The 72,089-nt window shown below is 44.8% G+C and overlaps 2 protein-coding genes across 2 annotated transcripts; both read left to right on the top strand.

Moving 5' to 3' along the window:
* Window positions 1–274: 274 nt before the first annotated feature.
* Window positions 275–25,798, top strand: IBSP (integrin binding sialoprotein). Its single transcript, XM_053257348.1, has 6 exons — window positions 275–352; window positions 5,306–5,356; window positions 5,454–5,525; window positions 10,173–10,244; window positions 22,961–23,083; window positions 24,796–25,798. Exons 1-6 carry the CDS (start codon window positions 299–301, stop codon window positions 25,384–25,386), a joined length of 963 nt encoding a protein of 320 aa, XP_053113323.1. The 5' UTR covers window positions 275–298; the 3' UTR covers window positions 25,387–25,798.
* Window positions 25,799–44,533: 18,735 nt separating this feature from the next.
* Window positions 44,534–50,673, top strand: LOC128327509 (uncharacterized). The gene is made up of 2 exons (XM_053256346.1): window positions 44,534–45,470; window positions 46,889–50,673. The coding sequence occupies exons 1-2, from the start codon at window positions 45,381–45,383 to the stop codon at window positions 49,013–49,015; spliced, it is 2,217 nt and encodes a 738-aa protein (XP_053112321.1). The 5' UTR covers window positions 44,534–45,380; the 3' UTR covers window positions 49,016–50,673.
* Window positions 50,674–72,089: the final 21,416 nt, after the last annotated feature.

Genomic DNA, 72,089 nt, shown 5'->3' on the forward strand with positions numbered 1-72,089 from the left:
ACAAGCAGAAGGTTGCCGGTTCAAATTCCCGCTGGTACTATATTGGGCAGCAGCGATACAGGAAGATGCTGAAAGCCATTACCTCCTCATGCTGCGTGGGAGGAGGTAATGGTAAACCCCTTCTGTATTTTACCAAAGAAAACCACGGGGCTCTGTGGGCACCAGGAGTCGAGATCGACTTGACGATGGCACCCTTTACCTTTACCTTTATGAGTGAAAGCCAGCGTGATGCATCAGCCTTCCTATATAGATGGTTAACAAATGATTTCCCTTCTTTTCATTTCCAGAAGTCAGAAAAATGAGGACAGCACTAATCTTTGTCTGCCTCCTGGGAGTAGCTTGTGCCTTCTCAGTGAGTACAAATAACAATTCTTTACTTACCACTCGATTAACTGTAATGGTTCACTTGTGCAGCGTTGAAAGGCTCCACTCTGTTGCTGTTTAACTGTATTTCAACTGCTGTCCAACTGTTGCTATCCAGCCTCATTGTATTGCTGATCATTTTTGACAGTATATTTTAATTATTAATTATTGTTACCATTTTCATTTATTCTCTGTAAGTTTCATAGCTGTAAGTCCCTTTCAGCTCTTTTGTATGTGGAAAGGTAACTGATGCATTCTTTAACTCAGTTGGTCAGTCAATCAAGAACTCACCTTGCTGAGTGAAGCAGATATCTTCATCAGTGTTGATATTTTTAAAAAAGTCGTTTCAGGCAGTATTACATAGGAGCATAGGAAGCTGCCTTATAGTGAGTTAGACCATTGGTCCATCAAGGTCCGTATTGCCCGTACTAATAGGCAGCAGTTCTCCAGGGTCTCAGACAGGGGTCTTTTCCCAGACCTACCTGTGTTATCAGGTAATGTCTGAGCTTGCCTGGTGTGTGATCGCCCAATTATTCAAGCATCAGAGGAGACAGGCTTCTTAAGGAAAACTTAGTTTACTTTGCAAAGTGCAGCTCTGAGGAATAGGTTCCCAGAAATACAGAGCAGCCTAAAATGGTGTTTGCATCAGCCTTTTTTTAGGGTACAGACACAAAATGGCAACCTCAAGCAATAGCACCATCCTGGCTAGGTTGACCATCAGCACATTACAAGAGCAGTATTTCAGCATTACAAAAGAGTCTTAGAAGTAACATAGGTATGCAGCCCTCCCTACTAGGCTAAACTCTTGTCTCTAAATTAGCCATTCCTGCCCCAATCACTGGGCCCTGGGAAAGGTCCAGTGTCTTCTTGGATTGTTACAACAGGCATGAAAGTAACAAGGGAACGTGAAGAGGCTATTGAGAGTGCCGTGGGAAAGCGATTAAGGCGGCGTCAGCAGTCTATGCGCAGGCTGACAGGAACAGCTTTCTATGCAGACAACTTAAGATGGCGTTGCTTAGGCTAACTATAGTTAACCAGAAATAAACACTCTATATTGCCAGTAACATCTGGAGATGCCAGGGATTGAACCTCGGGCTTTCTGCATTCAAAAGCGGATGCTTCACCACTGAGCTATATCCCCACATATGACAAATCAGAATTTGCATTTACTGCACCTGTCTGCTTGTTCATTCATTCATTTGCTCATTCATTCATTTCCAGATCTATATCCTGCTTTTTGGCCCTCTCTATAATATAAATGTAATACCTACAATTGCCCCTGTTCAGTTTTAGTCTTCAGTATAGCCCCACATAACAACTAGTGGCCCTCAATTCAGTGAGATGATGAGGATAGTAGGGATGTGCGAAACGTTTCGGATACAAAACGTTTTGTATCCAAAACAGTCTGTTTCGGGTGTTTTGTAGACAAAACAAAACACCCATTTTCCAGATCCAAACGTTTTGTATACAAAACAAAACGTCCCTGTTTTGGCTACAAAACGTTTTGTTGTTTCGGACCTCCATTTTGTAGTGATCTCTGAGTCAGTCTCCATTTTGTGTTTGACATCTCTTTGAATTTCCCACCCTTCCAGCCTTCTGATCGGTGACCTAAATCATGGGCTGACCTGCTGACAATTCCCTCCTTGTTCCCCATTGGCTCTTTTGCTTCTTCCCACTCTTTACTGACCCCACATTGGCCAGGGGAAGGGTTGCTAGCCCATGGGGTGCTGGGTTCTGCTGTTTCTGTGGTATTCTGAGTGTAGATTCTCTGGTAGCATATGAGAGTGGATTCTTGTTTTTCACTGAAAATCTCATATGCTACCAGAGAATCTACAATGAACACCTGAGAAACAACAAAACCCAGTAACCCACAGGCTTGTGGGTATGGGGGTGGTTGGCACCCTATGTGCACTACACAACCCCTCACTCTGGACAACCCCAGTACCCCCCAAGTGGAATTATGGGGCTGCTGAAACCTCCATTATTCCCTATGGGAGAAATCTTAAAGACACGTAAACTTCAACCACAAAAGATCAGCCCTTTGCCCAATTCCTTTGAAATAATTCTGGAAGTTTCCCTGCCCCCATTGGGCACTACCACCCACCACACTCTGCTCTGGGTCATCCCTTTCCCCTTGAATTGAATCGATACATTTGCTGGAATCCCCATTATTCCCTATGGGAAAATTCTTAAAGATGTGTAAACTTTAAAAAAAAATCACACAAAAAAATCAGCCCTTTGCCTAATTCCTTTGAAATTTGGGTGGTAGCTTCCACCCATTGGACACTACCACCACCACCCACTCTTTTTGTCCTGGGACCCTTTTTAAAAATCCAAATCGATTCGGATTCAGATTTGGAAAATTTGGCCAACTTTATTAATTTATTTATAGATATGTAAACCACTTTGGGAACTTTAGTTGAAAAGCGGTATATAAATATTCGCCGTATCTGTATCTGTACATCTGTATCCATATCAGTTATGTGCATAGATGACTGCCATTGTGGCACCAGATAAAAAAATTAAGAGGGGCACCGGAGGAGCAAAGTGCATGTCTGGATGGGTGAGCTATGTCCCAATACTAGATTTCTGAAACAGAAATGGGGGGCAGGTGGAGAGGTACTAATTTTCTAAGTGAGAGCTTGCCACCCCTCCCACACATCAACTGGGGCATCAACTGGAGCATGAAAAATAGTTAACTTGAGCTCATCAAGGGGATTTGGAGCAGGGGGTTATCAATATGCTAATGACAATCTATGTCCCCATCACACCCTTAGCAGGAAATGGCATGGTCTCCCCCCAATGCGGTAATGAGATGGATGAGGGATAATAAATTGAAACTTAATCTAAACAAGATGGAGGTACACATGATAAGGGGTCATAATTTGAGGGATGTGGAAGGACTTCCTGTTCTGGATGGGGATGCACTCCTCCCAAAGGTTTGGGGGTGCTTCTTGGGCCCAGGCCTCACCCTGGCATCTCAGGTTGAGACTATGGCCAGGAGCGTTTTCTCTCAACGTTGGTTGACATGTCAGCTGCCTTGAATATAATTATCTCAAAACTGTGGTGCACTCATTGGTAACTTCTAGGCTTGACTACTGCAATGTGATCTATGTGGGGCTGCCTTTGTATGTAGTCTAGAAACTTCAGGTAGTTCAAAATGCAGCAGTCAGACTGGTCTTCGGAGTTTCTTGGAGAGACTTTGTCGGGGCCCTGCTGTGCACGATGCCATAGACTTATCTGTCCCCGAGTTTGCTCCAGCAGTGGTGGGAGCCCCTTCCTTTTTTGGCACTGACAAGTCTGGAGCCGATTTTGAGCCAGTGCTGGGCTCCTAGCCTAGCTAGGAACACCTCTCAAGGGAAAAGAGATCCTAACCAGGCTGGGAGCCCAGCACTAATTGAAATTCTCACGTGGCTCCGTTTTTGAGAAGTTTCAGACAGCGCTGGGCTCCCAACCTGACTGGGAAAGCCTCTCCCTTGCAAGCAGGGAGAAACCATCCCAAGCAGACTACAAATGTGGCGCTGGCTGAATGTTACTTCCAAACAGGGCACGGGGCCCCATTTGCTAACATTGCCATACCGCCTGCATCTGAAATCAGATGCAGGGGTGTGGCTGGGGCACTGGCACAGCCCTAGGGCATGGTAGCTCGGGTTCTTTGAACCCATTCGCTCAATGACCGCTAAGCCCCTGCCTGGGAGAGTGTGGATATGTCTCTGGGCAAAAGATGAAGTGCTGGTAATTCCCTTTAAAGCCCTAAATAGCCTACAGCTGGATTACCTGGGAGGCTGTCGATAAGTGCTGGTAATTACCTTTAAAGCTCTAAATAGCCTAGGACTGCGTAACCTGGGAGAGCACAATGGCCAGGGTGCATGTGTGGCAGCCTCCAAAATGGCCACCGCCACCGGAGAAAGGGCCAGAACAGCCGCAAAGCAGGCCAAAACATCAATTGGAAAACTGGGGGAACCAGTGGGGGGAGGGGTAAATGGCAGAGACACACCCCAGCCATGGCAGAAGCCCCCAAGGCCACCAGATCTGGCAGTGAGTGTTTAAATTAGAAAAAAAAACAAAACCCTTTAGAACCCGCAAATCAAATTTGAGCCAAGCTGGGCGGGGGTGTTGTTTGGGGGGCTCAAAACCAAACATGCCTAGTTTGGTTTAAGTCCAGTTCAGACTTGAACCAAACCAGGCAAATCAGTTTTGTGCACACCCCTGTAACCCAGACTACCTGCTAGTGTGCAAGCTCAGGCTGCTTCCAGCCCAGCGGCACACAGAGATGGGTGTCTATTGTGCCCAGCTCCTGAGGAAATCCCCCAATGCATTACACATGTCACATGGTGCATTGTGGCATCCCTGAGGGCTGGGATGCATCGTCCCAGCCTCCGGAGTTGTGTGCTGTGCCACTCAGCTCTGCTCATCCGGGAGCGCAGTACGTGCTCCTAGCAACATGGCCGCAGTCATCTGGGGTGAAGGTGAGTTTAACCAGCTTCCCCGCCCGCTGTCCCACCTGCCCAGTTGTGTGAACGACCTCACTGTCTATTCTGAAGCAGTTCTCCCAGATCTATGATGAGGGTCTCTGCTGGTCCTACTAGTTCCCTTGAAGGGTTCCTTTTAAACTGAGGTTTTAGAGAATGAATCTGGAACATTGTGGAAATTATGTAGTGCTGGTGCAATTAGGTTTCAAGGAACCCTGGGCCAAAGTCCTGCACTGAGCCCCCCACCCCCCATGGTGTACTCTGCCCCCAAGATTATGGGCAGTGGCTCTCTAGTGCTGTCCACCAACAAAAATAATCATCACACAAACCAAAAAGCAGGGGAGAAAGAAACACAGTACTATTCAGAGAAGCTGTACTTCTCAGCAGCCACTGAAGTTTGCACCCTAACCCAGATAAGCAACTACAGAAAGAAAACAACACTCTAAGCTGTTTTTTCCCTTCCCTTGTAGGTAAAAAACTTCAGAAGAAGATTTAAGGCAGCAGATTCAGAAGAAAATGCGGTATACTGTCAATGTCATCATATTATTTCAGTTTTAAATATGTGCTGATATCTTCTTTAAATTCAACTGTTGATTTTTCTTTCTTTCTTTCTGATAGGTATTCAAAAACAGATTTAGAAATTTCCTTTTTAGATATCCCTACTTCTACCCACCCATGAAAAGATTTCAGGTAAATACAATCTCTTTTTAAAAAATGGAATAAGCTCCAAAGCTAGAAAATAAATTTAAAAATGCTAACATTGATTTTAAAGATGTGATACAGAGAGTAGTGCAGAAGTTGAGCTAGAGGACCTTTTAGTGTCAATGAATAATTGTACAATAGTGCTTAGGTTCTTAGAATTCTGAAACAGAACTCGGAACTCGGACTGGCATCCTGCTTTGTGGGGAGGGGGCGGTCCAGTTCGAATTTGGACTGGCCGAGCCGGCTCACACATCCCTGCATTCTAGTTCTTGCTACTTTTACTTCTAACCCCCACCTTAAATGTGCAAGAAGATGGTGCAATTATTATATACACAGGCCAACATCCTATTTAATGAAGCATTGGTGCTAGGTGCTGCTGATGGGTTTGACAAACATAAACACTGTACCAGCACTTGCATGATCAGGTGTATGTGTGAATTTTGACGATCTCCCTTTCCCACAAACATTCTCTGTGCCACTCGAAAGTATGTCCCTGAGGGTTAGTCATGCACCCTTCAGGGACATATTTTCTTGTGACACACAGCACTTCCAGGGTAAGGGGAGGTTGTGGAAATTCACCACCACCATTACCACCTGCATGAACACCTGCATTCATCAGGAACTCAGACTGGCACTTGGATGGTCAGGATACTGGCCACTATTTTAATACATATGCAGCAATTTCTTATGGACACATTGTTATCATCTTCTTTTGACTGTGAGAAAGTGATACAGGGAGCTGCTAATTACATGTTTTCAAGGACGGCTCATATAAGAAGCTAAAAACTGTCTTGCTTCTTGGCAGGATAGTGGTTTGGCATGTCTTTCGGACACAAGGATATTTCTGTTCCAATCTATGGCTTCATGGCATCAGAGAAGAACCCTTTTCATGTCTCTTTTGTTTGTCTCCTATTTAAATTGGTCAGGACAATAGACATACAGCCCAAATACCTGTAGGTGTTTGGACGATTTTCTGATTGTTAAATGTAAGGCCTATTTGACCCCTACTGCTTGGGATGAGTAACGTTTTTTGGTCTATGATGCAGAACATTATTACAACATTTCTGGTTTGCATAGAGGATGGAGGGCATTGACCTTGGTCAAAGTTGTGCATTGAGAGCATCACCGAGGTGGAGCTCGATAAGTGAGCTGAAAAGTATGATCCAGCCCATCGCACTAGGGTCTGAAGGCATATGTTGCTCCACTACTGAAGCTAAGCAAGTCTGGCTTTGTATGAGCTAAACAGATGGAAGCCTGCATGGCAACCATTTTGTAAGCCATTCCGAATTCTTTGATTGAAGAGTGGATGTTGGGTGGTGTAATTTCTTTTACGATGCAATGAGGAACAAATTTATTTGTTTATTTGTTTATCACATGTTTATAGCACCTCACATGCAAGTCCCTGGGCAGTTCACAAACTAAAAACACCATTAAAACATTAACACAATTAAATCAGTTTAAAATACAGATAAAAACTCAAAAATCTTAAACTTTAAAACTATAAACAAATAGCCCGATTAAACAGGTATGTTTGCAGGTCCTTCTTAGAAACATCCAGAGAAGGGGAGGCTCTAATTTTGTTAGGAAGTGTGTTCCAAAGTCCCAAGGCAACCCTAGAAAAGGCCCAGTTTTGAGTCATCACCAAGCCAGTGGCAACCGCAATCTGACCTCGCCAGATGATCTGAATAGGTGGCAGGGTTCATGAAGAAGAAAGTGTTCTCTTAAATACTTTGGGTAAGTTTCCCAGCAGCTTGTCCACATCCTTGGGAGTCACAAACTGAAACTGATCCAATTTAACCATACAAGAGGAGCTGAAAGACACCTCCACTGTAGGCTCTGCAGGAGCTGCAGAATAGTTCAGCTCAAATACAAGATATTTTATCTGCAAAACACTAATTAAAAATGTCACAATGGGTAACTGATGGATCCAAATTCTCATTCAAGGGAGGAAGGGCATGTATTAGCCCTCTCACAACCCTAGGCAACTCTGCTGGACATGAGTTTACAGAAGCAATGTGGGCAGAAAATAATTGCTTCTTTGCTGCACACATTGCTTCTTTGCTGCATGCCTAGAACTTCAAATACGCTCTGTGTTGTAATCTGTCAGATTTGAGCCGAGTCTTTCTCCACTTGCACTCAAGCCATCTACCTTGCCACCATAGTTCTTCTGTATATATCAAGGGGCTAATTTAGAAGCAGTTCAGATAGGGTGCTTAGGGGCAATCATCTACCACCCTAGTAAGTTCATTAAGTCTGAACCAGGGCATCGACAGAATTGCTAGCAGAACCAATCTTAAAGTCTTCCAAGACATCTTGGAATCCTATTGGATCCAATAGCCTTTTCAGGCAAACCATCCTAATAGGTCCTTCACCCCTGCAGAGGAGGGAGGTGGCTTTGAGTCTAACCTTAAACAGAAGGTTGTCCATCCATGACAATGTGGAAATCACAGGAGTCCCCACCCATGGAACACCATTCTGAGAAGAGCAAAAAACCAAATCGAGCGTGTGACCAGTAATGTGCGTTGGTCCAAAGACCAATTGGGATAGGCCCATAGTTGTCATGGTCACTATGAACGCCTGAGCTGATCCTGACAATTTGTTTCCAAAGTGAACATTAATGTTTCCCTGAACTATCCGATTGGGAGACACCAACACCAACTCCACAACCAAGTCAAGGCAGCTTACAGAATCTTCATCCAATTTATCTTTATTACAATATTATATCTATCTATTGGTTTATGAGTGCCTGCCAAGGCTTGACTGAAAGTTCACCAAGGAGAACTTTCAGCCAGATTTTTTTGGGGGGTTGAAACGGACTGACTCCTTTCACCTTTTGCTTCAACAGTTTTGTGGCAATGGTGGCAGCAGCACTCCCTGCAGAGGCCACCATTTTTCACGCTGCCAGTTTTCACATTCACACACACCCAGGGGCGTTCGTTGAAGTCCAGTACTCACGGGATTGAAGGGGGGGCTCCAAATGGCTCCTGGGGTTGCCCCACATCATGTGCGGCCCACCTGCCATGCCCGCTGGCCAATCTTCTGTTCTGCAGTGGGAGGTTGGGGGCTGACAGCCAAGCGGACTTGGCTGTCTGTGGCCAGCAGTGTCAACTAAGGCACTGGGCCTGGCCCGGCCTGCCTGGCTACTCGCACCACTTGCATCTGCACAGCGTGACCCACGAGCATTGCAAACGTGTGACGACACGTATTTTCAATGCTCGTGCCCTTGCAGTGTGACCCACGAGCATTGCAAATGTGATGCCACATGCTTGCAATGCTTGCGTAGCAAATATATGACATCACACGCTTGTGACATTCACACTGTGCAGGCACGAGCTTTGTGATTGATCAGCCAGGCCTAGCCAGGCCCAGCCCAGGATAATTGGCTTAGCTGCTGTCATTGCCTCACCGTGCAGGTCAGGGCGGGCATTGTGGGGTGACAGAGGGCCTCACTGGGGGGGCTAACCCAGGGGGGCCCTCCAGATCTACAGATCTGGGCTACAAAAATATCTACGTGCACCACTGATGCTGTAACTCCCATCAGTAAGTTCCATGCTTCTCAAAGTATTGCATATCTGGGTATCTAAAAGAGTGCCTTCTTCATTATGAGCCCCACCACCCATTGAGGTGATCTGAGGAGGTCCGTCTCCAGTTACTGCCAACTCGTTTGGTGGCTACACAGAGATGGCCCTTCTCGGTCACTGCCTCGAGATTGTGGAATGTGCTCCCTGCTGAGATACGATCCTCCCCATCTCTGGCAATTTTCAAAAAACACCTGAAAACCCATCTTTTCACTCAAGCTTTCTCAGCTTCCTAAATTTTGGGGGTTTTAATATCTGGGTTATTTTAAAATTAAAAACCTGATTTTGGGGTTTTTAATCACTGTAATTGTTTAATTGTTGTTTTAAAATGTTTTTAAATTGTTAATTGTTATGTTGTTTTTTAATTTGTTTTAGCTCTTTACTGTTTTAGTGGTTTGTTTTAATTGTAAACCACCCTGAGCCATTTTGGAAGGGTGGTATACAAATCAATCAATCAATCAAATAAATTAATAAATAAATGCAGATATCCCCTCACATTTTTGCTACCTGCAAATAGGGTGGGCATTTCAGCTCAGCCCTAGCTGTCTGCTATTGCTTACTTTATTTATTAGGTGCTCAGAGCAACATATAAGGGCATTCTCCTGTTTTATCCTGAAAACAAACTGGTGAGATAGATTAGGCTAAGAGATGGTGACTGGCTAAGACTCACCCCAGTGACCTTCATACTAAACAAAAACCTGAACTCAGGCCTCGGTCCAAGGCCAACACACAATGCACGATGCCACACTATCTCTGTCTCTCTCTAGTTTGCTTATAGGTGGGTGATTCAAACACTGCAATAACGGTTTCCCTTAGGAACCCAATGATGTTGTGAATTTCTCTGTTTCCCGACTGTATATACTTCATTTCTCCGAAGTGTATCAGAGGAAGGGCTAATGATAGGTTTCTGTAGTACTATATAGTTTGCATTGACTTAAGTGGGAATCACTTAAATGTTCTAGAGCACAAAAAGCTGACTGCTTACGTGTGTGTAAGCATTCAGTGGTATTTTATTACTGAAATACGGGAAATGCCTCCAAATGGTCTCTCTTTTTAGTCCAACAGTGACTCATCTGAAGAAGGCTTTGGTGGTGATAGTTCAGAAGAGGAGGAGGAAGAGCAAGAAGGGGTAAGAAACTTGTTTGCCTCTGGCAAAACAAACCAAGGAGCATAAAAAATAGCCATGATTGTTTTTATAGACTGTGAATATCCATGGTGAGGATTACTAACTGCCCACAAATTTCCACTCTGGTTGACTGCAGTATTTTTTAAGCTCCATGTCCTCAAAACAAGAAGTACCAGTTGAAGGCACAGTGCAAACTTTCAGGATCCAAGTATTTAGAGACAGATTTGGCTTTTGTCCATTCATACAAACACGCCAAGTGTTGTAGTCCTGCAGAGAAACATTAATAATATTTTGTTCATCAGTAGGACACTGCTACACGTTGGGGCTATGACCACTTTCTCTAATGGCTTCAAAAGGGGATTCGACAGAGGAGAACTGGCTGTTAAACATGATAGCTACATTGAACCTCCAAGGTCAGATGCAGTGGCTGACATTCAGAGCACAAAGCGTTCGTGGGAGGATGTTGGGCAAGCACAAAACTGTTCCGCTAGCTAATTGTTCTAAGACCGGAGTTTGCACCACTGCAAGCATGCTTCTGGTTGTGCAATACTTGTGTGCAGCACAAATGAGGCAAACACCTCCTTTGTTTTGATGGGAACTTGTGTGAAAGAGCTCTGCAGCACTATAACACCCCCATTCTTTAGTTAACTTCTTGTGCTACCTAAAATTTGCTCATTCCACGAGCACTCCATTGCTCTGGATGTAAGCCAATGTCCCTCTGAAAACTAGTTAATTGGGAGTAGAGGAGGATTGGGAATAGTTAAGTGGGACAGAGGAGGAGGTTACTGTCTTCCTGCTCTGCTTCTGGGCTGTTCAGAGACATCTGGTTGGCCACTGTGAGAAGCAGGGAACGGGACTAGGTAAAGTTCTGATCTGATCCAGAAGGGTTCTTTTCATGTTATTTAGTTATTATTGTGAGACTTACATCCTGTCTCCCCTGTATAAAACACCTTAAAGGCAGCTAGGAATAAACAATTTTAAAAAACCAAAAAACAAAGGCTGCATTCACATGCAATGGGGAACCAGAGCTGCAGGAACCTGAGGTTTCCTTACCATTACATCCAAACACGTGCAACTTTGATCCCATCTGTTGCATGATTCGAGCTTGTAGTGAGTTTTGCTGCTCAAAACTGAGGGTCCATGGAGCCTCTGTTACATCTGAATGCAGTAAAGGAGGCTGCATTTGGCCAGACTGATGTTGAAGGAGGAAGTGCCCTCTCTCCCTCTGTGATTGGTTGTGCGGGTTGTCCTTCAAGCAAAAAGGAAGTCCACAAAGCCAGATCCCCCTCCTCTCTGCAGTCTTACTGACTGCAGAGAGGAAACTTTCCCTGTCGTCTGAATGCCAACAGGAGAGCTGGGGGTGGAGGAGAGGAACCACAGGTCCATTGGACCTGTGGTTCTGTGTGACGTGTGAATGCAGCCAAAGATAAAACAATTAGGACAAACAAATTACAATAGCAGAGATTTAAACCAGCCACCATAGTACATACCATATGAGAGCAATCTTCTTCTTCTTCTTTTTTAAACACCAAACAGTACAGTACTCACTGAAAAGAGCCTGCTGTATCTCTCTGGGGAGTGCATTCCAGAGGAATGATGCCACCAGCAAAAAGACCTTGTATCTGGAACTTGCCAAAACAATCTCGATTAAAGGCAAGCCACAGATTAGATTCTTGGAATCCCATCAAAAGACTCTGGCAGGTTCATATGGGAGTAGGCAGCTCTTAAGTTTTTTGTGCTTTAAAAGAACATCTGTGAATGAATTAAGGCAGAAGTTCTCAAATTTGGGCCCCCAGTTGTTGACCATTATGACTGGGAATGATGGGAGCTGGAGCTGGAGCTCCAGCCTCTGCCATTGTGCAGACAGGTCCACAGAACCCGGCTGCCTTTCCCTGTGGAGCCGCCCCATCCAACCTAGCCATGCCTCTTGCATCTGACATCCAACACAGGGGGCGCGGCCATAGGCGGAAATGGGGCTGTGCAGCCCCGTTCGCAAGGTGCTTCAGCCAGTGCTGGGTTTCCAGCATGGCTGGAAGTGTCTTTCTCTGCCTCAAAAGGCAGAGATACACATTCCCAGCCAGGCTGGGAACTCAGCACTGGCTGGAATGCCCTGCAAATAGGGCTGCGTGGCCCCATTTCCGCATATGGACATGCCCCCTGTGCCTGACGTCAGACACAAGGGGTGTGGCTAGGGTGCCTAGGGGCTGCCACGGACGGTGCCTTCCTACATGCCGGAGGTGGAGTCAAACAAAATCTGGGGATCCAAGTTTGAGAACCCCTGAATTAAGGGAGGCCTTCACAGCTTGTGACCACAGCCCACCAGTCATGAACTGTGGCCACTCAGGCAATTTACACCTCTTCTCTTTTTGCAATCCCACGCAAACAGCAAGAACAGGAGGTTCACTGAACCCCCAGTAGGCAATCATAAATGGCTGGTAAGCTGCATTAGGTTTGGTGGCTCACAAGCTGCATTTGCCTTAACGACAGAGATTAAAAATGTGAAGTATTAGACACACATGGATACTCAGGAGATAAAATGATCCTAATGTATTACAGACTTTGTATTCTTAATAATAATAATAATAATAATAATTCAATTTCTATACCGCCCTTCCAAAAATGGCTCAGGGCGGTTTACACCGAAAAATAACAAACAAATAAATAAGATGGAACCCTGTCCCCAAAGGGCTCACATTCTAAAAAGAAACATAAGATGGACCCCAGCAACAGTCACTGGAAGTATTGTGCTGGGGGTGGATAGGGCCAATTACTCTCCCCCTGCTAAATAAAGAGAATCACCATGGTAAAAGGTGCCTCTTTGCCCAGTTAGCAGGGGTCTTGAAAGATAAGTAATCCAAGTAATCCTTATCTTCTTGAAAGATAAGTAATCCAAGTTGTACAAACCTTGAGTAAAATGTAGCTGAGTTTACCTTGTGGCTTCTTCAGTCATCCTGGAAGAAGATGGCAGGCCTGTGGCCAAAGATTTTGAAGTGAGGTACCCTACGTGGGAGTAGGGAAGGTGAGGGGAGGGCAAGGGGGAGGAGAGTGGATGGTATCCATACAAAACAGCAAGAACCTAAATGCAGGTAGCCTAATAAAGTACATTTAAAACTGAGCATCAGAATATTGCCTATACCATTTTGCTCATGGGGTAGTTCAGACAAAACCGTCCCACCTGGGCCGTCCCTAGGGGGGTGCAGGGCTGGGGGCAAATCAGCATTTGCAGGGCCTCCTTCATATGATTACAGAATCATACTGACTGATGACATATTGTGTAAACAGAGTGAGTGAGTGAGTTTGGACATGTCCAACCAGCTTGGACATATAGTGCATTTGTAAGGGGAAAGTTAAAAGCACAACACATGCCCCTTGCTTCACAGTTCTCACTCAAAACCTTCTGGATTGCAAACCAACTTGAGCGTAGTATGTTTAGTACAAAAAAAAATTGTTTGTTTATTCATCTATTTACAGTTAGCTCCACTTTCACAAGTGTGAAGTATGAGGTGTGATAGAGAGAACTCTTTCCGGCAGTTTTACTGCAGTAGGGGGGAAATTATTAAAAATCAATGGATTGTCCAATCCACTTCATACTAAATACACAGAGCTCTCCCCTACATGCTGCCCTACATCTGTGCTCAATACCAAAGCCCTATACTAAGTCATTCCAGGTGATCATCAGGATGAGGGAAAAGAGGATCTTTATGAAGACAAAGGGCAGATTCCTCCACATGGGAGTGGAATGATGGTTAGTGGGGGTGGGGGCTTCAGTTCCGGAAGTTTTTGTAATTTTCTGCCATGAAATAAGCCACTTATAGGACTTTTTCTGATGTTTTTAGAAACAAAATATTTAAAATATTAAAAATTAAGAGATTGTCCAATCCACTTCAAATTAAATAAGCAGTGAATCAGTGTGTTTTAAGCAACTTTTAAAAAATTGCAGAAATGGAGAAGCTCTTACTTCAACAGGGAGCACATTCCAAAGTTTCGGGTGGCAACAGAGAAGACCCATCCTTGAGTAGCCACCAGACAAGCTGGTGGCAACTGCAGGCAGACCTCTCCGCTGCTCTTCAGATGATCTCAGTAGGTAGCAGGGCTCATAAGAAAGAAGGCGTTCTCTTAAAAACTAAGCTGTTTAGGGCTTTAGAGGTAATACCCAGCAGCACTTTGTATTTTGCCCGGAACCTTATTGATAGCCAATGTAGTTCTCTTAATATAGGTGTAATACGGTCTCTTTGAGATGATTCTAGCTGCCACATTTTGTACCAACTGCAGTTTCTGGTCTGTGTACAAAGGCAGCCCCACATAAAGCACATGGCAGTAGTCAAGTCTAGAGGCTACCAGCAGCATTTGTACTACTGTTTTAAGGCCATTTATCTCCAGAAATGGACACATCTGGCTTGTCTGCCTGAAGCTGATATTAAGCACTCCTGGCTTTTGCCTCAACCTGGCACCTGAGAGAGGTTTGAATCCAGAAGTACTCAGTCCCAGAATGCACACACATTCCTTCTGGGGGAATGTAACCCCATCCAGAACAAGCAGATAAAAACGGACTCTACACTAGTATTGCAATTGCATGTGAGGGGCAGTTTGAATGAATCCCCCCTCCATGATCAATCATGAGGCTATGAGATGGCAGGCCAGGAATGGGATGGGGTGTACACTGTCACACCCCACATAACATGTACAGTAAATGGGGGGCTGGGGGGCTGGTTAGACACAGGGCCGTCCTTAGGGCAGGGTGACCAGGGCGATCGCTCCCAGCCCCGCGCTCCTACAGGCCCCACACCTGCCTCCTTGGCCTCCAGGTAGTGCAGGCTCTGAGGCACCTCCTCTGCGCTCCATGTGCCAGGGGCATGGGGCTGGCCAGGGTCAGGAGGCTTGCCTGCCATTGAAAGGCTCCCCCTACTGGGGCAGGCTGTCAGCTACAGCTCCCCCCACCTGACTAGTATCAGCTAGTTGGTGGGGGTGCGGGCCTTCCAGAGGCCTCCCTGCTGGCCTCCCTGAAGCTCTCCAGTGTGGGCTGGCAGACTGCCTGCCGTCAGTAGAGAAGAAAGGAGACACAATGGCCAGCTCTGGCTGCCCACCAAAGCACTGTGCACACCCCTTGCCCTGCCCTGCAGCCAATGTGCTGAGCCTGTGCCGTCCTCCTCCTCAGAGCTAGCAATGGAAGTTATGGGATTTCCCTTTTGTGGTTATCCCCTCCTTGTTTATTTATGGAATTGCTTGCTTTAGAGCTTTGATATTGGGCACAGATGCACCCAATAGGAGAGGAGAGCGGGTCTTGTGGTAGCAAGCATGACTTGTCCCCTTAGCTAAGCAAAGTCTGCCCTGGTTGCATATGAATGGGAGACTTGATGTGTGAGCACTGGAAGATATTCCCCTGAGGGGATGGAGCCGCTGCTCTGGGAAGATTCCAAGTTCCCTCCCTGGCTTCTCCAAGATAGGGCTGAGAGAGATTCCTGCCTGCAACCTTAGAGAGCCAGTCTGTGTAGACAATACTGCCAGTCTGTGTAGACAATACTGAGCTAGATGGACCAATGGTCTGACTCAGTATATGGCAGCTTCCTATGTTCCAGAACCATACATGTACGTGTGCTTTCCTCTACACAACGTCACCTGCTTTTACACAATAAATGAAGGCAAATTCACATATCAGACAGCTGGATGCACTGATGTCCACTCAATTTTCCAATAGTGTAATTAACTTCATCTTAACAGGAGTGTACAGAAATTCAACTTCAGGCAGACAAGCCAGCTGTGTCCATTTCTGGTGAAGGATGCTCTGGGCTGCCAGGAGCCTCCTCTTCTGTCCTTCTCCGGCTCCATCTGTAGGTCTTGTCAGAAGTCTCATGAGAGGGAACTTCAGACTCTTGCAAGACTTCCGATGAGATCCACAGCTGGAGCTGCTGGAGGAGGAAGGAAGGAAGGAAGGAGGTCTGGCTGGATAGAGGGGGGAGGTGGCAGCAGTGGTGGCAAAACTGGGATTTTGGTGGGCCTCCCCAGAAGGCTGGGAATCTCTTAAAAAACCATGGCTGTCCGAGGTAGAAAAGGGCAGTTGTCAGGTATGGACTACATCTACTCAGAAAGTACAATGGAACATAGTGGGACACTTGTCATTTTGACATTCAAATAAAGCCAAACATTTATTTTTATAAATACTCGAATGTCTAAGCACATATTGACCCAACAAACCGTAATGGTACTGAAGAAGCTGTTACAGACTATTCAGGTAAAATATGTGTTGTATATTTGTAAATATACAAATAGCATGTATACTAAGATACATATTTACTCAGGAGATTATATCGGCTCTCAGGGGGCCAACACAATCCTGAGGTAAACACAAATATGGAGAAGATGTAAATATACCCCAGGGCCCAGACCTATGTCAGGACCTCCATCTCTGTGGACATAATGCCCCTTTCTGTGCTGATGGGCTTATTTTCTGACTGAAGTGGGTCTTGTTGTAGATGCTTCTTTGGGCACAATCCAAATTAAGTATTTCTAAAGCCCATTGACTAAATGAGACTTAAGTGAGACCTATTTATTGCATTGGGGCTGAGAACCAAATGCTAAAGCTTCTCCTACCAGTTAGGGAGTAAACAGAGTAAACCCCTGCTAACTTGGCAAAGAGGCACCTTTTAATGTGGTGATTCTCTTTATTTAGCAGTGGGAGAGTAACTGGCCCTATCCACCCCCAGAACAGTACCTCCAGTGACTGTTGCTGGTGTCGATGTTATGATTCTTTTTAGATTGTGAGCCCTTTGGGGACAGGGATCCATCTTATTTATTTATTATTTCTCTGTGTAAACTGCCCTGAGCCATTTTTGGAAGGGTGGTATAGAAATTGAATAAATAAATAAATAAACAAACAAACTTCACATGTTTGGAGGGGAAAATGCTAAGAGAAGGCTAAACTGTCAGAAGAACAAGGGTGGCTTGGGGGTGGGGGAGACACAAGCACCCCCTCCAGAAAAGTGGCTTGCCCCCAGCCACCACTACCACCCATTCCCATTTCAGGAATCTAATTTGTGGGACATAATTTGGCCACCCATAAATGCACTTTGCCCCTTCTGTGCCCCCCCCCCCACTTTTGTTCTGGTGTCACCACTGCAGAAGAAGGCTAGACCTTCTTCCTGACATGTTAATTTTCTTTATGTAGGAAGGCTTCTCACACACACATACACACACACACACGCTGGATTCAGTTATACTATGAACCACCCTCATCTGCAGCCCAAAGTGGTACTGACAAATGTTTATATGATTTTAAAATTGTCTTAATCTACTGCTTGATTCTGCTAATATATAAACTGGCCCTTGGACATGCCTAACTTTCTCTGGATTGAGGCCAATTTCACTGAAGGAATTCATTCAACCCCATGGTCACATTAGGTGAGCTATTACATGAACAAAATGGCAGCATGTACACACGACAATGTGTTTGTTTGCCTAGCTTGTTGGAATCAGATCACAGACAGATTTGCTACCAGTCTTCATTGTTTCCCCCCTGAACCCAACCAGGTGTGTTTTATTTATTTATTTATTTATTTTTAAAAAGCTTAGTAGGTAATGGACAGATTCAAAAAAGTAATTTACTTAAATGAACTGTGTTATTCTGCACTGGGAGATGTGGCAACTCAACAGAGTTGAGTTGGAGCCGGAGAAGGACAGAAGAGGCTGCTCCTGGCAGCCCAGAGCATCCTCGGCACCCATGCAAAATGTGGAATCTGCCAGTCAGTGGGAAATATCTTACTCAGAGTCTTCTAAAAAATACCAAAAATAAAAATCAACCTTCCCCTGAGCATGTCTGATGTAAAAAGTAGTGCATTCATCTAACTTAAGTGGCAGGGTTGAATCTGTGTGTGTCACTTCTATTTAAATATTTGCAGAGACAATGATGGTAAATGCCTCTGTTTTCACAAAAAGCTGGGGATTGCAATATCCATGGTCCCTGTGGTATGATATCATAGTGTCATACAATGATATATTGGTATGATATGATGTAAGTTTCAAGGCCACAGTGAATGGAATCCCTGCTAACTGTGCAAAGACTCACCTTTTAAAGTGGTGGCTCTCTTATATGTGGTAAATAAATGGTGTTTTAGACTGGTAGCCACCTAATGGCGCAGTGGGGAAATGACTTGCCTAGGGAGCAAGAGGTTGCTGGTTCAAATGCCTGCTGGTATGTTTCCTAGACTATGGGAAACACCTATATCGAGCAGCAGTGATACAGGAAGATGCTGAAAGGCATCATCTCATACTGTGCGGGAGAAGGCAATGGTAAACTCCTCCTGTATTATACCAAAGAAAACCACAGGGCTCTGTGGTCGCCAGGAGTCGACATTGATTCACGGGAAAAACTTTACCTTTATACCCTTAGGGGAAAAAACTGTCCGTATTCAACCCAGTATAGTCTTCCTCCCAGTGGGTGTTGCTGGGATGTCCTTTGTGTTTCTTTCTAAAATGTGAGCCCCTTGGCAACGCGGAACAATTTTCTTATTCCTTTTGCTAAGGAAACCATTTTGAGAACTTTTTTGTTGTTGAAAAGTTTAATCATCATCAATGGATGATGGATGCTTTTCAACACAAGTTCTCAAAGCAGTTTACATAGAAATATAATGGAAATTATAGGGCTTACAATCTAGAAAGCAATATAAGATAGACACCAATAACCAGTAAAGGGGTGCTGTGCTGGGGTTGGAAAGGGACAGCTGAATAAGAGAATCATCACCTCAAAAGGTGCCTCATTGCTCAGTTAGTACCAAGCTTGGCTTCTTTGGACAGGGACTTGTTCCACCACTGCCATGGAATTGGAACTAAGAATGACAAAAGCACCCGTTGAATGTCCAAAAGCAGCACCTTGATTATGTATACATGACTTGCCTTTCCATCCTTCTTAATAATGCCTGGCCTCCAGTGCTGCCATGAGGACTGGATCTCCAGATGCCTCTCCAGATGTCAGAAATGATGGCAGCTGATAGCTGGAGACTTCTGTATCTTGGGATGATGCTGATTCACTCAAGGCTCCTGTATCAGCTGGTTGTATGTTACCAGTTGTGTACAAAATCAAGGTGTTGTTTCTGAACATGCAAAGAGTGCCATTTTTGTCTCAGTTCCAGCTCCATGGTTCCAGTCTTGGCAATGTCCCAGCCTTGACAAAGGCAGAGCCTCAGCAATGTTTAAATAAACTCAAATCACTATAATTGCTGTTTTATAGAGGTTAGGATGCCCTCTCATTGCTATCCAAGTCGCCAGCCACACCATGCAATTTTGCAAGCCCTCTCAACAGAGAGGAAAATAACCTAGGTTTTGACTGGCATCACATTACATCTTATTTTAAGTGCCTTAACCACTTGACCCTACGAAGTGTTGTAGAAGCACATAAGTGCTTGGCTTATTCTGACTAACAGCGATGCCAGGGCAATCACATTTTGCCAGTGTTGCAGTCAGGTTATGCCAGCATAACGGGCAGCCATGCCAGTGCAAATGTCTGAGATCTAGGTTTATCCAGGACTTAAAATCCACTTTCCCAGTGAATCCTTCAAATATCAGGATCCTCAGTGAATCCTTCAAATATTAAATATTAAGAAGTATTAATATAATTTGATGGCAGTTGCAGCAGAAAGTGTCCTACTCTAATCTCTCTCGCTACAGTTCATTTAAATAAGTCAATTTAATAACAGACCAGGGTATACTTTATACAATTTTTCTGTGCATCTATAATTTAACACAGGGGTTCCCAACCTGTGGTACTCCAGGTGTTACTGAACTACAACTCCCATCATCCCCAGCTACAATTTACTGTGGCTGGGGATAATGGGAGTTGCAGCTCAGCACCACAGGTCAGTATTAAACAACTTCAAGCAGTGGAATACAGAGGTGATTTCCAGTGGCAAACGTAGTGGAAATGGGCATTGAGCCCTTCTTGCTTCTAAGGTGTTCATTTTGTTTTATTTTTTGGCAATCCTCTCTTCACCCGCAGCTTTTCTCCAAGTCAGGATTCTAAGTCCTCCAAATCCTCCAAGTCAGGATTCTGGATCTGTGTTTTCTGCATCATTAATAGGAAAAACAGCTGGGGGAAGAGTTTGTAGACAGAGGCAGGGGGAGAGTTAAGGACTGCCCCCCTACTTGCCATCTCCCCATGGCAAAATGCTCCCTCCTTACTTCGCAGCAGTTCAACAGAAACTTGAGAGCCTTCCCAATGTGCGGTTCAAACCTCAGTTTCATTCTGAGCACTCACTGCAAACTTTTGGAAGCCTTCATAAAACTGCATTCTTGTTAGGGATTCATTACCTAGAACAAATAATAATTATCCTAATCCACACATTAGAAAAGGGAAATGTTTCAGCTTTTATCATTCTTTTAAAAGGTAGTTGAAATGTGTTAACTAATCCATTTTATGCGATCTTGAATATACTGGCTGGTATCCAGACTAACACTGCACTACTGCACACATGCCTCCTGCTGTGAAATCTCATCCTTGGTCCATATATGTTGCAGGGAGTTATTGTTGTTGTTGTTTTTGTTGTCACTACGACTACTGCTACAAATATTTATATGCCACCTTTCAGCAAAAAGTTCTCAAAGTCGTTTACGCAGCAAGAAATAGAAGATGGTTCCCTGTTCCAAAAGGGTTCACAATCGGAAAATGAATTATGCAAAGTGATCCTCTATCCTTGTGCAAGAACAAAGCTTGCACAAGAGGACCAAAAGAGCAAGAGAGTGAGCAACTTTGGGCATCTGCTTACTATATGACCTTCTTGCATGTGTGCATCTTTGTTCGCTGGACTAGTGCAGAACTATTTGGATGGCATCCACCTTTTAAAATAGTGTATAGGTCTATATCGGGCAGGAGCGATATAGAAAGATGCTGAAAGGCATCATCTCATACTGTGCAGGAGGAGGCAATGGTAAACCCCTCCTGTATTCTACCAAAGAAAACCACAGGGCTCTGTGGGTGCCAGGAATGGACACTGACTCAACGGCACACTTTACCTTGATCATACTGCCTGCCAGTGTGTGTGCCACTCTCTTTCATTCATATACACCCTGAAGAAGGCAACCCTGTTGCCTCTGTTGAGAGACTCAAGGCAGCAAGCTGATACCTTTTATTTCCTAACTTTTGGTGAGAGTTCAAGTTGTTGAATATTACAGAGCTCTTCTTCATATAGTGCAGAAAAGAGCAGCTTTCTTATCTTATCTATATTCTTAATGATCTGATATACTTTTACCACAAACATTAGAAACACAATAGCGACAATCAAATCATACCTTTATTAGGATAAATAACAGATTAAAAGATGCAATATCTTAAGCAAGCTTTTAAATTCTATAGAACTCTTCATCAGGTTGGATGTTATGCAAAATGAAAAGGGGAATGGGGTAGCTGGACATAGTGAAATAGCCCTGAAAGTCTACAGCTTATAGCAGTCTTAACATGGTGGCGTGGTGAGGAAAATGTGTGACTAACAAGCAGAAGGTTGCCGGTTCGAATCCCTGCTGGTACCTATATCGGGCAGCAGCGATATAGAAATATGCTGAAAGGGATAATCTCATACTGTGTGGGAGTAGGCAATGGTAAACCCCTCCTATATACTACCAAAGAAAACCACAGGGCTCTGTGGATGCCAGGAGTCAAAATCGAGTTGACTTGACTTGACTTACAGGATCCTATCTGCCAACATGTCCCTATTTCCCCTTTTAAGAGAATGGGAAAAAGGGGAAATGCTGGTAGGTATGCAGGAGGAAGGCCGACTCATGTTGATTAGTCCCACTAAATGTTAGACACTTTCTCAGGCTGCAACCAGAGCTTCTGAAATGAAGAAGAGACAATATTAGCTGTTCTCCCATTTTTAGAAATTATAAAGTCCAGCTGTTGTTGAGAAATACAATAGCATTGATATGATATATGATATGATATGATATGATATGATATATTTGCACACCACCCCAAAATTACATCTATGGGCTGTTTACAACAACATAAAACAAAACAAAAATTAAAACATTAAATCAGTTTAAAACCACTATTGTAATTTTAAAAAGCTTGGGTGGATAAATGCATCTTCAGAGAGTTTTTAAAAGCTATTGGAAATGGGAAGGCTCTTATTACAGCAGGGAGCACATTCCAAAATCCATATTAGTAAAGGTAGAGATTATTTTCAGGTGGTACACTAGGTAATGAAATCAATACAACAGGGCATGTAACCAGTGTTCCCTCTAACAAGGATTCTCAGATATTGTTGACTACGGCTCCCAGAATCCCCAAGCAAATGCTATTGCAGCTGAGGATTCTGGGAGATGTAGTCAACAACATCTGGGAAACCCTGTTAGAAGGAACACTGCATGTAACCCCCACCCCCGAATAAAGTCCCATCTTCAGATGGCAGACACCATTTTCCTCCAGTTTCAAAATCCCTCTGCTGAATGGTGAAAAGTTCTGAAGAACCTAAAAACTTGCTTAAGATGTGCCTTTTTTGAGTCGGCCCTGATAAATTTATTACTTGATTGTGGCTTTTGGATTTTTTCCTAAAGGACCAACACGGCTATCTGTGATTTTTAAAAAGAAATTCAGTATGAAAAGAGAAGAGGCACAGCCCATTCTATAAACCTTTAAGATAGCAAAGACTTGGGTGTAATGTACTGTATCTCCTGGAACTGAAATGACGTTTGAAGTTGAAATGATCTATTGGTGATTAATATTTCTATAGGGGCAGTCCAATGAAGGAGAAAATGGAGGTGGAAAAGAGAGTGAAACTGAAGAAGTCACTACAGATGCTCCCACGGGCAAAGGTGCTGGAGGCAAGAATGGTGTTGCTAATGGCAAACCTCCTAAGCAGGTATTTGTTGACTTCTTGTACTCCTATGATCAGCTGTACAGGTCCCCATCTTCTTTCAGCAGTCTGTTCCTTTGAATCATCCCCTTCAGAGGCAGAGATACCAGCCAAGAAGCAAGTACAGGAGAATCTGCCATACTGGACCTCAGAGCCACTTTGGGGCTTGGCCCCAAAGACTGCAATCAAGTAGATCCATTAAATAAACAGGATTTACTCTAGTGTAAACATGCCTAGACATGCATCTCAGCCGTGCACATGTGACTGCAGGGGGAGGAGAAATATCTGGGTGGCCAGGTATAGGAGACCTGTAAACTCTAATAACAATCAGCGATCCTTGCCAAGCAGAAGTTCTTGCTAGTAGATTATTATTATTTTTTATTTATTCGGTTTATAGTTATTTATTCAATTGTCAAGGGACAGAGGCAATCCAGACACAGTGGCTGCTAGGGGTGTTCATGAGCCGTGGTTCGAGCACCTGTTCAGTGCTGCGGGGAGGGGGAAAGGGAGTGCGAGCTTTAAGTGAGAAGAGATCAAGTCCTTACCTTTTTGCCAGGCGCAGCTCGTCAGCTCTCCGGGGGGGGGGGGGGAGGCGGCTGCTTTAGGGTAAACGGAGGAGGCCGCAGGAGCCAGGTGAGTGGCAGAGGCGATTCCCTGCCATGGGGGCTGCTGGGCGGCATGGAGCACCGGCTCCGTTTACCTTAAAGCAGCTGCCGGCCACCCCCCCCCCCGGAGGAGAGCTGATGAGCCACACCTGCTTTTTGCATGATAGAATTAAAATATTAAGTCATTGGAAGGTCTGGAGAGCAGGTGTGGTGTAGTGGGCAGAGTTTTGGATTAGGACTGGGGAGACCTGAGTTCAAATACCCATTCAGCCATAAAACTCACTGGGTGACTCTGAGCCTATTGCTTATTACACTGCCACATCTACTTCACAGGGTTGTCATGAGGATAAACATAACCATGTACCATGCTCTGGGCTCCTCAGAAGAAAAAGTGTGTATATATGAGAATATAAAATATATATTCTCATATATATATATGAGAAAATAATATATATATATGAGAAAATAAAATAAAATAAATTATATATATATATATATGATTTTCTCATATATATATATATATATATATATATATATATATATATATATATATATGAGAAAATAAAATAAAATAAAATAAATTGTATAATGATTAAATGGGGATTCAGTTTGTTTGTTTGGTTGGTTGGTTGGTTGGTTGGCTGGTTTCTATACCGCCCTTCCAAAAATGGCTCAGGGCAGTTTACACAGAGACACAATAAATAAATAAGATGGATCCCTGTCTCAAAAGGGCTCACAATCTAAACAGAAACAGTTTAGCGTTAAGGACTTCACTTATTGCAGGATTGTGTGTTTATTTATGATGTTTGTTCATATTTTTCTGAACTTTATTTGTACAATATTTGATTCTGGGGATCAATATCCTGTTTTCCAGAATAATTTTTATGTAGAACAATTTACTATTAGAAAACCTTTGAGTTACCAAGTCACATTTAGGTGCTCAGGCTATTCATAGCTACAATTGTTTGGGATCACATATAATGATATAACAATTTATAGGTAAAGTTCTTAGGATTTGTCCCTAGTTTTAAAATCCTTAGTTGATTGCTTTTGTTCACCTTCATCTTTTTTTAAAAAACCTTTTCTCACATGGTTTTTAATGCGTTAATGCAGGTGCCAGTAAAAAAAGAGCCTGTTGAGAAACCTGGGAAAGGAGGTGAAAAGGACAAAGCTCCAGAAAAGGGTGGAAAGGAAGAGGAAGATAGTGATGAAAATGAGGAAGAAGAGGAGGAGGAGGAGGAGGAGAAAGAGGAAGAGAAAGTGGATGAGAACGGGAGCGGCTTCAATGGCACGAGCACAAACAGTACTGCAGAAGAGAATGGGAATGGGGGCAACGGAGAGGAGGAAGAGGAAGGCAATGAGGAAAACGGAGCCACCACCGCTGCTCCAACTACCCTGGTCACCACTGCTATCCCTACTGCAGTGTATCAGGAGCAATATGAAACCACCACGGAAGAACAGTGGCCCTATGAGAGCACCCCTGGAAATGAGGAGCAATATGACACTGCCACCGAAGATCCATGGGCTTATGATACAACCACCACCACTGGGTACGAAAATGGATACGAGACTCAAACAGATTACCGTGGCCATGAGAATGGGTATCCCCGAGGGGACACTTTCAGAACATATGAGGACGAGTATAGCTACTACAAAGGTCACGGGTATGATGTCTATGGCCAAGATTACTACTACAGTCAATGAAAAATACAAGCCATTTCTTGTGGTGCCTAATGATAATATTTTGCATGGCAATTGTTCACGAATGTCTACTCAGGAAGATGTATCACAATATAACATGGTGCCTGCTAAGCAAGAGAGAAGATTAATATCTGGCATTATTGCTGACCATGAAAATGTGCTCTTTTTGTATGTTTTTAAATGTGTGCTTTTGACCAGTATTCTGTATCTGTTGTGGACTTTTGTAGGGTTTGTAAGGTTTAAAAAAAATCATGGTGTCAAAGAATATTGTTTCAAATGGAATTATTATCAAACAGAAGATTATTGTATACTGTATATGCTCTGCCCTTGTTTTTGTATTAAAGCTAAGATGATGAGTTTTGAAACAGTGTACAGAGGATTTCCTAAGCAAGAATAAAGGAGGTTTAAACTGCTAGGCTAGCTTCAATATCTTGCATTTCTTTTGAGAAGCTCACAGTACTTTATACCTGAAAGGTCTCCTGCCTAGGAGCTGACACATACCTTAGCTTACTTTAGCAGTAGACTATCTAGAGAGCAGATTATGGAGGAACTGGACGGGACTCTGAATGAAATCTATAAAACCCATCCCTGAATTTTAGCCAAATCATGCCAAATCTTCTAAAGACAGTTGCTGACAGCTAAACTAAATTACTCCAGAGCAGTCCTATTAACATTAAGTAGTCCTTTAGAGTAACTTCTGAATAGTAATAGTGAGGAACTTAGTCTGGATTTTAGCCAGTAGCGAAGAGAGCTAAGCCTTTTCTGTTCCCAGGTAATTCAAGCATTGATAACACCATTATGTGCCCTAAGACCATTCATACATAAGATATGTATGAACACATATATGCCCTTTTTGAGCCCCAGTACAATCACATACAAGAGCAGTGTCTTTGGGTGAGTTCTTGTGATCACCACCATGCTGGCTACATGGGAAATTTGAGGTTAATGTAGTTCATGCGCTCCTGAATTTCAATTGTAAGAACCCAGAAATGTTCATTGATGTCAGGTTGGCACCACACCAGTCCATTTAATGTAGTTCGACAACCATAAATCAAATAGTAGATTAACTATCTCCATTAAATGTCAGAATGGCATGGTGCCAACTTGATATCAACGAAAATTTCCAGGTTGTGACCAGAAATCAAGAGCATGTGCACCACATTAATAGGCATTTCCCCATTTCACTTGCATTGCAGGGATCATGAGAACCTGCCCATTGTCTGCATGCATTGAAATACAGACAACTGTAAAACATCACACCACTGATTTATGCTACATTCAAAATTCCATGATGGGTAGGCCACTTATATATGGTTTAATGAAATAAATGTTTCTCAGTACCTGCAGTGAAGTACTGAAGTGAAGGCCAGCTACTAAATGAGGTGTCATTTCAGTAGGGAAGAGATTTGGGGGATATGTATATATAGCCAGGTTCAAATATTTGCTCTTGGAAATACGTCCGATTACATTGCAAGCAAGCAAGAATTGTATTTTAAGACCATTTGTTGTTTTCTATGGTTCATAAAAGCCAAAGTTAATCCCCAAGGATTAATTGAATGTGATCAGAAATAGAGGGAGAAAGATTGCCCTCTGAACTACTTAAATGGCAGTCCTGCTACTAGGGTCTTCCTTTTCACACCCTTCATGCTAAGTCAAATATTCATTAGGAATATTAATAGATACTTGACAGTCTATCATGAGCACTAGGTCTGTGCTTCAAAGTGCCTGAAGCTAATAAGAACATAAGAACAGCTCTACTCAATCAGGCCTACAGCCTATCTTGTCCAGCATCCTGTTTCACACAGTGGCCCACCAGTTGCCTCTGGGAAGCCCACAGGAACGAGCTTAGTAGTACTTACCTTCTCTTCCCACTGGGCTCCCTGTGATCAAGAGGGGCTCCTTTTCAAGCTCCCCCACACACTTCGCAACTAAACTCCACGAAAAACTCTAATGATACCAGTTTGCAATTCCTCTTTGCTAAGCTCTGGTTGCTAATTTCCTTAGCCACCACCTCTTGTATAGAGCATAGGCTTCAAACTGAGGCAACCAGGCTCAACAGGAATGTGGCCCCTCCCACTAGGTGTGACTCACCTCAGCCCTAGCTGGCTTCTCCTCACATTGTCTCTCTCCTAGTGAAAGAGAAAGTAAAACTGCAAGCCACACAACCACCAAAACATGCCCTGGCCAAAAAAACAAGCCCTGGCAACTCCCCCCACCCCGCCCCGCAAAAGCGCGCGCACACACACACACACACACACACACACACACGGACTTCTCCCCTAAAGAGATACCAGCCCCTCAAAATCTCCCCCTCCTCCTGTGTGTTTGTTGGGGGGGGGGGAGAAAAGTTTGCTACCTTCTCAGATCTTCCCAGCATGAATAAATCCGAATAATGTGTGCTCCCCACTCTGAACGGTGTGGCCATATCTGTTCAGGACTCCATGCTTCCAGTGCAGGGTGGTGTTCTTTACAGAAAGCAGGGCCCCATACTGCTGCAGCGATAGCACATGGGGTTCAGCGAAAGGTATGTGTGAAAAGTGCTGGGAGTGGAATTTCTCACCCCATAGAGCTCCATATGGGGAAAGCGCTTGAAAGGACTATCCTGAGCAGCACTCCTCACACACACCTCCCATTTCACCCCCTGCACTATCACAGTACAGATCTCTGCTTCTTGTAAGGAGACCCTCTGCACCAGAATCACATGGTGCTGTGTAGAGACGGCCACAAGCGGGGAGGGCAGCTTATCACATTGTTTTGAGGATGTAATTATGTAATTATTCAGGTTTGGGCATTCCAAAGCACAGTCCTAATGAGTACCCTTAATGAACCACAATTGAGTGTCTGTAAACATTAGATACAAGCTGTGGAACTGTAGCCAATGCATATCCACCACATTTCCTCATGTCTTTACATCCATGATCATTGTATGATGGGCAGGATGGGAATGGAAGGGCCTAAAGCTTAATGGAAGAGCATTTGCTTTGCAAAATGAAGATCCCATGTTCCATCTCTGGCATGTCCACCCACAGAATCTCAGGTAGGCAGTGCAGGGGAAAATATATGCCTGGGATCCAGGTGAGCAGCTGCCGGTCAGTGTAGACCATACTGAGCCAGGAGGACCAATGGTTTGACTCATTATAAGGCAGCCTCAAATGTTCATGTGTCCCCCGTTCAAATGTAATAGAAGTTCACAGTGGGGAGACACCATGACAGGCAGAAAATATGTATAGCATAGAGAATCTATCTTGGCTTAAATTTCTCTCCATCCAGATAAATGAACTTGTAATGACAGTAAAGCATATGAGTGCTGGCTCACCTCTCCATTCTATGCATTCCCTGTTTGCTCTCTGACCAAAAGCGCATATGATGGTGGACAGCTCATGCTCTCATGGCATATGCACATTAGGAGTAAGCCCATTTCATATCAAAGAACAAATCCAAAACCTGCCCTACATGAATCTTCCAGATGAACATAGTGGCTGTCATACTGTGCAAGGCTATGTCAGCCCAGTAACACTGCAAGTACGCAAGTTACACAAACACAAAAATTGTGTCACTGATATATTTCACAAGAGCAAACACTTTGGAGAGAATGGTCTTACTTGTGTAACATCATTTGTGCAATTTGTGTTTGTGCAACTTAAGAATAGCCCTACTGGATCAGGCTGAAGGCCTGTCTAGTCCAGCATCCTGTTTCACACAGTAGCCCACCAGATGCCTCTGGGAAGCCCACAGACAAGAGGTGAGAGCATGCCCTCTCTGCTACTGCTACTCCCCTGCAAGTGGTATTTAGAGGCATCTTGCCTCTGAGGCTAGAGGTAGCCTATAACCACCTGACTAGTAGCCAATGATAGACCTGTCCTCCATGAATTTGTCTAAGTCCCTTTTAAAGCCATCCAAGCTAGAGTCCATCACCACATCCCATGGCAGAGAATTCCAAAGATTAATTATGCTCTGTGTGAAAAAGTACTTCTTTTTGTCAGTCCCAATTTCCCAGCCTTCACTTTCATGGAATGACCCTACTCTTCTCTATGCATAATTTTATGCATAATAAATTATAATACATAATTATACATGCATGATTTTATACATCTCGATCATATCCCCCGTAGTCACCTCTTTTCAAAACGTAGTCACCTCTTTTCACCTCTTTTCAAAAAAAGCCCCAAAGCTGTAGCCTTGCCTCATAAGGAAGGTTCTTGAGGCCCCTGATCACCTTGGTTGCCCTCTTCTGGACCTTTACCAGTTCTATAATGTCTTCTTAAGATACGATGATCAGAACTGCACACAGTGGCTGCACTATAGATTTGTATACGGTCACTATAATATTAGCATTATTATTTTCTATCCCCTTCCTAATCATCCCTCGCATGAAATTGGCCTTTTTCACAGCTGCCGGGCACACTTTTAATGAGCTGTCTACCAGGACCCCAAGATCTCTCTACTGGTCAGTCACTGACAGCTCTGACCCCATCATTGTATATGTGAAGTTGGGTTTTTTTGCCCTAATATATATCACTTGACACTTGCGTACACTGAACCGCATCTGCCATTTTGTCACCTACTCACCCAGTTTGGAGAGATCCTTTTGGAGCTCCTCACAATCTGATGTGGATTTCGCTACCCTAAATAATCTAGTGCCATATGCAAATTTGGCCCCTTCATTAGTTACCACAACTTCTAGATCATTTATGAACAAGTTAAAGAATACTGGTCCAAGTACAGATCCCTGGGGGACCCCACTTCTTACTTCCCTCAATTGTGAAAACTGTCCATTTATTCCTACCCTCTGTGTCCTGTCCTTCAACCAGTTACTGATCCACACATGAACCTGTCCCCTTATCCCATGACTGCTAAGAGCCTTTGATGGGGAACTTTGTCAAAAGCTTTTTGGAAGTCCAAGTATACTATGTCAACTGGATCACCTTTATCCACATGCCTGTTGACACTCTCAAAGAACTCCAAAAGGTTGGTGAGGCAAGATTTAACTTTGCAGGAGCCATGCTGGGCCTGTTCTTCTATATGCGTAACAATTTTATCCTTGAGAATGTTTTTCATCAATTCGCCCAGAACAGACATCAAGCTAACCGGCCTGTAATTTCCCAGATCCCCACTGGATCCCTTTTTGGAAATTGGTGTTACACTGGCTACTTTCCAGCCCTCTGGTCAGAGTCTGATTGTACGGATACATCATATATTTTTGCAATGAGGTCAACAATTTCACATTTGAATTCTTTAAGTACTCTCGGGTGGATGCCATCTGTCCCTGCTGATTTGTAAATTTTCAATTTTTCTAGACAGTTTAGAACGTCATCTCTCATAACCTCTGTTTGACTCAATTCTTTAGCCTCTGTCCATGAGAAGCTCAGTTCAAGCACAGGTAAGCTCAGTATCCTCCACCATGAAGACAGATGCAAATAACTCATTTTGCTTCTCTGCAATCTTTGCTGCACATATTGCTCAGGCAATATGTGCAGCAAAGAAGCAGTTCTTTTCTGTGTGCATTGCATTCACAAGCTGACATCCAGCAGGGTTGTCATGGGTTGTGAGGGGACTAGTACATGCCCCTCCTCCCTTGAATCAGAATTTAGATCCATCAGTGACTCTCTGTGACATCTCGATTGAGTTTTTTGTGGATAAAATCTCTGGATTCATCAAAACTAGGTTTCACAGTGCGGCTGTGCAGCCCCTTTGGGAGCTAGACTGGGGGAAGAGCTGCTCCTGGCCGTGCCTCAAATGCAGCAGCCATTTAACTCCTGAACGGGGGCTGTGCAGCCCCCACTCGGGAGCTAAATCAGCACCCCGTGCCTGACGTCAGATGTGGGGGGGGGTTGTCGGGGCCGCAAGGCGCGGCCCCTGATTGGGCATGGCCCGGGTTCTTTGAACCCATTCGCTCAATGGTGGCTCCGCTCCTGGTTAGACTACTTTGGAAGAAATCTGCATTGGATCCCTCAAAGCTAGACAATTATAGGCCTTTCTTCAATCTTCCGTGGTTGGATAAGATGATTGAGAGGGTGGTGGCTTCCCAACTCCAGTCAGTCTTGGAAGAAGCTGGATGTATTATATCTGGATGTATTTCAAACTGGCTTTCGGGCACTCTATGAGGTGGAGACCAGCTTGGTTGGAATGATGGATGATCTGCAATTGGGTATCAATAGGACAACTGTGACCCTTTTGGTCCTTTTGGATCTCTCAGTGGCCTTCAAAACCATCAACCATGGTATTCTTCTGGACCACCTGTGGGTGTTGGGGATGGGAGGCACTGCTTTTCAGTAGTTCTGCTCTTACTTCTCAGGCAGATTCCAGATGGTTTCATTTGGAGATTGTTGTTCTTTAAAGCGAGAGCTATTATATGGAATCCCACAGAGCTCAGTTCTATCTCCAATGCTTTTTAACATCTACATGAAATTGTCAGGAGATTTGGTGCTGGATGCTATCAATATGCTGATGAAACCTAGATCTGTTTCTCCATATCAGTTTCATCACGGGAGGTCCGGTTGCAGTTGCCACCGGCTCGTTTCATGGTGATCCAAAACCAGGCCTTCTCTAGAGCTGCTCTGAGGCTCTAGATCAGAACACACTCCCAAATGAAATAAGAATCTCTCTATCCCTAGTTGCTTTTAAATGACTTTTGAAAACATGTCTACAGTATTTCATCAGGCTTTCAGCTTATGATGTTTAAAAGTTTTATTTATGGTAATCTTAATATGTTATATGATTTTTAGGTTTTAGTTGCTGTTTGTTTACATTCTAAACCGTCTTGAGATTTTAAATAGTGTGGTATATAAATGTGTTAAATAAATAAATAAATAAATAAATAAATAAATAAATGTACTCTCAGAGCTTCTTTGAGAAATCCCGGAGAATGATTGAGGTGCCACAAGACCAAAGACAGGAAAATGTCCCAGTTTTCAAAAATCAGGGGGGGTTGGGGGCAGGATCCAGGAAACTAGACTGGTCAGTCTGACTAACAGGAAGGATGCTAGGATGAATTATAGAGCAATCCATCTTTAAGAATTTTGAGATCAATGTAGAGTATATTAGAAGCCAGCATAGATTTGTCAAGAATAAAAGACTAATTTGATCTTTTGATTGGGTAACCAGCTTAGTGGATTGTGGGAATGCTGTGGATGTCATCTATAGAATATAATTCTCTAAGGCATAACCATGGCTAAACCCATGCATGGCAGCTCTTGCAAGAGTTCGGAAGCAGCTACCAGGAATTGTGAGAGTTGGCAAGGAAGGAGGGAGGGAGTCGGAGGAGGAGGAAGAGGCAGTGACCCCATTGTGAGCCGCTGAGGATGGACAAGTAGGCAGCGGAAATGGGGCCTCTGGCCTCCTCGTGAGGAAGATGAGAGCTGGGGGGGAGGCGAGGGAGGTTGAGGAGATGGCGGCGCCACCACTACAAGTGGCTGGCAAAAATGGGTTGCCAGGCTCCTTGCGAGGAGGACAAGCACTGGTGGGGGGAGATCGAGGAGAAGGAGGCAGCGCCACTGTGAGTGGCCAAGCAGGCAGCGATAACAGGGCACCAGCCTCCTCGCGAGGAGAATGAGTGCTGCTGGCGGGAAGGGCAGCAAGGGAGACTGGCTGAAGGGATGGGCAGAGAACTGGCTGAGCCCTGAAATGGAGAGGGAGGGAGGGAGAACTAGGGGCGCAGATGCTCTGCCCCTGGGTTAGCTAGTTAGTTTATCCTGATTTCTGTAAAACACTTGACAAAGTACCCTGTGATATTCTGATTATCAAACTTGTCAAATGAGGGCAATGTTGGGGGTCATTTCAGGAGTTGACTCACTCCCATTACAGCAGAAATTAACAGGGTTTCAGGGGCAACAGCTTGTAAATGATAAGCATGGCGAGTCAAGGAAGGTTAAACTAATTTACTGTATTCAGAAGTACATGATGATAGAAAAGTCCTATCTCTAACTGCTGCTGGCTACATAGTGGTCAGAGGGATAGTTCCTGAGTATACTCTATCAGTTGAGGGGTCAAAGAGGCAGAGATAAACAAGAAAGAGAGGGAGACCCTCACTGACTATCTCTACACCTAATGCCCCAGTGGTCATTAGGGTTGCCAGTGCAAAACGTTGATGCTATCTGGAGCTGGATCTCCAACAGGCAAGAGGACAATATCATCAAGTGAATTCACAAATAGATGGAAATAGATGGAAAACTGACACACCCTTTGTCACTGGGGAGGGAAGGTGGCAAGCTTGCCTGCCTTCCCCAGTAGTGATGTGTGAGCCGGCTCAAGGCCCGGTCCAGCTCACACTTGAACTGGCCTGGCTCAAGGGAGAGCCAAAGCTGCTGGGCCAGTCCAGGGCTGGTGTGTGTGTGTGTGTGTGTGTGTGTGTATATATATATATATATATATATATATATATATATATATATATATATGAGAATGATGGACTTACCGCCATTGTGGGGCTTCGGGGTGTGTGTGGCCTGGGGGGGGGGATCTGCTGAGGTTCCCTCTCCCCGGCCAGCCTCCTCCCAGGTCTCCAATGACCCATTCCAGGTCATTTTTGCACTGGCCATCTTTATGCACTGCCAGTGGCCATGTTGGAGGCCACTACACATGCACGCTGTCCATCCGCATGGACAGGTCATATGCCAACAGTGCACAGAGGCCCCAAACAGGCCATTGGAGACTGGGGGGGCAGTTGGTGGGAGGGGGGACCTCAGCAGACCCTCCCCGTGGCCATGGCAGCACTCCCAAAGCCCCTCAATGGCTGTAAAATAAATTTTGTCTCCACCCAAGTTGGGCCCGAACCGGTTCAGACTCAAGCCAGATCGGGCCCGGCTCTAGTGTGTTCAAAACCAGACCAGACCTGTTTCAGTTCAAGTCCGGTTCTACTCAAACCAAATCGAGTTTTCCAGTTTTGCACACACCCCTATTCCCTGGCAGCCGGGCAGCCGTCATCCTCCACCACACCATGCGCCCACATGAGCAGCAGTGTGGCAGAGGGAGACGCTGGGTGTGGGATGACTTCCCCCCTCCCACATCCCAGGGTGCCCCAAGACATGAGTGCAGCAGCTGCTTTTGTTAGAGCAGCTGCCATGTTCAGCATGGCCGCTCCTTCGCCCTGGCACACTGCTGGAAATGGCAGAGCGCCAGGGGGAAGCCAGCTAACCCAGCAGCGATCATCCAGAGTATTACCGGCCAAGCTTAAGCAAACCACAGGTTAAGCAAAGGCTGGTTTTAAAAGTGGGGCTTGGTGCTGAGGCAATGCCTGGAGTGAACTTGCTCCCAACACTTCACATGCGCAGCCTAACCTAGGCTGGGCTGCCCTATCCTGGGTTAGGCTGTGTGTGTGAATGCACTTTATGTTTTTATGATTTTCACAGCAGTGTTTGTATTCTTAAAGAAAGCAGTAATTGCAGTAATCTTCCGGGTAGTGAAATCCAAAACGGATTGTGAGCAGCTCCAAAAGGATCTTTCAAAACTCGGGGAGTGAGTGACAAAATGGCAAATGTGGTTCAATGTTAGCAAGTGTAAAGTGATGCACATTGGGACGAAAAACCCCAACTTCAAGTATATGCTGATGGGATCCGAGCTGTCGGTGACGGACCAGGAGAGGGATCTTGGGGTTGTGGTGGACAGCTCGTTGAAAGTGTCGACTCAATGTGCGGCAGCTGTTAAAAAGGCCAATTCCATGCTAGAGATCATTAGCAAGGGGATTGAAAATAAAACGCTTAACATTATAATGCCCTTATACAAAACTATGGTGCGACCACACTTGGAGTACTGCGTACAATTCTGGTCACCACATCTTAAAAAGGACATTTTTGAACTGGAGAAGGTACAGAAGAGAGCAACCAAGATGATCAGGGGCCTAGAGCACCTTTCTTATGAGGCAAGACTACAACACCTGGGGCTATTTAGTTTAGAAAAAAGACAACTGCGGGGAGACATGATAGAGGTCTATAAAATCATGTATGGTGTGGAGAAAGTGGAGAGAGAGAGAGATTCTTTTCCCTCTCACACAACACTAGAACCAGGGGTCACTCCCTGAAATTGATTGCCAGGAGGTCTAGGACCAACAAATGGAAGTACTTTTTCACACAACGCGTGATCCACTTGTGGAACTCTCTGCCACAGGATGTGGTGACAGCCGACAACCTGGATGGCTTTAAGAGGGGTTTGGATGACTTCATGGAGGAGAGGTCTATCAATGGCTACTAGTCAGAGGGCTGTGGGCCACCTCCAGCCTCAAGGGCAGGGTGCCTCTGAGTACCAGTTGCAGGGGAGTAATGGCAGGAGAGAGGGCACGCCCTCAACTCCTGCCTGTGGCTTCCAGCGGCATCTGGTGGGCCACTGTGCGAAACAGGATGCTGGACTAGATGTGCCTTGGGCCTGATCCAGCAGGGCTGTTCTTATGTTCTTATGTTCAATGAATTAGATTTTAGTCTAATTCATTCTGGCCACAAAGCAGAACAAAAAATGCTTTCTGACTCATTTGATGTGGTCCCTCTTATTAATCACTTTCAATTTATAGGTTGTAAGTAACAAAACTGCGCTTAGGTTGGAACTACATGTAACAAAGAATCCAAGGCTTCTGCAGAAATGGCAACACCGTGATGCATCCTACCCTGCAATGTTTCATTCAGTACCATATCCTGATATGGCAATGGTGTGTGTTTCTCCGGCCAGAGGCAGCCAATGATGTGGAGTAGGGGTGGGAAGGGAAATAAGCAACATAGTATCAGGATACATAGGTAAATTGGATTAACATGAATCAAGATGGGGGGGTGACCCGTGGGGGTGGATTTGACACATGGCTGCCATTTTCCATGGCAGCCCCATGTTCTTTTAATACAAAATTCTGCCCATATGAATAACTGCAAAAGTAGAAGTATACCCATTGTAAAATGCAGTTCTCATTATCACACAGGTTAAGCTGCACAAGAGATATTTATAACCTGCATCTTGTTTATTCTACCAGTTGGAACATTAGATGGCTGACTTCTACCACAAAACCTTTTTTAGATTAAAACTGACCCTCCTCCGGTTATCTGTGGGCAAGTGCTAAAAGCAGCCAGAGATGATTGGCCATGGTTATTATAATAAACTTTAAACTTCAGCAAGGTGTGCAAACGACTGCAAGCATCTGCGGGAGAGATATCTTGTCTTCAGGAAATACAAGGTAATTTCCTCAGTCCTTTCTGTTCTGGAACAATTTGCCTTTTACCTTGATTCAGCTAAATGTAATACTCTTCCATTCTCTAACTGTGCAACTCTAATGCTAGCTTTAATGCTGACAAATGGAAATTGGACCAAATTCTGAATCCACTGATTTTAGCAGCAATGGTCATTCAAGTTCAAGGTTACAGCCTTCACCTAAAGTATGCATAGCTTTATGGATAATGCAAGTCAGGCCAAAAAAGAAAAAAGAAAAAAGCATAGGATCTGTGCTAACATGTAAAGTGGTTATTGTGTGTTATGAATGTACTGTAGCTTGAAATGAGGAAGATTTGCAGGTTGGGTTAAATTGCTTTTGGCTGCCTTATAGCAATGCAATGTTATGGATTAGAATAACATGAAGAACTATTTCTACATAATTGAATTCAGCTACTTGGCATACCCAGCCACTCACACAGAATGAAAATTAATTCAAGGATTCGAGAAGAAATGTGTTCCATTGATGATGCCAGATACTTTCTATATGAATGTGTTTTGTTTGTTACAGGGTGGTAGATGACATAAGCCAGGAATTCTCAACCTTGGTTCCCAGATGTTGTTGCACTACAACTCCCATCATCCCCTGCCACAATGACAAAAGGCCCACAAGATCTGCAGAGGGTCATTGTGGCTGGAGATGATGAGAACTATAGTCCAACAACACTGGGGACCCAAGGCTGAGAACCCCTGGCATAAGCAATATCCATAGCCAATGCTACTTGGGGTAAACCGTGACTAGGTTTAATCTGAAGAGTAGTATACTATATCTAACTGCTGTGATCCACTGGGTCTGCTATGCATGCAGAGGCTTTTGAAATGCACACAGTTCTTTGATCGGACAAGTTATCTCCTCCATTTCCATCAATGTGGTGGGATGTTCCACAGGCACAGTTCTATTCCCTGACCCTGAAAGAGAGCTCTGTATGAGCATCAAAGCCACAGAAATCATTGGCTTGCTCTCATGTCCCACTGTGCTGAGAACACCACATAACAAGATTTCTAATATTTTGCTTTGCAAGTATGCAGAATATGCACAGAGCATTTCTTCCCACAAGGAGTGATAGGAAACTCACAATCCTTGGCATTGGGGCTGGACAGATTAATCAATGGTTTAATTAAGTGGTGAACCTCAGGGTTTCTTAAACTTGGATCCTCAGATTGTTGGACCATCATCTCCATGGAGCTGCAGTCTAACAACATCTGGGGATGCAAGTTTGAGAAACTATGGGTTAATTAATAACAGATTTATATATATAATCATAGCTTTTCCTATGAAATGGTCTTGTGGAGAGCTGGTCTTGTGGTAGCAAGCATGACTTGTCCTCTTAGCTAAGCAGGGTCCACCCTGGTTGCATATGAAAGGGAGACTTGATGTGTGATATAAGATATTCTCCTCAGGGGATGGAGCCGCTCTGGGAAGAGCAGAAGGTTCCAATTTATCTCCTTGGTATCTCCAAGATAGGGCTGAGAGAGATTCCTGCCTGCCACCTTGGAGAAGCTGCTATCAGTCTGTGTAGACAATACTGAACTAGATGGACCACTGATCTGACTCAGTATACGGCAGCTTCCTATGTTCCTATGGTGTTTGGTTGTGATAGTGCCATTTTAGGGGCTTTGATCCAGCTTTGCACCACTGCAGATGGAACTGGAGCAGGGCTGGTGTCAAGTCTGCGGAGGCCTTCAGCAAGCTGCCCTCCATGGGCTCCCTCCGATTAGGTGGAGACTCCTAAGGTTCATGATGAGGCTTACTTTGGTGGATGGAATGGGGAAGAGGAGCTGATGCCAGTGGGATCAGCCCTACCATGATGCAGGGTGAAATGGGTTGCTTTGGGCGCCAGATTCTAGGGATGTGCACGGAATCGATTCTGTGCACTCCCAGGGGTGGGTGGGTGGTGCTTTAAATGGCAGGGAAGGCGCAGCTTACCTGCCAGCCCCTGCCCCGCCACTTTCCCTCTGCCGGCGCTCTTCCAAAAAGCGGGTGTGTGGAGCTGCAGCATGCCACCTTGCAGCCTGGTCCAGCATCGCCACGCAAATGGCTGACGTGCGTGCACATGGAGGCACACTGCAAGGAGGCACACTGCAGCCCCGCGCACCCACTTTTTGGAAGAGCGCTGTTGGGGGGAAGTGGCAGCGTGGGGGCTGGCAGGTAGGCAGTGCCCTCCCTACCATTTAAAACAACCCCTGTTCAGACGCCAGTAGCCTGAACCGGTTCAGCGCTCCTAGAACGGATCGCCAAACGGTTCCATGCACATCCTTACCAGATTTTGGGAGTCCTGGGGGTGGCATGGCAGCCCCCAAGCCCCACCCCATAGATGGCCATCAGTAGATGGAAGACAGAATAGCACCACAATGCTTTCCCTCTTCTCTTCCTAATAGAAAAGGAAGGAAGAAGGGTTGATCTGAAAGAAGGGAGGAACGGAAGGTGTGGTTTTAAGAGGCAAAAAGAGAAAGGGGGAGCAGCAGGGTGGAGCTATAGTTGAGCAGTTGGGTTCAAAGAACCATGGGGGGGGCAGCTCCTGAGGACCTTCCAGCTCCCTCCGAGTGATATTTTCTTCATTATTTCCCTCCGAGGAGCCACCGGGGAGAGGGGTGAACACCAGCTCCCTCTCCCCTAGCTCCCCTGGGGAGAAGGGAGGGGAGCTCTTTGGTGCTCCACTTCAGGCAGCAAAATGCCACTGGCCAACAATGAGCCAAGGAAATCATCATTCCCTTCCGGTGCACCCCCATATCCCACGATGGGACTTATCTCCCAGAGGGGCTATCAATGCAGGTGCCTCTACAGGAAGCCCATGTTTCAGGTGGGATGGAAAAGAGGAAGCAATCATGGGGTCACACTCTTGGTTGCGAGGACTGCTCTCCATCATCACTGCTGTTTGAAGGCTATGAACCCCAATCAGGGAGAGCAGATGGGGAAAGGATATTGCATTTTTCTTGCCATGGTCCCAACAAAAATGGCATTAAATGAAGTTGCTTCCTTCCTGGGCTAATAGCAGCTTCAGGGCCACAATCTCCATCGACATATGCAGTCCCAGTCTGGATGCTTCCAACACTGCAGCTGCTATTTAACTTAAAAAATAAAAATAAAAACAACCAGGGCCGAACTATGTGCTTAATGTCATGTTTGGCCCTTACATGAACTCAGTGGAACATCCTTTAAGATGCACAGGCTTTGGCTGCACATCTTGAGACTGATGCTATGTTTTTTTTGTCCTTATGTTGATTCAGAACCACTGCTTACCCATTTGCATTGACTTTCAAAATGATACGTGATTTGCTTGTGATGTGGTGATATGCTTGTGGTGACCCAGAGAAAAAACACAATCTATGACCTGTTACATTAAAAATTGTTTTTTCTTGTTGTTGTTTTTTTTAAAATCACAATTATAATATTGCTCTGTCCTTAGGCATTTCGGAAGATGAAAACTCCTATGTTGTACTTGTCTCTCTTTAGCCTAGTCTGGGCTCAGTCTGTGAGTATTGTTGTCTTTAGTCTGATAGCTAGGGAAGGCTGGTAAGAACCGTTGCTCTTTAACCGCCTTCAGACAATAGGAGAGCAAGTAGAGCTCATGGTCGCAGCACTAAAAGCGGGTAGGAAGTCCCGCACCAGTGCTGTCACTCACCCCCTCTTCAGCCATCTCACAGTTACACATTGTAACCATGGTTACAGGGCACACACTGTAACCATGATGGCTGCCAATTCTGTGCAACATTCAACAGCATTCTTATACAGTCGTCCTTTGCCAACCGCGAGGGTTCCATTCCTAGAAACCCTCGTGGTTGGTGAATTCGTGGTTGACAAGGCATTGAAATGAATGGAAAACAGGGGAGTAGGGGAATCACGATTGGGAAAGTACCTAAAAATAAAGAAAAAATGGGGGGAACCCCGACCCCCCCAAATGATCCCCTGACCCCCAGAAATGACCCCTGGTGCTTGGAAATGACCCCCAACTCCCCCCAAATCACCCCTGACCCCAGAATGACCCCCTGACCCCAGAAATCCCCCCCAAAAAACATCCAATTTCCCCCCCAAAAGGCACAAAACACGGATACTCGGGGTTGTAGTTGGCGAGAGTGGCTACAATTTCCCAGTCGCAGATACTCAAACCCGCGATTGGGAAACCCACAATTGATGAGGGACAGCTGTATGATGAGAAAGCGTATGTTCTGACATTCACAGATAAAAATAAGGCAGCCCTGTGTTACACCTCTATTTTCACCCCAGAGATCACTGCCTGAGCTCCCCACACTAAGTATGCATTTCCAAAGGCTCTTCTCTACTGCTGCACACATCATTCATTTACTCTGCCACAGCCTTTTCTATACTGGCTTGAAAAGGAGGGAGTGTCCCTAAACAAAGAACATAAGAAGAGCCTTGCTGGATCAGGCCCAAGGCCTCTCTATTTCCTACAGTGGCCCACCAGATGCCTATGGGAAGCCCACAGGCAAGAGATGATGAAGGCATGCCCTCTCTCCTGCTCTTGCTCTCCTGTTGCTGGTGCTCATAGGCATACAGCCTCTGAACCTGGAGGACACATATAACCATCAAGATGAGCAGCCATTGACAGACTTGTCCTCCGTGAATTTGTCTAAACCAGGCCTTTCCCCCCTTTAAAGCCATGCCAGCTGGTGGCCAACACCACATCCAGTGCCAACAAATTTCATTAATTATTGCTGTGTAAAAAAGTACTTCCTTTTGTCTGTCCTACATTTCCTGCCAATCACTTTCATGGGGTAACTTCTGGTTCCGGTGTTGTAAGAGAGGAAGAAAACACTCTTTATCCACTCTTCACACCATGCATGATTTTATCAACCTTTAAAAAATCATGTCTCCCTTTAATCCTCTTTTTCCCCTCCCCTAAACTAAAAAGCTCCACAGGTTGTAGCCTTTCTTCATAAGGAGGTGCTCTAGTCCCCCAGTCATTTTGGTTGTCCTCATTGGCATCTTCTATAATATCCCTTTTGAGATGCAGTGACTGCTTGGAATACTGCTTGGGAGAGGAGGGCTGGTCTTGTGGTAGCAAGCATGACTTGCCCCCTTAGCTAAGCAGGGTCCACCCTGGTTGCGTATGAGTGGGAGACTACATGTGTGAGTACTGTAAGGTATTCCCCTTAGGGGATGGAGCTGCTCTGGGAAGAGCATTTAGGTTCCAAGTTCCTTCCCTGGCATCTCCAATATAGGACAAGATTTATTTATTTTTTAATAGGACAAGCTTTTTTTATTGTACCAACAAACTACCAAAGCATATAGGGCTGAGAGAGATCACTGCCTGCAAGCTTGGAGAAGCTGCTGCCAGTCTGTGTAGACAATATTGAGCTAGATGGACCAATGGTCTGACTCAGTATATGGCAGCTTCCTATGTTCCTAATACACAGTATTCAAACAGGCATGGTCGGTTTCTGCTGGGATAGGAAGGGTAATGAAGGCAGGAGAGTATGACTTTAAAAATCACAGAAACTGCCACGGTTGCCCAGCATCCCGCAGGCCTGGCCCACTCTCTGCCCTGCTGCCAGTAGCAACTGGTTAGCTCTGCTCTGAGGTGGGAGATGATGGGGGTGGTGAAACACTGCTTTAAACAGTGGCAAATGTACCCACCACCCATACATTTTGGATGTGGAGGTGACTGTCCCAGCATCCCGTGGGCAGGATGCCCTGCCCCCAGTGCCCAGTTGGCCTCTGCGCATGTGCAGAGACCATCTGAAGGCTTAGTGTGGAAGGTTTGTGCTGTACTAACCCCTCAAATGACCTATGTGCATGTGTGAAGGCCAACTGAGCATTGTCGGCGGGGCAGCCTGCCCACAGGATGACAGGTCAAGCACCTCCATCTTGTAGAGCATTTTGGGTACAGGTGGCACGTAAGTATGCCACTGTTTAAAGCAGTATTTTCCTGCCCTCACACCCCACCCCACCCCCCAGAGTGGTACTCACCGGGAGCTCCTGTGTCCTCCTCATTATTAAATAGTTGTATGCAAAACATATTCCACCACATTTGGATATTTGGTCATGGGATGTGTGGCAGGAGGGGAAAGGGAAGAGAAGCCATGGGCTGCCATTTTCTGGCCATGCACATAACAACAATTTACGAAGGAAAGGTACAAGATAACAGAGACTGTCCCTCATTAATGGGGTCACTTGGGGTGTGTAAAACAGTAGGAAGAGCAAGAACGTTTGCAGCGACAAAGCAAAAGCTCAGGGTCCGACTCTGCAAATGGCATCATTGGTGCCATGGCAGCTTCTCTTCTAGGGCAAGTATGTGTGAGGTGATGGAATCTGGATTGAGACTGTCACTGGAGGAAAGGGTTAAAGCTCCCCTCCCCCACCCCAACACACCATGGTCTGGATCTGGACCAACCCCTCCAATGCTATTTAGAAAAGAAAAATCCAAGCACTTGATGGCCAGTGATGTACTTGACATGATGTGTAGCTTAGTCCTAAGTGTGGAGGCCTTTCTCCCCCATCAGTACTGTAGACAGCCATCTAGCAGAACACAAAAATAGACACATTCAGAAGTTGACATGAATGACTTTTTTTGTTTCTCCCTATTCTTTCTTCCAGGAGCTTCAACCCCATTACAGGAAAGCTAAGCAGAAATGTGTGGGAGAACATCAGGTATATTTTCCCCTGCCAAGTAGTTTCATGAAAATATGGCTGCCTTGATTGTCCGCTATTTATTTTATTTATTTCTTACATTTTTATACTGCCCCATCCAAAGGCTCTGGGCAGTGCTAGCTGAACAACGTGGGGAAACCCTGTCCCCACAAAGAGAAATGTGGGGAGCATTAGCAATGTCCAGCTAGCCCCTAATAAATACTTCTATGAGTCCGGTTTTACACACTCTTTCTTCCCAGAGCTCATGTATTCAAGTTACAACTGTATTCATTTCACAGAACCTTCCCTGGTTCTTCTTAACCCAATATTCTTCCAGGCTGTATCTCATACACCTGCACTCTGTAATGCATCAGCTCCAATGATAATTCTCTAACAGAATCTATATATTTATTTCTCCTGGGTGAGCCTTGGAATGTGTGTCCTGGCACCCAGCTGATTGGCTGGGCGGCGGAGGCGCCTGATTGGCTGAGGCGCACCCAAGATAATTGGTCGCCATGGTGGGCCCGACCATGGAGGCGAGGCAGAGGCGGCAGCAATTGGCCAAGCCACGGCACTTAGGCCGGCCGGAGACTGGGGCAGAAACGGGGGGGGAGAGGTAGCTGGCCCCAAAGCGAGCACAGATGCTCTGTGCAGGGTCGGGCAGCTAGTTCCAACTGTTCTAACTGATCTCTCCTCAAGGGGGTTTCCCAGACTCACATGCAGGACTTGTCTCTGCCAACTACACTTTGTATGAGATTTAACCCCTTCAGAACTAGAAAATTGTATTCAGCTTATTCTCCAACCTCATATCATCACACACCCACACTCCCCACCGCCCCCATGACTAGGATGGGCTGCTGGTGGATATATTATCTGGATCAGCCCAGAGGCAAGCGCTGAACCTCAGGATAATTTGTTGGCATGTACTAAACGTAAAGTGTGCTGTCAAGTCAATTTCGACTCTTGGTGCCCACAGAGCCCTGTGGTTTTCTTTGGTAGAATACAGGAGGGGTTTACCATTGCCTCCTCCCATGCAGTATGAGAGGATACCTTTCAGCATCTTCCTATATCGCTGCTGCTCGATATAGTACCAGCAGGGATTCGAACCGGCACCTTTCTGCTTGTTAATCAAGCATTTTCCCGCTGCACCATGTACTAGGGTCCACCTAATAGCACAGTGGGGAAATGATTTGATTAGCAAGCCAGAGGTTGCTGGTTTGAATCCCCGCTGGTATGTTTCCCAGACTATGGGAAACACCTATATCGGGCAGCAGCGATATAGGAAGATGCTGAAAGGCATCATCTCAGACTGTGTGAGAGGAGGCAATGGTAAACCCCTCCTGTATTCTACCAAAGAAAGCCACAGGGCTCTGTGGTTGTCAGGAATCAACACCAACATGATGACACACTTTTTCTTACTAGGGTCCTGGCCAGCCAGAGCTCTAGTGTGGAGATAAACAATCCTTAGGTTTAGGGCTTGCTGGATGAGCTGGCAAAGGGATGGAGCCAGAGCTAAGAGCACCTGCTTTGTGTACAGAAGTTCCCAGGTTCAACACCTGGCATCTCCAAGTAGGGATGGGGGAGCTCCAAGGTTTAAAGGAGCTGCCGGTACCCCTGGAGGTGGGAAGATGCCCTCTCACCACCCCCTCCCCCTCCAAGACACCCTTAGAAACCTTTCAAAGGCTGGATTCCTCTTTGATTGAAAAGAGGAATCCTTACCAGATTCCCCTTTACAAGCATCACCCTTTGAACTGTCAAAACGGGTCAAACTGGTCCATAACAGACCGGGCCCGGTTTGGTTTGAACTTGGAACAGTTGCCTTTTTAAAAAGCCAGTTTGGTTCAAGTTTGAATCAGTCGAACCGGGCCAGTGCAAATCAAACCCAGTTTGATTCAAACCCATTCTGTATACCTCTACTAGATGGCCCAATGATCTGACTCAGTATAAGGAGATTTCATATTTTCAGTACATTTCCCAGATTAGAAGACTTTGCCTGTTAGCTTTTAAGACGCCACAAGTTTCCTTTATGTTTTTGCTGTTAACAGATTAAGCTTGCCTGCCCCTCTAGAATTTGGAAGGAAGATTAAGTGTGCCCTCTGGTGGTTGCATAGTTCACTTGATCTTGAACCATTTCTTCCCCACAAGATAAGAAACAACCTTCCCTGAAATAAATGGAGAGTACAACAGTATCCAAGAGTATTTTTAATGCCATATTTTCTGTCTCTAGGTAATGGTGAAAGGTCGTCATGCCAAGCATGGGTTTTACATGTTTAATTATGTGTACTCATCTTCGGTACCGAATAATCAAACTCAGATTAAGGTAAAAGAATGCTTCATTTCATGTGCCTTATATGCTCTGCGGGTTTTGTAGTATCTTCAGTTGGTATCTGAGGATGCATTGTTTCATTCATCAGTTCTTCATGTCATCTCCAGCATCTGTGCAATTCACTCTCAGTAGCCTTTCCACAGTATGAGAGCACACTTGGTGCAGGCAGCAGGATTGGGCCTATGGTCCACAACTCTCACCTCATATGTGCATTAAAGATCATTTCTGGAAAGGTCTATGTACCCACATGAGAAATGTATTCATGGTTGGGGATTTGGCCTTTTCCAGCGTTCTTGGAAGTGCAGATAAAACCTACCTGTGGATGGCTTGAGTGCATACAGGTTCTTTCAGAAGTTATGCTGATCATGTAGAGAGGACAAGAGAGATGACAGAGGGTGAAGCACAACCAGTCTACATCCCAGAAGCTGCCTCTAAGTCCAAAAAGGTGTGGAGGTGTGCAAAACTGGAGGCTATGGCTAGCATTCACCTACCATTTGTTCTAGCAAAGTCAGAGTTAGTGCATGCAATTTTTTTCTCCCCACCCTCCTCCCTGCAGCCTCCAGAGCTGCCTGAGAAGTCATTGCTGAGTACAGAAGGGTCTCCAACCATGGCATGAGCTACAGTGTGGGCGGCTGTGAGGGGAGGGGAAAGCTCTCTGGGAGCACCTTCTGCCAGCGGAAGGTGCCTGCACATGGTTGCCACTGCCAGGGCCTTCCTAGTGCCTTCCTCTCCCCTTGCATCCATCTGCACTGCAGCTCACACTATTATCGAGGGGTCACTTGGTCCTCAGCAATTGGGGATGGGGCAGCAGCTCAGAGGGAGACCATCTATTTAGCATACAGGTTCCAGGTTCAATTTCCGGCATCTGCAGGTAGGCCTGCTAAAAATTCCTGGCTGAAGTCTTGGAGAGCTGCTGCCAGTCAGAACAGACAATACTGAGCTAAAGGAACAAAAGGTCTGACTCAGTATAAGACAACTTCTGATGTTCCTATGGTTTTCAGGTTGCACCGAGTAGAATGGAAAGGGAAAAAACCATGCACTAATAACTGCCTCACTGGCACCACTGTGGATGCTAGTATATATAGGTGGATAGCAAGGGCATAGCAAGGTTGGAGTGGGCCCCCAGTGACAAAAAGTGAAGATCGGCCCCTGCTCCCTCTTCTTTTTGGAAGAGGCAAGAGCAAAGGCAAGAGCAGAGCATACTGAGCCCAGGCTGTGCCCTGCCCCCTTTCCTCAGGAGTCCAGGGACATATGTCCCAATATGTTCAATTATAGCTATACCCCTGGTAGGTAGACCAGTATTTAGTAGGAAGCCTGCTAAAAGTCTGCATTCTTTTTTAAATATAATGTTTTAACCAAAGAATGGCATGTTACCATCCAAATAAGCATTTTCTTTTGGAAATACAATTTAGAAAGAAGAGGATGACAGCAAGGACATTTCCAATGCCACACCTGAATCAGACACGAAACATGTACCAAAGAAGCCTACTGACAGTCATACAGCATCAGGGAAGAGTGAAGGGAGTAAAGAGCTAGTTGAAACTAGAAGTGACAGAAAGCCTGAAGATCCAACACCAACTGAAAGCAGCCAGAATCTGTATGGACAGCATGGAAACACTCAACATTGGAGTCTCTATCAGCATCACATACAGTTCACGGTAGGCAAAGGAGGAAATGAAACTACTACAGGAGATACCATAATTGAAGTAGATGGGAGTGGAGATGCAGGTTTTCCTGGCCAAGTTGACAGCCATCTTGGAATTGTTATTGGCAATGGACAACATAATGCCCAAGGCAAAGACCATAAAGACACAAGAGGCAATGGCTATAATAAACCTTTGGGGAAAGAGACAGATGGTAAATCTGGGATATCTAGTAAGATCAAGTCATCAAAAGACGGCTACATCAAAACTAGGATAAAAGAGAATGATGCTGATGTCATCCAAAAAGTCAGTTCTTATATCCCAAAGAAAAGTATAGATGTACAGAGCAAAGATTATTCAGAGGTTGATTTCAAAGGCAAAACTGATGTCACCAATAAAAAGCCAGGTAGAGAAGAAAGTGGTCACCTTGAGTTGTTAGACAAAGGCAAAAGGGATAATTCTACCTCCAAAGGACATCCTCATTCTAATACCCAAAGCAACATTTCTCTAGATCTTCTAATGAAAATAGGAAACAAAATAAATGGAAGCAAACACACAAATTTTTCTGACATGGATGAAATTAAAAGCACAAGTAAAAAGGTTGTTAGCAATACTAAAGTGCAGAAGAAAAGTGAAGATGGATATGCTACGATTATTATTAAACTGAATGGACAGAAGGACAGATCTGGAGTTACCAAAACAACAAAAGAAGGCAAAGTAAGAGATGATATAACTAGTGGCAGCCACATGAAAGCAACTGGGGTCATCAAACCACATAAAAAAGAAGGGACAGTGGATGGCATTGATGGAAGGTCCAACAACCATATTGAAATGGCAGGTGTCTCCCAGATACATAAAGAAGAAGGTGAAGCTGGTGTCACAGGGAAGTTTATCAGTCAAGTTGAAGATCCTGTTTATACTAGGACAGGTAAAACAAGCCAACAGGAAATTATGTTGAGTGGGAAGCTTAACAGTTCTGTGGATACATTTGGAGTTACTAAGTTACAGCCAACAGAAGGAGATCAAATTATTACCCTTAGAGGAGTTTCTGACATCCAAGTATCAGATCCTGGTACAATACAGCAAGGCCAAAAAGGAATTGGGGGAATTGGTATCATTCACAGGAAGTCTAATACTGGCAAACAGGGTTTTGGTTTCACCAAAGCTCATCAAAAAGAAGTTGGCAGTCATGAAAAAATAAACAGAAATGCTCATGCAGGCAAGTTGGATGATCCAGATCTGCGAGGAAAAGACAAGGACAGGCCTGGTGTCACATTTCAAGAAGGCAGCAAGGACATCAAAAAAGTAAAGATAAATTACAGTAAAGACACTGGCATTGCTGTAGGTCTTGAGAGAAGTAAGATAGATTCTTCCAGCCCCAAAGAAGAACACAGAGGTCAGACATCCAGTGGGATCAAAAGTGCTCTGTCTCTACATCATGGATTGCACAGCAATATCAAACATGGCCAGAGTAAAGCCTGGAAAAGCCAAGGGCATTCTTCATCCACTCTGAAGAATGATGGGGAAAGTATAAGGTCAGGCAAAAAGGGCTCTCAGGTTCACCCTGGAACATATGGAGGCAGCACAACTAAGCGATACCATGGGCATTCAGGCACCTGGCAGAGAAAGAGAAGTCAGCATGATACAAAGAGTAAAAGGGTGAGGAAAGTTCATGGAAAAGAGAGCAGCTCCTCATCTGAGAGCGAGGAAAACAGCAGGCATGACAGTCGCCAGTCATATGAAGACTACCAGAATGATAAGCCTGACAGTTACCAGTCAGCTGAGAGTGCTGAGCAAGACCTCTCTGCTGAAAGTAACCAAACTGGTGATCACAGCCGAATGGAAGGCCAGGAGACCTATTCCCGAGAAGATTCCCATGAGCACCAAAGCAATTAGGAATTGCTTAAATTTGTAAACAGAAAAGGCCTGATGGCGCTCAGTACATATATTTAGGCCATATGTACTACAGATGCACAAATCAATTTGAGCTCGAAATGGGCCATTACAAGTGTTTTGAGCTCAAAATGAAACAGCCCCATTTCGACTTGAAACTTAGCATGTTGGCCCGCCTCAGAGGTCTGCTCTACTAGGTTGACCAGTCCTCTGAGGCGGGCCTACTCACTGTGTCTACACATGAGCGGAGGGCTCGACTACCCGTTGACCCCAATCAGCGGTTTTTCCAGGGAGAACTGGTCTACCGATTGGGATCAGTGGGTAGACCAGCCCTCCACTCCGGACTTGGCATGTTGGCCCGCCTTGGAGGACTGGTCTACCTGGAAGACCTGTCCTACCTGCAAAACCAGTCCTCCGAGGGAGACCAGTGTGCAGAGGGCTGGTCTACCCACCACATGAGGCGGGTAGATCAGGCCTCTGCGCCAGACAGCATGTCGGTCCACCTTGGAGGACTGGTCCACTGATCCCAACTGGTGGACCAGCTATCAAGGTTGATTTGTCGAAACAGCAGGCAAAAACTGAGGATTTTGTAATTCATTTTGAGCTCAAAACAAATTGCAGAATCTATTTTTTTAATCTCTAATATGTAATCCATAATTAATTGATGATGTATGTGGTGTAAAATCAAAATAAGGGACTGTCATTATTTTAAGGGACTATCATTAGCACTGAACCAAAATTTCTCACAATCTATTGTAAGTATTTTCAGCAGTGCCAAAGTAAAGTTTTTCTTTTATAGTTATTTTCTGGCACTACTGGCAAAAGTTTTAAGAGTATTCATTTAAATTGGCCCTCATTTGTTTTCACTTTCTATTGCCCTCAGTGATGTCATAATGCTGCCAGATCTGATTGGCTATGTAGGACCATGACTTCATCCTATTCACATTGTGATCCCTGATTCAGTGAGGATCACCCATTTGGTTAATCCCGGAAGAAAGCATCAGCAGATATTATTATTATTATTAACATTTATATCCCGCTCTTCCTCCAAGGAGCCCAGAGCGCTGTACTACATACTTAAGTTTCTCCTCACAACAACGAACAACCCTGTGAAGGAGGTTAGGCTGAGAGAGAAATAACTTGCCCAGAGCCACCCAGCAAGTATCATGGCTGAATGGGGATTTGAACTCAGGTCTCTCTGGTCCTAGTCCAGCACTCCAACCACTACACCACACTGGCTTGCAAGATAAAAAGTTATGGGATGATGCTGAAGAAGCAGTCAGGAAAAGCAATGGCACCAAACAGGATTGAAAAGGGGTGTATATTAGTGCACCAAGTGCTTTTTCAGAATAAATTTATACTTCACCAAAATGACCTGAAATCAAAAGCTGAGATGATTTGTCATAGTTCTAGTATTATATAAATACTAATATACAAATATTAATGTAGTCATGGCATTTAAGTTATTTTACAGTAATGTTCTCAATCTAACTTTGATGGTATAGTAGCAAATTATTAGCTGGAGAACTGATTCAGTTTTATTATTTTTATTTTCCTTTAAGAAAAACATATGAAGCAGTAGTGCTATATTTATAAAATACAGCATGCATGCTAATAACTGATGGTATGATAATGTTGTATACCAATAAAGTACTGGAAACATCCAACTCTTAATCCTCTATTTATTTATTTATTTGGGGCGGGGAGTGTTTCCATGTCGCCCCATGGGAACGTAATCCTAAGGACTCCAGCTAGCCAGTTTACCATATTAGTGGTGGACTTTCATTTCATTTTAATGAGAGGAATGATTTTCTTTCATTTCAATGGGAGAATGAAATGTGCTTAACTGTTCCCCACTGAAATCAATGGGAACTAAAAGTGCTGAATTTTGGCTGGATTGTAGCCAGTGTAAACTAAATAGCCTTCTATTTATTTAGGTGCTGTACTATATCTAGTAATCTTTTATGTTGTGTTGTTGAGAAGTTTGTCCCAGTGGGGATCCTGTAGAGATTGTGTGGGGTGGAGTAAGAAAGAAAACGGGAGGGAAAGGAGAAGGAGAAATCGCGTTGTTTTTGAATAAACTTTTAGTTAAATCTACATAAGATTTCTTTGAGTCTGTGAGGGGAAGCAACTATAAAACATTAGGCTTAATTAGCACTGTGGGTGGCAGATCCCAGGTTTAGAGGCAGGATGCCTCTGGCTACCAATCGCAGGGGAGCAACATCTCCTGCTTCTAGGCTTCCCAGAGGCATCTGTGGGCTACTGTGGGGAAAGGATGCTGGACTAGATAGAGACTAGCAAGGCTCTTCTTAAGCACATAACCCCATGTTCCCTCTGGATCATGCAACATCTCCTGGAGCTTTTTCAGATGGCGACTTTACCACGACTTTACTTTGGGAAGGTGGGTGGGTGTTTACATATTGGCCAGATTTACCCCAAGTCCGTGTGATATTTCAGAGAGCACTTCACATACAATTCGGGTTTTCCCCTCTGTATTTGGAACCTGGCCCAATTTATGTCTAGGGCTAAAAAATTCTCTTTTTGTGTTGGAGTATCCGTTATGCCCCAAACTCTCAGTAAAGCCTGGTGGTAAAGCAGTAAGGCCTGCTTTCTGAAAACCCTCCTGCTTGTAGGCTCCTCAAAAGGCATCTGGTGGGCTACTGTGGGAAAAGGATGCTGGACTAGATAGAGACTAGCAAAGCTCTAGGTTTTTCACACATAGTTCTATGCCTGGGGGTAGCACAGCAGATTCGAGGCATTTTAATTTGAGGGATTAGATGGACCATTCGCACCATTTGCATAGCCATCAGCACCTCCATCAACACCTTCAGAGAAACCAGAAGCCCCAGAGTTATTTTCAAAAGCTGCCTGAAATAGAGGATTTTTTATACCCCAAACATAACTTGGTCTAAGCCAGAATCCGCAGCCTCCCTTCGGAGAAAAACCAAGCCCTGTCTGTCCTGGCCCCTGATAGCCTGCAGGAAGGTCAGTTTATATTGAGCAAATATGGGGACTGGCACACTCCAATCAGGATTGGATTGGGGAGGGGGGAGCCCTGTCCGTAAAACCTCCTTGGGCACATAACCCCATGTTCCTTTTGGGTCATGTTCATGGAATAAACCAGGAATTACACAGGGCCCTTCCAGATGCTCATTTCCTCCCAAGCAGACAACATGCAATTGCTCAAATCTCTCTCAGTCACCTTGCCCAGGCACACACCTACGAGCATGCCTGGTCTTCTGCTCATGGTCAATCTATTTTCCCAGCAATCAATCTGCTAAATTTACTTGTTGTATAGAATGGCCTTATACTGAGTCAGGCCAGAGGTTGATCTAGCTCAGTATTGTCTACACTGACTGGCAGTAACTCTCCAGGGTTTCCCACAAGGGGTTTTCCTCAGCTCTGCCTAGAGATCCTAGGGATTGAACCTGGGACCTTCTGTATATGAAGCAAGTGTTTGACCATGGAGCTACGGCCCAGTTTAAAATGACTGAATGTATGTCCTATACTGAATCAAGCAAGCCACTGGTCACCGGCTATCTTTCTTTAACTACAGGTTGGTTAGTTGATTGATTAAGTGCTGTCAGGTCAGTGTCAACTCTTAGTGACCTCATAGATAGATTCTCTTCAAGACAGGGGAGTAGCTAGGTGGGAGGGGGCCCGTGTTCTTTCCTCTTTCTGGCGGACCCCCAGAGTGAGGGAGAGAATGAAGAAAATAGGGAGAGATGGAACTGGAGGGCCCTCAGGAGCTTGGGGCACGTGTTCTTTGAACCCTTTCACTCAATTATAGCTACGCCCCTGCTCCAAGATAATCTGTCTTCAGCTTGGCCTTTAAGGTCTCTCAGTGGTGCATTCATTGCTGTCATAATTGAGTCCATCCACGTTGCTGCTGGCCGTCCTCGTCTTCTCTTTCCTTCAACCTTTCACAGCATTATGGACTTCTCAAGGGAGCTGGGTCTTCGCATAATGTGTCCAAAGTATGATAGTTTGAGCCTGGTCATTTGTAAAGTAAAGTTGTGCCCTCAATTCGTTGTCGACTCCTGGCGACCACATAACCATGTGGTTGTCTTTGGTAGAATACAGATGGGGCTTATCATTGCCATCTCCCATACAGTATGAGATGATGCCTTTCAGCACCTTCCTATATTGCTGCTGCCCGATATAGGTGTTTCTCATAGTCTGGGAAACATAGCGGGAATTCGAACCAGCACACTCTTGCTCCCTAGGCAAGTTAGTTCCCCGCTGTGCCATTAGGTGGCTCACTGGTCATTTGTTCCTCGAGTGGAAATTCTGGATTGATTTGTTCTATGATCCATTTGTTGGTTTTCCTGGCTGTCCATGGTATCCTCAAAAGTCTTCTCCAGCACCAAAATTCAAAAGCGTCAATACTTTTCCTATCACGGGAAAAACCATAGTCCAAACAATTCTAATCTTTGTAAGTGTAGACATATCACAGCATCTAAATATCCTTTCTAAGGCCTTTGGTGCAACCCTACCAAGTGCTAGTCTGTTGTATATTTCTTGACTGCTGGATCCTTTACTGTTGATGGTCGATCCTAAAAGGCAGAAGCTATCTACCACTTCAATGTTTTCATTATCCATTCTGAGGCTAGTTGCTGTACCCATTGCCATTAGTTTAGTCTTCTTGACATTTAGTTGTAGTCCCATCTTTTCACTGTGCTCCTTGCTCCATTTCCTGCTAACTACAGGTAGCAAGAACTAGACCTGTGGCCTTCCACATGCAAAGGAGGTGCTCTACCGCTGAGCTGAAGCCCCTCTTCTGTCTTCCTGTACATTTTCAGATTGCTACCACATCCAACTTTTTCTCTATTTTGCTTCCTCCTGCCTCAAGTCTGTGCAGTGGAATTTGCCAGCATTCAAACACACACTTTGTACATCAAAAACAAACAAACCAGAACAGCAAAGAAAAAGAAAGTACAGAGATGCATTGAGTTGGTGAAAAAAACCAACAGCTACAAGTGAAATTTCCACTAGAGGGCAGGTATGTCCTGCATTTTTAAAACTAAAATGTTGAAATGTTCCCAACAAGGTAAGAAAAGAGGTAGATAGAGAGGAAAGAGAAGCCAGTTGTAGCCCATGAACCCTAGTACCACATTTTCTTGAATAGATTAAGCAGTGGTGTGTACGTTCTGTGTGCACATATGCATTTAAAAGCACTAAGATCAAATCGTTGCATCAAAGCAAGGGAATTCCAGCCAACATTGCTTAATTTTGGAACAGCCTGTATTACAGTTACCAGGGCAGGATACAGAAACTTCTGGCTTAGCCTATAGTTATTATTTCATATCTGGGAACAGGCAGAGGAAGAACGGAATCAAACAGGATTAGTGATGGTGCTGAAGTCCACAATTCTCTGGTTTGTAACATATATTTGGGCAGCTTGTAATTCATGACTAATAAAGGAAGCAAGCATTTCCTTCTGAAATTCTCCTTCAACTTGGAATAGTTACTAAATTTCCAAGTGTGTGCAGCTTCATTTAGCAAACCAGGCACCCCAAACCAGCTGCTTTGTAGGAGCAGGCACACAGTAGATCCACCCGCTCCAGGCAGGGAGAAACAAAAACAGGATGCCCCAGGAGTTTGCTAGCCCTGGCAAATGCTAGCCTGGCAAATGCTAGCCCTGGCAAATAACAAACACACAGACTAGGATTTATCCCTTAAAGATAAATCAGTCTCTTAAAACTCCCCTTGTCCTTTTAGTTAGTTTGAAGGGTGGGGAAGGCTTGATGTTATTCTGTTTATAAAAGCTTGCTCACCTCTTGAAGCTGCTTCTGCTGTCCCCGCATGTATGCTGCCTTCAACTCCTGCCTTTAGGCTTCCAGCGGCATCTGGTGGGCCACTGTGTGAAACAGGACGCTGGACTAGATGGGCCTTGGGCCTGACCCAGCAGGGCTGTTCTTATGTTCTTATGCTCTTATGTTCTTATCACTGTTAAAACCACTCTGAGCCATTTTTGGAAGGGCAGTATAGAAATTGAATGAATGAATGAATGAATGAAATAATAAACCCCTAGCTCTGACTGAAGCCCTTGGTGAAACTCACATGTGCTGTTTGAACAATTCATGTGCAAAACTATACTGCATTGCACTGGTAAATTTAATATGCTCTGCCACTATTCGCTGCACTAATCACAAAGAGGCAGCATCCATTCATGCTACAAGTTCAATGCACGTGCAACCATAAGCACACTACGTCCCAGGAACAATGCGATAATGCACATGCATGGAACACCATCAATCTATCTGCACCAACATTACAAACCAGTGGAGACTCTTGGGCGGGGGGAGCTTTCACTAAGCACTCACCATAAAAGATCAGAAAGGACAAGCCAATCGCTAAGTGAGCCAGTGGGAGCTCGCCCATCGCGAAGCAGGATCCAGCAAAATCAAGTGGGATGCTTTTCCAGGACTGTACCACTTCGGGCTGCAGGTGGAGAATGGCATGTTCAAATGTTTCCCCCAGTTGTTGTTTTTTAAAGCTCCCTGCATGTGACAGCACATTGAAGAGGAGTAAATGCCTCTTTAAGTTTAAACCACATTGAGAATTTTGTTGAAAATATGTATATAAATATTCAGAGGAGAAGGAGGGAGAGGAGGAGGGCGAGTTTAGGCTGAACCCTTCTCCCTGCCATGCTAATTTTCTCTTATGATGATTATTATGATCACACATATGTGCAAAAGTGTGTTGCCCTTCCTGACCTATAGCCAAACACTTACCTGAAGGTGTTCACCAGCCTGATAAGTTCTTCCCTACCGCACTGTACCTGACATCCTAGCTACGGGTTGGTACAGTCAGGAGCAGGCAAAAAAGGATGTGCACCACTGGCCAATCAGGTGAATGCCCAAAAATTTCCTGCCCGGCCCCAAGAGGTGACCAGCCAAAACCCAGACTGTACCTTGGGGAGGGAGGGTGGGTGTCTTCTCAGAGTGAACTGAGCGTTCGCCCGGCCAGAGCAGGATGTGCGGCTGAAGCCCCACCCCCTGCACGGGTCCATCAGCCAATAAGGCCAAAGCATGCCTCGTGCTTCCCAGAGGGGGCCGGGCAAAAGCGCCACGCCACTCATTCAAGCAGCGGGCAGCGGAATTCCAACCAACTTGCTAAAAATGTCTCAAGCATCCAGGATGCCAACCTCACTAGAGCGGAGTTGAAAGTACTTTGAAGCAGTTTTTCACTCAAAAGTGAGAACTCGAAGAGAACGTTTCCTTTCACTACCATCACCACTTGCTTTGTGGTTAGGTGGCAGTAGAGACTTTGCTTTGGTGAGCCTTGGCTGCTGACAACTGCCAATCTGTTTGCATCCCCACCACCCAAATCATCAAAACAACTATCACATCCCATAAATAGGGTGGCAAAGTTGGTGGAGATGGAAAGTTGGGAACTGTAGTCTAACAACATCTGGAGATCCAGAATTGGGCACCTCTGAAGCAGACCACAGGATGTATACATTTATTATTTTATTATCATGTCCTAGATTTTATTATCCAAGGGGCATATGGAAACATTCAAAGTCCACTTCTCCCTCCATGCATTTATCTTCATTACAATCCTGTTATGTAGGCCAGATTGAGGGAGGGAGACCAGCCCAAGATTGCATGGTAATTTTCATAGCTGAGTGGGGATTTAAACCTGGGTTTTCCTCATCCAACTCTGACCACTGCACTGCACTGGCTCCAATCATCTATGCTCAGCAAGCAGCTTTAAATATTTTACAAATCCACTTCAATCCAGAAAATGAGATATGCAGAAAAAGACTTCTGCATGCACAGATGCAGATGCAAATCATGACGCTCATCCTGTCCCATCAAACTGCTTGGATGCACTTTTGGTGTAGCTGTGGAGACTGACAGGCATCCCCAGTTAGCAGCTGCATGCTAGATTGGGGCCATGCACCAATACAGGGACTAGGCGTTTCACCCAGAGTTTGGAACTGAATTGTGTTGAAGGCAGCTGGCAGGCTCTCCATATAGCCCTTCGCCTTCCACTCTCCAGGAGGCTGAGGTGGTCTCAGAGTTCTCACGGGGGAGCATATATTCGGAGGGAATGTATATGTGGAGGAGTATATATATTTGTTGTTGTTGTTGTTTGCTGTTATGGCTTATGGGCAGGGCTTGTTCCATTCATCAGCCCTATCCTGGCATTGCTGCCCCCAAGGCTCAGTCATAGTCCCAGCGCTGCTTCCACACCGAACCCTCCTCCTGGACTTGCCCCTCATCACTGGCCAGTCCTCCCTTATATAGCCCTCGACAGCTGGGGCAGATCTCGCGAGATCTCGCCATTGAACGAGATCTTGCCCTGAGATCTCGCGAGAGCTGCTCCCAGCCCTGCAAGACTATGCCACCGTTTGACAGCAAGGCAGCAACTCCTTTCTGGGGCCGGTGCAAACACCTCCAGGGCTTTTCCCCCACACATGGCTTTATGCCTTGCGGTATCTGAAGATTGAATCTGCTTCGCAGCAGATTTGCAAGATGTTTACTTCGTGGGATTCGTGTGACAGTTCACATAGCTGTCAGCTCCTCCATACACTCCCTGGCAGACCTTTCTCCTGTGTGTTGGCACCTACCTGGTCCAGGTTTTCCCTCAAACACAAAGGAAGAGGGGAGAGACCTTTCTAAAAAAATAGTTTGGCAGCGAAGAGCACAAAAATGAGTTGCCAAATAGCTGGATCAAACTGCAGGACGCTTAACCCTTGCATTTGTGAGTGACTGCCTTCATCACATAGTGTTTATCCCCCCCACACACATACAAACCTAATGGAATCAGCCTAGGCAGCAGAGGGCTCAGGTTACATCCATTCTGCATAGACCCTGCTAACTTGGCAAAGAGGCACCTTTTAACGTGGTGATTCTCTTTATTTAGCAGGGAGAGAGTAACTGGCCCTATCCATCCCCAGCACAGTGCCTCCAGTGACTGTTGCTGGTGTTCATCTTATGTTTCTTTTTAGATTGTGAGCCCTTTGGGGACAGGGATCCATCTTATTTATTTGTTATTTTTCTGTGTAAACTGCCCTGAGCCATTTTTGGAATGGCGGTATAGAAATTGAATTATTATTATTAGTAACAACAACAACAATAAGCAGATGAAATAGTGGACCACCTAATCAGCTGTTGTAAAAAGATCGCACAGACTGACTACAAACAAAGGCATGACAAGGTTGCAGGGATGATACACTGGAACATCTGCAAAAAATACAAGCTACCTGTAGCCAAAAACTGGTGGGAACATAAAATTGAAAAAGTTGTAGAAAATGAAGATGCAAAAATATTATGGGACTTCCTACTACAAACAGACAAACATCTGCCACACAATACACCAGATATAACTGTAGTCGAGAAGAAAGAAAAACAAGCCAAAATAATCGACATAGCAATACCAGGGAAATGGATGTAACCTGAGCAGAATGGATGTAACCTGAGCCCTCTGCTGCCTAGGCTGATTCCATTAGGTTTGTATGTGTGTCTGTGTGTGTGGGGGGGGGGGGATAGAAGGAAAATAAATATTAAAAAATCACAAAATACAAAGATCTACAAATTGAAATTGAAAGGCTGTGGCAGAAGAAGACCAAAATAATCCCAGTAGTAATTGGCACCCTAGGTGCAATTCCAAAAGACCTTGAAGAGCATCTCAACACCATAGGGGCCACAGAAATCACCATCAGCCAATTACAAAAAACAACTTTACTGGGAACAGCCTATATTCTGCGACGATATCTATAACAACAGCAACAACATTGATAATAAAATTCAGCCATCTCAGGTCCTTGGGAAGGAGTTGATGTCTGTATAAAACAAACCAGTCAATAACACCTGTCTGACTGTGTAAACAACAACAACAACAACAATAATATCTAAAGCTTATGTAAAACATAGAAAGACACACAGTTTGCAGTCTGTGCTTGTGTTTAACTCAGGAATTTCTCCCTCCCCCTCCCTCAACAGAGTATCACCAAGCAACAGCAACACACACACACACACACACACACACACACACACACACACACAGTGCTGGCAATCACATTTCTTCTTTTCGCAAGCCATTTAAATGCATCAGGTTCCTTCCAGGAGAAATGTCTCAAGGGTTAATTTGGAGGAGGCGGGGAATATCAGTTGTCCAAACTGGCAGATCTGAGCTGCACTTTGTGCCAAAAAATTAAACAGATTTCACACTTTCTCTGTGTCAAGTGCTAATGAGAATGAGAATGAGGCTAGCTTACTGAGAATTGCTTTTGTGACTGTACACAGACATCCTAGCTAAGCTGACTTCTCTCTCAATGCATGACACAGCCTCACCTCCCACAGCACTTGCAATTGCAAATCACTCAGAGCAGACCATACCCCCAATTACTGCCAATGGCCAATCTACACATCAAAGGAGAAGTCCTGCGGCATTCCAGAAAGCTCGATTTCCTCCCCAAAAGCTGCCACAAATAGAGGATTATTATTTTTTACCCCAGACATAATTCAGGCTAGGGATGTGCGAACCGGTTCGGATCCGAACCGGTTCGGGTCCGAACCGGTTCCGGTTCGGAGGTTCGGATCGAACCGAACCACCCCTGGTTCGGGTCGAATCCGAACTGAACTGGGGGTGGTTCGTTTCGAACCGGTTCGGACCGGTTCGGATCGGTTCGGAAAGCTGAAAATTGGTCAGATGGTAGCTAGCACCCAGGGGTACCTGTCACCCAAACCCCAAAGCAATCGGACATTTGTACGATTTTTTGTGAATTTTTGAAAAATATTTTTATTTTTCTCTCATAGGATATAATGGGACCCGAACCAGGCCATTATTTCTTATTGTGGAGCACTCATGGGTGCCAACAACCATGCAAACCCTGAAGCAATCAGACACCCCTATGATTTTTTATGAATATTTGAAATATTTTTAATTATTTTTCTCATTGAGTATAATGGGACCCGAACCAGTCCATATCCCCTGTTGTGGAGGACCTAGGAGCACAAAAGCAGGGTGAGTGGTAGACAGGCATGGGTGCCTACCACCCAAAAAATCTCAAGGCAATTGGACACTCCTCTGATTATTGGTGAATTGTTAAGTGTTTTTGAATTCCTCATAGAGAATAATTAGGATTGCAGCAAATGTATAGCTTCACGTCGGGGGGAAAGGGGTGTCGTAGAGTGCAGTGTGGTGGGTGGTAGTTCCTAGGGTGGGCAAGGAAGCTATCAGAATTATTTGAAAGGAATTGGGCAAAGAGGTGATTTTTAAGTGATTTTTGAAGTTTACGCGTCTTTAAGGTTTTTCCTCATAATAAGTTATAATGGAGCTTTCAGCAGCCCTATAAGTGCACATGGGGGTGCTGGGGTGGCCCAGAGCAAGTGGTGGTGTAGTGCACATAGGGTGCCAACCACCCCCATGGGTTTCTAACCCATGGGGTACAGGGATCTCTGGTAGGGGAACCCCATGGGTACAGGGTTCTCTTGTTTCTGAGGTATTGAGTGTGGATTCTATGATAGCAAATGAGATTTTCAATGAGACACCATCAATCCACTCTAATATGCTATCATAGAATCCACACTCCGCCTCCTGCTTCTTCTCTGTGTGTGTGCTTAGTAGGGGTGTGCAATTTGGGATTTCGGGTGATTTGGCTCGGACCCGAACCGAATCACCCCTGTTCTGTTTTGTGCCCGAATCTGGGTCACCCGAATCACCCTTGATTTGGTTCAGATTCGGATTTAATCCGAATCCGAATCTGAATCGATTAGGGGGGTAAAAAGGGGCCCAGGGGCAAAATTTTGGGGTGGGGTGGTAGTGCCCAATGGGTACAGTCTACCACCGCAATTTCAGGGGGATTGGGCAAAGGGCTGATTTTTGGTGAATTTTTAAAGTTTTAGTGACTTTGGGGCAGTTCGGGGGCATAGCATGGGATCTGGGCAAAAGGAGTGGGGTGGGGTGGTAGTGCCTAATGGGTGCAGGCTACCACCCCAATTTCAGGGGGATTGGGCAAAGGGCTGATTTTTGGTAAATTTCTGAAAATTTCATATCTTTGGGGCATATTGGGGCATATTGGGGCAGAAAGTGGGGCCTGGGGCAGAATAGTGGGGTGTGATGGTAGTGCCTAATGGGTGGAGGCTACCACCCCAATTTCAGGGGGTTTGGACAAAGGGGTGATTTTTTGAGAATTTTTGAAGTTTTAGTGACTTTGGGGCAGTTTGGGGGCAGAAAGTGGATCTGCCCCAAAAGAGTGGGGTGGGGTGGTAGTGCCTAATGGGTGGAGGCTACCACCCCAATTTCAGGGGGATTGGGCAGAGGGCTGATTTTTTGAGAATTTTTGAAGTTTGGGTGTCTTTGGGGCAGATTGGGGGCAGAAAGTGGATCTGCCCCAAAGGAGTGGGGTGGGCTGGTAGATAGTGCCTAATGGGTGGAGGCTACCACCCATCCCCAATTTAAGAGTGATTGGGCAGAGGGGTGAATTATGGTGAATTTATTTGTATGAGGTTTGTCTTCATAAGGTGAAGTGTGCTAAATTGATTACTTCCTCATATTATTCATAGTAAAGGAAAGTGTGAAAAAGTGAAAGTGGGGTCATGAGAGTTGTTTAATTGAAAAATATCTCATTTGCTATGATAGAATGAGAATTCACACCTTTTCTATTCACCATAATTCACCCCTCTGCCCAATCACTCTTAAATTGGGGATGGGTGGTAGCCTCCACCCATTAGGCACTATCTACCAGCCCACCCCACTCCTTTGGGGCAGATCCACTTTCTGCCCCCAATCTGCCCCAAAGACACCCAAACTTCAAAAATTCTCAAAAAATCAGCCCTCTGCCCAATCCCCCTGAAATTGGGGTGGTAGCCTCCACCCATTAGGCACTACCACCCCACCCCACTCTTTTGGGGCAGATCCACTTTCTGCCCCCAAACTGCCCCAAAGTCACTAAAACTTCAAAAATTCTCAAAAAATCACCCCTTTGTCCAAACCCCCTGAAATTGGGGTGGTAGCCTCCACCCATTAGGCACTACCACCACACCCCACTATTCTGCCCCAGCCCCCACTTTCTGCCCCAATATGCCCCAATCTGCCCCAAAGACATGAAATTTTCAGAAATTTACCAAAAATCAGCCCTTTGCCCAATCCCCCTGAAATTGGGGTGGTAGCCTGCACCCATTAGGCACTACCACCCCACCCCACTCCTTTTGCCCAGATCCCATGCTATGCCCCCGAACTGCCCCAAAGTCACTAAAACTTTAAAAAATCGCCAAAAATCAGAGGAAGGTCCAATCGACTTGAAATTTGGGTGGCAGGTAGAACACAAGGTCCCCTTTCAAATCAGCTATTTTTTGAGATCCGAACCAGTTCGGATCCGAACCGAACCGGGGGGGTGGTTCGGCAAAACCAAAACCGAACCACCCTGGTCCGGTTCGGACCCGGTTTGGATCCGAACCGAACCGGGAGAACCGGTTTTATGCACATCCCTAATTCAGGCCAAGCTAGAATGCACAGTAATTTTTAACAGTGATTCGGGGAAAAGCAGAGTCAGTTGTGTACTGGTCCCTGATAGCCCGCAGGGAGGTCAGGGTAAACAAAACTAATATGTGCACTGGCACACTCCAATCTGGAGTGGATTTGAATTAAAAGTCATGTGTGTAAAGCCTCCTGGTGGGCATTTTATTATCTTCTTCTCTTGCCCGATTGGATTGTCTCCGCAAGACCTGTGCGAGGAAAGCCTTGTTACGGAGCTCACAGCATTTCTCCACAGTGATCGGCTCCACCTCGCAGGTTCCCCAACTGAAGCAAAGAAAAATGTAATTTCCCCCATTGCTCCCATGTTTTGTGGATGCTGCTAACAGTCCCTGAATATTCTTTGTATTGGCCTGGGACCTGAAATCACCCATGCGAGCCGCCGTATTGCAAAGGCCAAACTTGTTGTGACAGGTTTTGCCACTTCAATGTGTCTTCGAACTAAACAGGAAACAGCTTTTCAGGGCCCACCCATTACCAGTGTAAGAACTGACCTGTTCTTTGTGTTCTGTGTTCTGAAATGGATAGGTATTTTTGTAAACATGTAAAACTATATATATTTGGGCTGAAGAATGATGTCCGGTCTGTGTTTCTTTTTTGGGCTTATTAGCACGAGGACGGGCAGATGGAACTGAAAATCCATCTGTCTGCCTTAGACACAGGAGAACATTGGCAGACCTTCCCACGATGTGGTAGTGGGGAGGAAACAGCATTTGTCGATGCGCTGACTGCAGGACACACAGTTCAAGACAGAGCCAATTAAAACAACAACAACAAACAGCATTGCTGAGACAATATGTCCAAATAAACATTGCTCGCATGTGCTTGGCCCAAATCCCACTCAAAGAAATTTAAATTGTTCTTATATGTGAGTTTCTTCTCTTCCTGAGTCATTTCCTCTAACCCTGGCAGAGGGAGCTTGCCTAGGTCCTAAAATAAAGAACAAGTTCCTTTCCTGGAGGGCCTATCCCCTGCACATCACACTTTTGAAATTCATATGCACCTGTGTTTACACCCCTTACCAAACCTGCAAAAAGAAAAAAAAGGGGGGGGAGAGAAACCAGTATTACCTGTTTTTTAAGGTACCCACTGCATGCAGGACAGAACCTTCTTAGTGAATCCCCAGCTTGTGCATCTCCCTCCCAGGAGAGATCCCTGCCACTCTGAAGCCCTATTCAGACATTGTTGTGTAGGCATTCAGGTGTCTATACATGTACATGTTGTTGTTTATATATACACACACAACATGTTGTTGTGACCGGTACTGGGTACAGGTCCCTCAAATGTATGGTATAGATAAGAAATGCCTTGCTGTGTGCATCCAACAGGTTGGCTCAAAGATTGTATATACACACTGATCTGGACTTGTGTACACTGTACACAGTCTGTGTGTGCATTGAACATAGTGCATGAATAGGGCTACTGTGGAAATGCTAAGACTTTTCTTTTCTTTTCTTTTCTTTTCTTTTCTTTTCTTTTCTTTTCTTTTCTTTGGTAGCATGCGAGCAACCCTCTGTTTAAGAGGCAGCCTGATGCTAGCCCTTCCAAGCATGATTAAATCCTGGCTACTCACCTTAAGTGGGGAAATGCTTGACTAACAAGCAGAAGGGTGTCAGTTTAAATCCCCGCTGGTACTATATCGGGCAGCAGCGATATAGGAAGATGCTGAAAGGCATCATCTCATACCACGCGGGAGTAGGCAATGGTAAACCCCTCCTGTATTCTACCAAAGACAACCACAGGGCTCTGTGGTCACCAGGAGTCGAAACCGACTTGACAGCACACTTTACCTTTAGTCCCCATTACAAATATGAAGCACTGATTTGATATTTCTCTTCCCCCCAGATTCGGTCTGCCTCCTCCCTTTCAGCCTTTAAGATCTTACTGAAGACGTTTCTTTTCCACCAGATGTTTGCCCTTTAAATCTCTCTCTCTCCATTTTTTTTTTAAATTTAACTCTCAGATGCTGTTCTTGCCCTGAGTCTGTGGATTGGGTGGTATATTAAATCCCTAAACAAACAAACAAACAAACAAACAAACAAACAAACAGTTAAATAAATAAATAAATAAATAAATAAATAAATAAATAAATAAATAAATAAATAAGTAAGTAAGTAAGTAAGTAAGTAAGTAAATAAATAAATAAATAAATAATTTCCAGAACCTCCCTCAAGTATTTTCACACTGCTGCAAAGTAGTGTTGAATGTCTGGGACACTTCTCTACCCAAGCAGATGTGTAATTTTCACAACAGCGAGATTTTCTAAATAGCTAGTTTGCGTGTTATTATGCAGCTTATTATGCAGTTTGCATGTTATTATGCAGCTTAGCTAATGCACAATGGGCTGACCAGTTTGCTATTGTGTTTAGTGATTACCGTTTCCCATTCAAATAGCTGACTGTCTTGCTATTTATTTATTTATTTAACATTTGTTGCTATTATGCTTGTTGTTGGGTTTGTGCATAGTGCTGGGTTCTAGGGATGTGCAAATCTATTCGGGTACAAATCGGTTTGTACTCAAATCTAGCTGATTTGGGTGATTTGGAGACAGAACAAATCACCCCTGTGGTTCATTGTCTAGATTCGGGTCCAAACCGAATTGCACCAGATTCGATCTGAATTTATTCAAGATTCGTATTCTTCCTATTAATTTCCCCAGATTCCCAGCTTTCAGTTTTGTTTTGGTTTTTTTTAAAAAAGCTACGCTCTAGACCTTGTAGAAAGAAGCTAAGCTCTAGCCCTTTTAGCACTTAGCAATAGCACTTACATTTATATACCGCTCTATAGCCGGAGCTCTCTAAGCGGTTTACAATGATTTAGCATATTGTCCCCAACATTCTGGGTACTGGGTACTTTGACTGTCTTTGGACAGTGTCAACTGCCATGTGCCAACTACACCCCCCCTCCCACCCACAAGGCAGTGGGGTACTACTCAGTTTATGTTCTAGGAATTATTTCAAGTGTTTAGACTCTTTGGTGTCTAATAACCTTTCCTCATAATAAATCTCTATGAGGATTCATTTCACACCAAAGAGTGTAAACACCTCAAAAATTCCTAAAATATAAACTGAGTACCCAGTGGCTTGCAGGTTGGCGGGGGTGGGTGTGTAGTTGACACATGGGATTCCACTAATTCCCCACCTCCACCCACAAAGCAGTGGGATCAAAATGAACAGAAGAAATGAAGGTATGTAATGAAGACACCAAAGAATCTAAATATTTCAAAAATTCCTAAAAACCAAAAATTCCTAAAGTACCCCAGTGTGTGGGGGTGAAGTGGCAGTGTAGTTGACACATGGCCGTTGACAGTTGGCACTGTCCAATGGCAGTCAAAATGAAAAGAAGAAATGAAGGCATATAATGCCTAATTTTTTAATTAAAGCTGGGGATCCATGTTAGGGTTAGGATAGGGTGACTTTGAATTCCCATTATTTCCTATGGAGGAAATATACAAAATCAGTAAAAATGAAAAAATAAAATCATTAAAAATCAACCAAGTGCCTGACTGCCTTGAAATCTGAGTGGTAGGTGGCACCCATGGGGATCTATCCACCACCCAGATTTGGTGCCCCTAGGACCTAGATAAGTAGTGTGAATCGATCAAAATCCATATCAAATTGTATCAAATCCAAACCAAATCGGGGTGATTCAAGGGAACAGATTTGGACACAAAACAAACCAGGTGGGATTTGATTCAGGCACAAATTGAATCAAAAAAATTGATTTGTGCACATCCCTATTGGGTTCTCCATTATCCCCCAGTGAAATAGTTGACTAGCTTCTTATTGTTTATCTGATTCTCATCACAGTTCCTCATTCATGTAGGTGACCGGCTGACTATTGCACTTACTCTGAACTATTTAGAATCCTTATCCATTCTGTGAAATTGTCCTAATGTGTAATATTTTGCCCAAGAAGTCACCACTGCTTTTTGTTTTTTTCCAGGGATTTGTGATATCTGTTCCAAAACCTATTATTGTATTTGGGACACAAAAGCCCCATTCAGATATTTATGTTGTACAAATGCACAGATATCTGTAAAATCATACATGTTTTTGTGTAAATGACTATACCTATGTTCATTTAAAAAGTGAACTTGGATACAAGCCCCTCAAATGCATGCTAGAGACAGGAAATACTGCTGTACCTGTGTTCAGCATAATGTGTGAATAATAATATCTGTTTACAGATTAGGGGTGTACATGAAATAGATTTTGCATTTCGTTTCTAGCTCGAGCTCGAAGGAAAAAGCAGATGGCCGAAATGTTTTGTCAAAGCAGCGGTTGACCCAGCTGTTTTGACAGAACAAAACTCGAAATGTTTTGGGTGTTTGGGCCACAGGGAACAAACTAAAAACACCCCATTGTTCCCTATGGGTAGCTCCTAGGGACATCAAAGTGGGCTGGGTGGTAGGGCATGATGGGTACTACCTACCATCCAACCCACAAAATAAATGAGCAAGCAGGTGATTTTAACCTTTTTAAAGATCTTTCCTCAAAACCCCTATAAGATTGCAAGCCAATCAGAAGCCAATACCAGAAATCCAATCAGAAAGGGAAAAACAGGCCTCCAAACTGGAGCTCAAAACATCGAAATGTTTCCAATCAAAATGTTTTGAATCGAGATGGAATTGTTCTATTCCAAGCTTGAAACAGGCCCTTTATTTAAAGGATGTTTTGTTTTGATCTGAAAACACTTGAAATGGCCCATTTTAACTTGAAATGTTTTGACGTCAAAATGTTTTTTGTACCTGTGTGTACTGTACACTCATTGTATGAGAGTTCAACATAATATATGACTAGGGCTTTAGCCACCATTACAAATATGTATTTTTCCCTCCCTAAAACAGGGGTTCCCCAAAGGAGGTACTAATATCCCTAGAGGTACCCTTAGGGGCTACTCAAAGCCCTCCTCCTTCCCCATGCTGCTATTGGTTCCCCATCTGAGAATCACCAGCTTAAAGCAGGCACATCCTCAGCAATGTGTCCACTGCAGAAGGGGAGGGAAGAAAGTGAAAACCCTTCTCCTCTGCTTCTGATTGGCTGGCTACATATTAAAGGTCAGTTTACCCTCCCCTCAGCCTGACTGACACGCCTCAGAAAATTAGCACTGAGTATAGCTAGCTAACTAGATAGATAGGTGTGTGTGTGTGTGTGTGTGTGTGTGTGTGTGTGTGTGTGTGTGCTCGCAGTTAAAATAATGGATGTTCATGGATTGTTCCATTGGCCTAACCATAACCCCTCTCTGTACAAACTAGGATACTCCTTCGGGAAAGTTTCATGACATCCGGAGGCTATTCACAAGCGCAGCAGAAACCAGGCTAAGGTTGCCCAGCCTGGTTTCTGCTGCGTGTGAAAACTTCCAGGAGCCGCACAACTCCCGGCAGCGGTGCAGTGGCGAGCTCTCTTAAGTAGCCCACCACTTAACTGAGGTTTTGAGAGCAAGTGTGCCCCAAGACCGAGCTTCGTGATCATATGTCTGCCACGGCTGCTTGCGGCCATGGTGGACAGACTTGGGAGGGAGGCGGGCTCCCATTCATTCACTAGACACTTGCGCGATGCATTATTGGGGCTCCAGGGGTGGGGTGCTGTGCGGCCACGCTTTCTTGCACCTGATCCACTGAGCACCCGAGCAAGGCGCGGTGAGGTCTGGCAAGGCACATGTGGCCCGCAGGAGACCCACTTCTCATCTGGGCAGCCGATCTGCCCGCCCAGCAACTGATGAGTGCTTGTCTGCGGGGCGGGGAGGGCAAACCCATTCTCCCAACAGACCGCTGAGAAGCTCTGGGTGAGAAGAGTTTCCTTGTCTCCTCTGAGCTTGATTGCCCGGAAACCCAGTGAAAGTTGTCTTGCTGCACACCTACTCACATCATAGCCAATAATTATAACCAAAGAATATAATGCAACCAGAGCTCTTAAAAAACACACAACAACAACACCTTGCAACAAGTTCACAGTCATTTTTTACTTTAAGAAGAACAAATAAGATCTCATCTTGTGTTCTAAAAATAAAAGCCTGTTGTAATTATTCCCCACGATGTCAGCCTCTCTTGAGGCCCTCCTTGGGTGTAGTTAGTTGTTAGTAAACCAGTAATCTAACAGCTTGATCATTAACTTAGTTCAGAAATATATGCACCTTGTGGTTTTGTGACATTTTCTCCCACGTCAAGAATTGCCTTTCCTAGCATTGGCATTGTGGGGTGTGTGTGTATGTGTGTGTATGTGCTCTGTGACCCATTCAGAACCCAAACTAGGTTGTTTATGGATAATAGCCAGCAAGGACGATAATGATGTGTTTTCTTAAACCAACAAATGTTGGTTTTGAAAATGCTACACAGTCAACACTAGAAGGGCAAGCTTTTGAGTCATTCAGAACTCTTCTTCAGACTCTGTTATTCAAAACCAGCTAAAGGAGTACTTCTTTAGACAATGTGTATAATTAAATTATTCACTATCACAAAATGAGAACATGGATTCTAGCTTAGGGTCAAATGAGACCTACACATAAACACACTTTTTAACTGGAAGCACTTCACTTCCTCTTGGGGCAGGGGGAACAGCCCAGCCACATTAGAAGGCCTGATCCTAACTGGAACCATAGGGTACAGGGATGGGGCGGCCTACTCTTTCACCGCATATCATCTTCCTGCTGAAAACCACCCCTTTGCTCTGTTTTTTGCAGCCAAAGCAGCTATTTGCCACAGGATTGAAGGCAATTTTTAAATGGGAATTTTTAGCGGGAAAATAGTAGGTCTGTGCATCGGGACATTCAATTCTGATGACTTGGTAGGACTCCCCTTCTCAGTGCTGCAGGGAAATGTTTGCTCCGACTGCAGCCTTCTCTGTGCAGTTCAGGCTCTTTTACAGGAACCAGAGTCGTGTGGAGCTGGCTGGAAGGTCAAGAAGCTGTGTGGGGCTGGCAGAGGTGCTATTACCCCTGGACTTCAGGGCCGAAGTTCAGGGCTTCCACACACCCCGGGGGGTTGGAATCCTCTTTAGTCTGTCATGAGTGGTGTGATTTGTGCCCTCAAGAACCTATGTGTTAAAAAATTGTGCTTAACTTGCAAGGGGGTGGGGGGTGGGGGGCCTCCAAAAGCCTTTAGGTCCAGGCTCCAAAATGACCTAGGTGCACCTCTGGGGCTGGTTGGGAACCTGTGCAAGGGCAGCTGGGAACTGTAGTTCATCACAGCGTTTTGCCCATGACTACAGTGCCTGTAAAAGAGCCCCCACCACCACCACCAGAAATTTGTAGAAACACAGAGGGAGAGCCATGGAGGGAGTAAATACCTCCCCACAATACTGTGTGTGTGTTACAGATGTATCGGAATCTGATGTCCTGATGCACAGGCCTAGAAATTAGTGTGCTGAGAAAGAGCTGACCTCCTCACATGCTGAGGTCCCAATCAGGATCAGGCAAACCATGGCTGATGTCTTTTTTCTTTTCTTTTCTTTGAAGGGAGAGGCACTTCCAGATGGAAGCATGCATTTTTAAGTATGTTTGCACCAGGGGTGACAATTCTGACTGAAGTTATTCCTGGAACTTTCCCCCAGTATTTTCCCAGTATCAAACTATTAAAATCTCCAAGTATGCTTTCAGTAGCCTTTCGGATTCCTGGCAACTCCAGGCAGTTGAAGAGGACTGGCAATCATGTTTTGAGCGCAAGTCTAATTTGACCCTTAGGTGGTTTTTATAAAGAGATTAGATGGATTTTTAGGAGGCAATAAGAACATGTGAGGACATAAGAAGAGACTTGCTGGATCAGGCCCAAGGACGATCTAGTCCAGCACCCTGTTTCCCACAGTGGCCTACCAGATGAGTCTGAGAAGCCACACAACCAGGAGATGTAGGCATACCCCCTCTCCTGCCATTGCTCCTCTGAAACTGGTGAACCTGGAAGTAACCTATGGCCATCAAGACTGTTAGCCATTGATAGACTTGTCCGTCATGAGCATAAGCCTATCAACAGCTATTCGCTATGATAATTGAATAGAATCTTCATGTTCTGAGGAAGTGTGCTTCCAAGTACCAGATGCTGAAGAGAAATAACAAGGTCAACCAGCCCTACCCGCATAGGGCAGCACTAGCCTGATTAGAGCTGGTTGTGAGAAGCACTGGATCAGGACCAATCCCGGCACTCTTCCTCCAGGTAGCCTGGGTTTTCTACCTGAGCACTTCTACCTCACAGCCTGGTTGTGTAAACTCTGGCCAGCAGCCCAAGTTGCCATAGAGAAGAGTGGACGGAGCTCCTGGCAGCGTGGAACTCCCCCAACGTACCACACACCTTATGCAGTGTATTGTGGGATACTGGAGGATGTTTTCCTCCAGATCCCAGCTCTGCCAATTGCCACTGTGCTCTTGCAGGCATGTGGCCAGCAGAGCACAGAAGAGCCTCTGGCTGTCTGGGAGGAGGCAGATAGGAGCATGCTTCCCCCTCCACCTACTCCCTAGCCTACCAGTTTGGTTGTGTGAATGACCTTAACATTGCCCAGAATGGACATCTAGTTCTTTTGCAAGGGCTGCTGGGAAATGGGAGTAAATCACATCGGGGTCCTTTGACTTCCTGACATCCCCAAGAACGTCAAAGCACTGTTGACAATGCTTTAGGAGTGTTGCTGTTCCCTTTTTTCTTATGCGTAGTTTTTCTCCTGTCATCCTTGCATACTCCTCCCTCTTCAAGTTTCATTTCTTTAGCAACCTGAGTTTAAGAGATTTTCTTTCAATTGAGCAAGACCCTATGTAATATTATGACTCCCCTGACGTTTCCACCCCAAACCATCAGGCCCACGTTTTTCCTGACGTGTTGTTGTTACTTGTGGGTGTTTTGAACCAGAAGTCTGTAGGTTTGTTTTCATACCAGAAATGCAACTTGCTATACCGTTTAGCCTTGTGTACGTTCAGTGTTTAGGCAAGGCCCACGAGCCAGACTGTATGAAAACACAGTTTACAGACTTGTTTGAAACCCAACAGTAGGCAGTAATTTACTGGAAGAGAAGGCTCTCTTTAAATTTACTCAAAGGGGCACATACAAAACTCTAGCAAAAACATGTAATGATCTTTGGCAAAGTCAACTGGATGCTGCAGAGGACAGTGACTATGTGGCAATGACCGGATCACATATCTCACAGAGTTTGCCTTGGTCAGATCTTCAGACCACATCCTTCTTAGCGGGTTTCTCTTCCTATTGTAGGCATCGTTTATCTTCCCCTTCCTAAATCATTGGCAAATAAAGGAAAGTTCTATGATGCTGCTGTAGAATTTTGTTTTCTCACTCCGTTTTAAAAACTCATAATGGAAGGCCTTTGGAGGGGCCCAATAATGTTATTTACCTCCCATATAAATGTGTGTTTGATATTTAGGCCCCTTGTTCCTTAATCAGAAGGAAGGAGGACATGTAACAGCAGCAGGTTACATGAATATCTGAAGTGCTGTTGCATAGAAGAAGGAGCAGACTTGTTTTCTATTGCTCCTGGGGGAAAGACTAGAAGCAATGAATTAAAATTACAAGAAAGCAGATTTATTATTATTATTATTATTATTTAATAATAATACAATTAATTTACAATTTAATTGTAAAATAGTTTACAAT

Source organism: Hemicordylus capensis, chromosome 5 (genome assembly GCF_027244095.1).
Source record: "Hemicordylus capensis ecotype Gifberg chromosome 5, rHemCap1.1.pri, whole genome shotgun sequence".
NCBI lineage: Eukaryota > Metazoa > Chordata > Lepidosauria > Squamata > Cordylidae > Hemicordylus > Hemicordylus capensis.

Bases quoted from the DNA above. Each gene is read 5' to 3' on its own strand.
- IBSP (XM_053257348.1), top strand. From the start codon at position 299: ATGAGGACAGCACTAATCTTTGTCTGCCTCCTGGGAGTAGCTTGTGCC. The intron at 353-5,305 runs GTGAGTACAAAT...CTTCCCTTGTAG, and splicing joins GAGTAGCTTGTGCCTTCTCA to GTAAAAAACTTCAGAAGAAG. The intron at 10,245-22,960 runs GTAAGAAACTTG...CTATAGGGGCAG, and splicing joins AGGAGGAAGAGCAAGAAGGG to TCCAATGAAGGAGAAAATGG.
- LOC128327509 (XM_053256346.1), top strand. From the start codon at position 45,381: ATGGTGAAAGGTCGTCATGCCAAGCATGGGTTTTACATGTTTAATTAT. The intron at 45,471-46,888 runs GTAAAAGAATGC...AATACAATTTAG, and splicing joins ATAATCAAACTCAGATTAAG to AAAGAAGAGGATGACAGCAA.